The 60,948-nt window shown below is 44.3% G+C and overlaps 1 protein-coding gene across 2 annotated transcripts; it reads right to left on the reverse strand.

The window, feature by feature from the left end:
• Positions 1-4,661: 4,661 nt before the first annotated feature.
• On the reverse strand, positions 4,662-60,382 carry ATF1 (activating transcription factor 1). Of its 2 annotated transcripts, XM_082246116.1 has the most exons (8): positions 60,063-60,380; positions 27,418-27,516; positions 26,165-26,290; positions 25,978-26,075; positions 14,914-15,041; positions 7,794-7,970; positions 7,529-7,688; positions 4,662-6,033 (listed from the first exon to the last, which is right to left on the reverse strand). In XM_082246116.1, exons 2-8 carry the CDS (start codon positions 27,508-27,510, stop codon positions 5,889-5,891), a joined length of 927 nt encoding a protein of 308 aa, XP_082102242.1. In that variant the 5' UTR covers positions 27,511-27,516; positions 60,063-60,380; the 3' UTR covers positions 4,662-5,888. The 2 variants fall into 2 exon arrangements, with proteins under 2 accessions (XP_082102242.1, XP_082102243.1); XM_082246117.1 differs by lacking the exon at positions 26,165-26,290 and having other exon boundaries at positions 60,063-60,382.
• Positions 60,383-60,948: the final 566 nt, after the last annotated feature.

Genomic DNA, 60,948 nt, shown 5'->3' on the forward strand with positions numbered 1-60,948 from the left:
GAACGTGAATTTCACTTGATATTTGTGTACCAGATCCGGCATTCCTACACGTTCATGTTGAGCACAATGGTTGTAATACTAATGTCTTTTTTGTATTTTGTCAAAAAAAAGTTTAAAAAAAAAAAAAAAAAAAGGAGAAATCTTCTGACATTTCAATAAGTAACTGCATCAGAACCAGCAAGAGCTAAGAGGCAAATTAATACAAAATTTTGATCATATACAAAAGTAGTTCACGTAAGGGGCGAGCAACTGCAACACTACTAACACGACTAATAGAAACTGGACTGAGGATGGCCTGCAGCTCAAGAACTGCCTAAAGGAGACCTATGCCCAAATTTGTCACCCAATCAAGTCAAACTTTGTAAGTCTTAGAGGAACCTGCCAACATAACCTGAGAAAGGACACAGAATCATCCTGATGCCCAAGATAAAGGAAAAAAAAATGGTCACCAATAAAAGGATAATAATTCCACATGAAAAGGAGCAGAAAACCTTGGATCACATGAGAAGCTGAGCAACTAGAATCTACATAAACATCCATCCAATGCTCAAGTTGGAAAAAAATAACCCTCAACCTGATGTGGTTAGGACCCGAGTAGGAATAGTTCCAGAGAAGGAACCATGGAAAGGTGGTCCTGGTAAAAGTTAGACCAGCAGGTCTATATAAGAAGACGCAAAGCATCTACACACCTGACCCCATATCAACCAAGGAACCCCATATCTAGAGAAATAGTTCAGACAGGCCACTCATCTCACCAAGAGATGGCTCAAGGAGAACCTTGAATTTGGTAGGAAGGGTATAAAAATGGAATCGTGAGTGTACCAGAGAACTCAAAATTGAATCCCATGAAGTCAGTATGACTGAGCCCAGTGCCCTAAGGTCACATTCTGGCTTGGCTCACAATCTTTAGTCCAGCAGAGTCCAGGTATGGACTCCAAAGCTGTTGCTAAGGATACGGATACAACGATCTAGATAACTACAGTGCAGAGACTTGGTGGAAGACACAAGAGAAGGAAAAAAAAAATAGTTCTAAGATTTACCCCCCTTGTGGACAGCAAATTTTTTGCTTTTTGGCACTGCGTTACTTCGTTACTTTAACGGACATTTGCGTGGTCATGCAACACTGCACACAAACTAAATTTATATTTAATTGTTCCCCAAATATAAAGCTTTTTTTTTTTTATTTGATCACAACTTTTTTGCTACATAAACAAAATAAGACAGAATTTTGAAAAAGAAAAAAACCCTAAAAACAATATTTTTTACTTTCTGCTATAAAACAAATAAAACTTTTTTAAAAAAAAAATAATTTCTTCATGAAATTTAGGCCAATGTGTTCTGCTACACATTTTTACTAAAAAAAAAAATCAATAAGTGTATATTGATTGTTTTGCGCAAAAGGTAGTGTCTACAAACATATATATATTTGAAATTTTTTTTTTTTTTTTACTAGTAATGGCAGCAATCAGCGACTTCTGGCGGGCAATCTGACACTAACTTTGTGGGAACCAGTGACACTAACAGTGATCAGTGCTAAAAATATACACTGTCACTACAAACACTGGCTGGGAAGGGGTTAAACATTTAGGGTGATCAAATGGTTAAATGTGTGCCTAACCAGTGTTTATGTTGGTACTGTGAGGCGCTTTCACTAAGGAATGTACTTCTTTTTTTCCTGCTTTGCAGGGAAACAAAAAAATGGACACATTCCCACTGACAGGACAGACTTCTGTATGGCTTGCATTGACAGAGCTCGGTCTGGTCTTCGTTCTTGCTGATCAGTGGGTGCCGATAGCAATCATTTGCCAGCATCCAGTGATAGCTTGTGCTGTCACTAATCAGAGCACAGCCAGCGCACACCCCCTACCCAGCAGTGCCAGGTCATGTACTAGATACGTGATGCAGCACAGGAGAGCCCCTCTGCCGCTGTACTCCTACATGAGGCGGTCGGTATTAAAAAATAGGCTAGAAAAAGATGTGTCACAGGGTCTATATATTAATCAGCGCAACCTTTTCACAACCTACAATCAAGAGCTTATATGCTAAATAATAATGAAATGTGAAAAAAATAAATACTGTGAAAAAATTCATAAAGATGCAAACCATATTAGTAAATCCACAATGCCAGCACCAAAAAGTGTTTTCACCTCACTTTTACCAAACAAACCTCCAAAATGGTCCAGTGCAGTGATTTCTTAAAGTGCTAGTGCCAAATTCTAAATCTCCAAATTAGTACAACACAATTTGTCTAAAGTGCAAGTGCAAAATAGCTAAGCGTTTCAGAATATTCCATCCAATCTATATAATGGTCCATAACATGTGAAAAAAACATTTGTGCCGAATAATAGCAAAACAATCTCTTAAAAATGTCCATAAATTACCTTCTTCCACCTCTGTGTAAATATCACAAAAAGTCAGAGTACCCGTGCAATCTGCCACCCGTGCGATCTGGCTGCTCACCTACAGGTATGACCCCCGTTTTACCAGAGAGTCACAACTCGCTCTATCTTTCACAGGTGCTTTCATAGAATCACGGAATGTGTGATTGCAAAGGTTTTAAAAGGCAATAAATAAGCTTTTTGACAGAGAGCATTAGATGTTATGTTTTCTGTTGCCCTGATTCTGTGAAAGCACCTGTGAAGGAGAGCCGGGTTAAGATAACTGGAGGATACCTACCCCTACACAGATTTGATTAAACCACTATGGTGAACAGCGAGTTGTTACTCTGGTAAAACAGGAGTCATAACTGGGAGGTGAGCGGCCAGATACGGGTGGCGGATTGCACGGGCGCACTGACTTTTTGTGATATTTTGCAGGTGAAAGGAGTTGAATTATGGACTTTTTTTAGGAGAATCGGTACAAATGTTTTTTTTCACGTTATGGACAATTATATTAATTTTAAGAAATAAATGTGCTACACCATTTTGAAGGTTAAAAAAATAAACAAATATGGTCAGCTTTTTTTCTTCTCAGCAGAGCTATAGAAAAAAGGCATCCAACCTCCTAGGACATTGGCAAAAACAAAGGTGGGGGGGTGCATAACGGTTGCAGGTGCAGGTTATACAGGACTAAAAGGCAGCAGCATAACCAGACAATTTTTATACTTCTTGTGTCCCTCAATTGATGTTAAAGACCATTATATGAATCAAAAAAAAAAAAAAAATGAAAACAAACATCTACATATTCAGTCACCACAATAAAAGTGTCAGTGTTTTTACAAACCACTGGATTCTGGACATTGCTTATGCAGCACAATAGGGCCCCGTGCATACTTGGCATTTAGCCACGATGCATGGGGCTCCGACGTGTAGCTGCATGCGGAGGGCACGGTCCAGCCGCTCTGCCAACAGCCTATCAAACAAAGAGGCTTTAATGAAGAAAAAAGGATCCAAGGAGGTGCATTTGATCTGAGTTCATACAAACCAGTAAGAGGACAAATACAATAAAAGAGCTTTCTGGCTGAGCTTAGGCTGCTCAAAACAGACAAGGCTACCCTCCAGTGGGTACCCCAATAGGTTACCAGAAAAAAATATGCACAAATGGGAGTGCCAGACCACAGGAGTCCAAATTCACGTGTTAGCACAAAAAAAAAAAGCCAATGAGCTTTAGGTGGTCAGAAAAAAAAAAAAAAAAAACCTCCCTCATCAACAGGGCTTCAGTTAAATTAAGGACCTTGAATGGACTCAAAAAGAGCGCTTTACTATCCTGAGAGGCTGACAGTTGCATGCAGTCAGCGTTCCAGACATTCATCCCTGGGTGCATACTGCCCTAAACATTAATTCTAGATGCACCATCCAGACGCAGGAGCTATCAGTATCAGTGTGGGGCGTATGAGACAACATGCAAACTTAAATAGTGGATTACCCTTATAATGCCCAAGATTCCTGCCTATTAAAAAGTGGAATGGCTGGATGATCTCAATGTTGTGGTCCCAGAGATTAAATCCTTCACAGACAGAAAAATATGGCAAATCCCAGTTCAGGCAACAAAGATATGAGAAGTTTGGGTTTTGCCCTTTTATGTTTAGCAATTATACTTGCCTAGATATGCTGCACCTGTCCCCTGCTGGCCCTAACACTGAGAACCAAGGGAACACCACCAATCTTTCGGTTCTCGGAGCTCCCTAAGCAGAGAGCTGGTGACTCTCAGTCACCCGCTCTTTCCTCCCCCCCCCCACGCTCATTGGGGGCTGTGGAGGGGGTAAGGGCTGGAGTGGCAGGCTCAGGCTCTCAGCGGCTCGCTGAGAGGCTGCTCGGGGTGTCGGCCCAGGCATTTGGGTGGATCCCGACGAAATGGCTGTGATCCTTCCGAAGCCTGGGCGTCAGCAGACAGCGGGCTTCAGTCCGCTGTCTGCTGAAAACAGGTTACAGGAGTGCAGAACGAACTGCACTCCTGTGATCCATAGGAGAAGTACAGCCAAATAAGCTTTGGCTGTACTTCAAGTTCTCAATGGGGAGCAGTCCTATTATTGCAACAATGTATTTAAAACTAAAACCACTGGTAAAAGCCACACTAGATATAATGTAGCTAGAGAGGTATTCCATTATTTTTCTCACCCCTGTAGAGTAATTAAGATACTAGTTAAATTATTACTTATTTCTGTGGTTTTAAGACTAAATAAAAAAAATAACAAAAAATAAAAAAACACTGAAGCAATGCAATTAAGTAAATAATCACACATTATTTATTTATAGAAATGTAAATCATACCTCGTAGCCAAAAAATTTGAACACAATTCAAAAATGTACTCTCTCTCACCCAGTAACCAGCAACAGGTCAACTGGATGAATTAAGAGCCATCTGGCTATTAAGTTAGGTGACAAATGTAATAGTCAAAAATTCCCCTTAAAACCCTGATGAATACTTCATAAAGTAAACACCACAAACATAATTACAATATTGCCAGCCAAAATGAGCAGTTACTGTAAAAATTATACTTTATAGTAAAATAAGCCTTAACCTGAAACTGTGACTAACCAAAAGAGGTAAAATATGTACATACAATTACATAAAAAAAATGTAATAAAAAGGAAAGTGGAAGGGAAAAAAACACTGTTACATGAGAAAAGATGTTCCACTTTCTGTCAATCCTTTATTTTACCACATTAAAGAGAACCCATCATGTCAAATTGCATAACCTAACATTAGTACTAGAGGCTGAGTAAAAGCTGAAATGCAGTGCATCTATACTGTCACACCAACATTTCATAAGGAACATCAACTGCAAATATCTCCCTTAATTGACTGCCCATGAAATGCTAACAGCACTATACTGGATGATTATTCAAAAACACATGGGGTCTGTGGTGCAAAACAAGATCCCTCCAAAGGGATGGAGATTTCTTAGAAATACAGTAAGCATGTTTTGTGCCAGTAAATGACAGCTCAGTCTCGCCCAACTTATCTTGGCCAGATGGTGCCAACTTCAAGCAAATATTGAGAAGAAAAAAAAGTGACAATGTGTGTGATAGATCCGCTTTAAATAATTCTGTTCCATTTTAGGAGGTAGGGCTGGTATTGGCTCTCCATCTGGTGTACTAAAAATCCCAGCATCCCACGGCTGGCTCAGACTTAATTTACAAAGTCAGACAGCCATAGGTCACTGAGCCTAATTTAGATCATGAGACCTGTGTCTAACACACAATTCATAAATTACTCTTCTCTAATGGACAACTGAAGTTCTTTTTAATATATATATATTTTTTTTTATTTAACCTTTGACAATCAAATATTCCATAATTAGCACATGGTGGCCAATCTCAATACGCTGTCTCTTTAAAAGTTTGAAGACTAAATAGAAAAAAGGCTTCATCTGTGGCCTCATGTAAAATTTAGAAAATTTTGGTATAAAAGAAAAACTCATCTAAAAAGGTAGATAAACAAAAAGATTAAACTGTTTTGTGACAGTACAAATCTTTTAAAGTCTTTAGCTCTTCAATTAATGTTTTGTTTTGATTTTCAAGCACTGCAACTCTGTTCTCCAAGCATTTAACATATTCTTTCTTTTTCCTCCGGCACTCTCGGGCAGCCTCCCTGCAAGTGAAGGACACGTCATTAGTACACTTATCGAATCTAACAATACACAAAACATGGTATGGGGGAAATATGTAGACATGAGAACTCCGAACTAAAGAAAAATTGGATCAATTTACAATCTGAACACAAAGCTGTAAAACAGGGGTGTTCAACCTGCGGCCCAAGACTGCTATGAATGCGGTCCAACACAAAAATGTAAACTTACATAAAATGTTTATTTATTTGGAATTATTTTGTAAAAATGCGTTAACATTTAGCAAAGACTCTTCACAATCACGCCTTATTCATGGCATCAGTTTTCGGCAGCTCCAATATATGTGAGCATTTTCAAGGATGAAGCACACCAACGGCAAAATTAGAACCAAAATATCTTGAGAATTCATTGAGAATTGCTACTACATCCATAGAAGCAGATATTGATGAATAATTTAATCAAAAACAGTGTCAAATATTGCACTAGTTTTATGTTGCTCTCTTACTTTTATAATAAAAAAAATATTACAAAAAATGAAGTACTCAGATAGGAACATTATCTATATTAGCGATCATTAACTTATGATCTGCCTGACTTTCTGCCCATCAGCTATCCTTATTGTAAGTGTATTTTTTGTGTGGCCAGAGAGAGAAATTCCTCTTCTTCCTATGTGGCCCAGGAAGGTCAAAAGGTTGGACACCCTTACTGTAAAAGGAAGATTTAAAAAGAAGGATCAGACATGAATTGTTCATTAAATACCACATGGACCTATAATTTGTTTAAGTTAACCACTTGGCGACCGCCGCACGACTATTTACTGCGGCGGTCAGCCCCTTCCAGGCAAAGCGAGGTAGGACTACGTCGCTAGCCTGTGAGGCTCTAGGGAGCGAGCGCGCGCCGCCGGAGGCACGCTCCCGCGCCCGCTCGGTCACGGACCCCCCCCGCGCAAGTGCCCGGTGGACCCGATGTCCGCCGGGCACTCGCGATTGACCGTTACACCGGGAGAAAGGCAGGCTACTAATGTAAACAAAGCCGCCTGTCATTCTTCCCTGTGTAAGAATGGAGATCACATACGGTTCTGCTAAATATTGTTATTTTTGCAAAATTTACGCTCTTTTTTTTTTGTTTATAGCGCATGATAAAAAAAAAAAAAAAAAAAAATCACACAGGTGATCAAATACCACCAAAAGAAAGCGGTTTGTGGGGGGGAAAAAAAAGGACGTCAAATTTAGGTACAGCGTCGCACGACCGCGCAATTGTCCGTTAAAATCAAGCAGTGCCGAATCGCAAAATAAGCCCTGGTCAGGAAGGGGGTAAAATCTCCCGGGGCTTAAGTGGTTAAGGAGTGTGAGAACCTACAAAACTCTTGCAGGCTAAAAACTAGCCACTGTGAACCATGAATATACTTCTGCCCCCTCTGCCCACCAAGTATGCAACTTCTGATGTAACCTTGTTGACATTTTGCAAGGTAATACACATGAGAAAAAGTGAAGAAACTGCACAGATTTTTTTTCTCACCTGTTTTTCATTAATCTTATTTCTCGCTTTAGCTGTGGGTCATCAGACTTTGGAGGTTGACAGGACAGTGTAACAGGCGAAGTCATTACCACAGTTTGTGGAAGGGAGGTGGTGGTTGATGTAGTCCGTATCTGGTAAGCCTGCATGTCTCCTGAAGCAGCTGAAAAACACATAATGAAACATTATTGGGCAAAACATAACACACATTTATAAATTCAATGATTAACCACTATTTCCAGCACCACAGTGACAAGGGATTACTTACTTTGTACAACCACCTGGTTGCTGGGAACAAGAATCTGTTGACCATCAGATGTCTGGGCATACTGTAGTATAGTTGTACCACTCTGGTTATTGCCAGCATTGGACATCGTTAATGTCTGCAACCCTTGTACACCATCTGTCGCAGCAAGCTGGAGCGTTCCATTGGGAGCAATAGTTACTAGAAGGTACAGAAAGAAACTATATTAAAACCAAGACAATTACACTATACAATTATAATGACCAATGTGGTTCCATCTTTTACAACACTGCAAATTGGGGACATACAAAAAGTCTAACATAAAAACAAAAGCAAACATGAAATGGTAAGATAACCTTGCAAATATACTTATAATTTCAAAAATGTCTCCACCACTGCCACCCTCCTGCTGGCCTGCAGCTTGACAGCTTTCACAGTGGGGTTGATCTACTAAATCTGGAGAGTGGAGAATCTGGAGCAGCATAGAAACCATTTAGCTTCCAGGTTTTATCGTGAAATCTTAACTGAACAAACTGAAGTTAGAAGCGTATTGACTACCATGCACAGCTGCGCCAGTTTTTGCACAGTTTTAGTAAATCAACCCCAGTGTTTTTAGAGTATTTTCCTACCTTGTAGGTAATGACTGTTTTTTTTGTTTCTAGCTACCAATGCCACAGTCTCTGCAGGGCTGGTGCTGTTTGCCAACCTGTTTTAGAGGGGGTGAATGCTAATGGGCGATTGTCTGATTACCCAATATAAAAAGGTACTTTTACTGGTAAAACGTGCTGCTGCTTTAACATAATAATATGCACCTGTGGTGTGATTTTGTGCCATGTCCCATTTGCAATCATGTATATGTTAGCAACTGACCAGTGGCAGGATTGCTAGGCTACGTCAGGAAACAAATGAAGCCACTTACCTCCTTCTAGACCTATGGAAGGAACTAGAAAAAGCATTTCAAGCTGGACTTTGTTGGCACGACAATATGACACAATGTCATAAAATTTCTATATTTTTATTTGAAAACATTTAAAATTATATTGCAAAATATACAAAACATTATTAAAAAATAAAATGGTCTGACAACCATTACCAGCAAGTCCCAACCTACCACACAGTTCAAGGTATAGACAGGGTTCATACACATTTTCACCAATAAAATTCCATGACTTTTCCATGACTTCACGTAAATATTCATGACCTGTTTCATGAAATGTCTATGTATACATGTTAAATAAGAAGAAAATCCATGTCACACCCAGCATATTTTTACTAAAATAAATGACAATCTTTGTAGTGTACAGTACCACTGCAGTTAGGGTTTCGTTTCTGGATACAGCGTGACTCAAAATGGTCCCTTGTTTTACAGTGGATGAGATGGAAGCACCGCTGCCGCAGCTGGGAGTCGGTGTCATTTCAGGCGCATGGGTGAAAAAGCCAGCGATCGGATTGGAAGCTGTCAAGCACGCAGCTGCAGACTGGTGCTTTGCACCTTTAGCGTGGCTAGACAGCGCTGCCTCTCCCATGTTCGAAATGTCAAACGTTTTACGACACACACTGTACATTTAGCGGACATGATACAGGAGAAGGTCAGAGGCTGCGGACATGATACAGGACAAGGTCAGAGGCTGCAGACATGATACAGGAGGTGATCAGAGCCTGCAGACATGATACAGGAGGTGGTCAGAGGCTGCAGACATGATACAGGAGGTGGTCAGAGGCTGCAGACATGATACAGGAGGTGGTCAGAGGCTGCAGACATGATACAGGAGGTGGTCAGAGGCTGCAGACATGATACAGGAGGTGGTCAGAGGCTGCAGACATGATACAGGAGGTGATCAGAGGCTGCGGACATGATACAGGAGGTGATCAGAGGCTGCGGACATGATACAGGAGGTGGTCAGAGGCTGCAGACATGATACAGGGAGGTGATCAGAGGCTGCGGACATGATACAGGAGGTGATCAGAGGCTGCGGACATGATACAGGAGGTGGTCAGAGGCTGCGGACATGATACAGGAGAAGGTCAGAGACTGCAGACATGATACAGGAGGTGGTCAGAGGCTGCGGACATGATAGAAGAGCACAGGGGAAGCAGAGAGCACTGGAGGAGCTGAAGGGCATGGGGGGGGGGGGGGGAGACTGGAGAGAATTAAGGGGGGGGGGGTTTGGAAAGCATTGCAGGGGGGTTGGAAGGCGTGGGGGGGGGCATGGAAAACCAGGGGGATGGAGAGCACAGGGGGAGGGGGGACTGGAGAGCACTGTCTGGGGGGAACTGGAAATCACTGAGGAGGGAGCCAGGGAGCTGGAGAGCACTGGGGGAGCCAGAAAGCATGGGGGGGGGGGGGAAGAGATGAAAAGCACTGTGGGGAGCTGAAGAGCACCGGGGGGGGGTCTAAAGAACACTGGGGGGGGGCTAAATACAATACAACCCAACTCTATTACATCCATACTTTAAAATGTGTGACAACCATATTACATCAACTGGTATAGCCCATATATAAATTCCTGCACATTATCAATATTCTTACCAATGGTGAGACATTTATTGCAGGGTAACAAAGATAATCCAAAAAATTGGTGTTATGCTACAAGGGCGGGTCAGCATGTGTCCACAACCCAGGCAGATGGAGGTGGGGGGATTATTTATGGTAAATCTGGTCTTTCAACCTTTAAGTATAGAGAGGGTATACATATGTAAGTAAAGTCCCACAGGAATAAATTCCCATGATAATGAAGAGAGAAAGAAAAAATTATTATTATCCTTTAATCTTACCACAATGTCAATAGGAGGATGGTGGTTATACAAAGAGTATGCGGATAACAGCGGATGGTCTAGATATGGTACAGGTCCTTCTATAGAATACTACAGATTGTCCAAAAGACATGTATGGCAGTTCACTCTAAAAAAAAAAGAGGGTAGACAGCCATACAGGGATATAATCATTCTATGTATGAATGGTATGTTTCAATGGTGATCTGGTGTATTAAACCTATTTAACATATTCCAAACTATTTGCATACCTGGTAATTATAGGAGAGTAAAGTCTATGTCCCTCAGAGTTTTCACGACCAAATATGGTAGTTCATTCTAGGAGAGGGGGAGGTAGGCAGCCATATAAACATAGTCTTTCCATATTTTGTAAAAAATGACTCAAAACTCACTCAAAGTATAGATATGAAGTCACTTCAATAAATTCTGTCTGTTAGCATACCTGTTTAATGCAATAATATCAAAGCTGTATCCCTCTTATATATGGATGGGACTTGTGCTTGCACTCATCAGGAAAAAATCTCCCTTCTATGAAGACCAGAACGGGAGACACCTGAAATATAATCCAGGTGCATATAGTCTGAAGAGGTATACGTAGTATCTTCAGGGCAGTTCTATATATGCTGTAATGTTATTTTCTGTCAAAGGAATTGGTCAGTCACCTACCTCCTGGATGGTCAGCCAGCCATGTGTCTAATCATTCCCACTATATACATGTCTGTCTTCACACTGGGGCGAAATCCTCCGTCTAGTGGCAGCCAGACCGACCGTGAAGTCAGCCTGGTTTAAATATCCCCCAACTGAGTGGCGAAACAGGCGCCACACTCGGCGTCTGAAGTCACCCAGTCCGGCTAAGTGCTGCCCTGTTCCCGCCGTGACCAAGCATGCGCAAGCCGATGCGGGACAATCAAAAGACCATATGAAGACATGCTCCCAAAAATAGATCTTAATCAAATCATTTTCCTGTTCCATAAGTAGAATTATTACTGAATAGAATAATGTATATACATATGACGATACATTATGAGGTCTGCAGGGATAATAATCCCGCCACATATCCCTCATTTTCGCTCTCCTCTCCATGGACAGGAAGGTGTTCGTGCTGACATACCATAGAAAAGGCCTATATGAGATGATCTCATTTAGGCTGGGCGGTTAAGTGGCATTGAGCCGCTCTATCCAGAGCACTTCTCTTTGCAGGACCATTTGGTCCCAGTTTCCCGATCTGGGGTCGGGAGGTATTACTTCTAAAACAATAAAAGGAAATACATGAAGTATAGAAACCTATGATACAAATCAAGGCAGCGACTGATCGGTGTAATCATTTTACCCCCTCTGGAGTAATATGTATGATCATAGGTCCTTTGTCTCAGCATCCTTATCGTCTTGCCGATGTAGAATGCTCCACACCGGCAAGACATGAGGTATACCAATCCCTGCGTCATGCAATCAGCATAAAAATGGGGTATAAAAGTCTCCCCATTTGGTAAAAAAAAAAGCGTTGACCCTGATTAACCCAAGGGCAAAATTCACAGTTATTACATCTTTAAATGCCATGTCTGTTGCCATTTGAAGTTTTAGATGGTATGTAATAGGAAGATACCACCTTTTTTTCGGAAGACCATCTCTGGGCGTATATTGAGGTATCTAGCTACAGTAGTGTCCTGAAAAAGGATATGCCAGTGCCTAGAGAGAATGTCTCCAAGCTGCTGGTGTTGGGATGAGAATTTTGTGATATATTTGACTGTCTGAATTATTGCTTCGACTTCTAGGTCTGAATAGCAAGGCATTTCTTTCATGTTGTAGTGCCCTATTGTAAGCCTTACACAATAAGGAACTGGAGTAGCCCCTTTGGAGCAATCTGTCTCAGAGTTGGTTGGCTTATTTTTTGAAGTCCCCTATGTATGTGCAATTTCTACGCAGTCGGACATACTGCGCATATGGGATACTTTTAACCAGAGCCGGAGGGTGCGAGCTGTCTGCATGAAGCAGTGTGTTGCCCGCCGACTCCTTTCTGTAAAGATCGGTGGCAACACACTGGTTCATATTGATGAAAACTCGCAGGTCCAAAAAGGCTATAGAATGTCTATTGTAGGTGAGCGTGAACTTTAAGTTATAGTTGTTAATATTTAACTTTTACACAAATCAATGTAAATTTTCCTGTTCCTTTCCAAATCAAAAAAAATATTGTCGATAAAACGATACCAGCAGAAAATCGACTCTGGACAGATGATGCGTATGCACAGTATACAGAGGCTGCGCTCCCAACCTCCCCAGGTACAGGTTCGCATACAATGGGGCACGGCATGTCGATCGCGACCCCCTGTACCTGGAGATAGTTGGAGCCAGCAAAGGTAAACCAGTTATGGGTGAGTATATACCCTAAAAGTTGGACAATAAAGTCATTGAATCTCAATTTCCCTCCATCTTCCTCTCTCAGGAACATGTTAATCATTTCCAGACCCTTAGTGTGTGGAATGCTTGAGTACAATGACTCCACTTCCAGAGTTACCAACAAGGCTTCCTCCGGTATGTAGAGTCCCTCTATTGGTTTTAGGAGGTCTAGCGTATCTTTTACAAAAGACGGGAGTCTTATCACATGCGGAATCAAAAATAATAATTTTTTCTTTCTTTCTCCCTTCATTATCATGGAAATTTATCCCTGTGGGACTTTATTTACATATGTATACCCTCTCCATACATATAGGTTCAAACACCAGATTTACCGTAAATATCCCCCCACCTCCACCTGGCCTGGGTTGTGGACACATGCTGACCCACCGTTGTAGCATAACACCAATTTTTTGGATTATCTTTGTTACCCTGCAATAAATGTCTCACTATTGGTAAGATATATGATTATGTGCAGGAATTTATATATAGGCTATACCAGTTGATGTAATATGGTTGTCACACATTTTAAAGTATTGAAGCAATAGACTTGGGTTGTATTGTATGAAACTCATGCATATCCCTTTGTCTCGATAGACTGTTTGATTAGATTCATATGACGATACTCTCCAGAAGAAGCGCCATAGCGCAAAACATGTAGAGAATGCTATCGTGACTATGTGAACCCACCACCACCGTTGGAATATATCTCTATATGAAGTTCTACCACATAAGCTCTTATTGAGAAATACACTGTCCCTTATTTGGGTTATGCTCTATACCTTGAACTGTGTGGTAGGGTGGGATTCACTGGTAATGGTTGTCAGACCATTTATTTTTTAATAATGTTGTGTATATTTTGCAATATAATTTTAAATGTTTTCAAATAAAAATATAGAAATTTTATGACATTGTGTCCTGTTGTCGTGCCAACAAAGTCCAGCTTGAAATGCTTTTTCTAGTTCCTTCCATATGAATAGGAAGAGGCACAGATATACCTAAGTGTCCACAGTGTCATCCTGCGGTGATACTTTAAAACTTTAATATTGGTTCTAGACCTATAGAACATTTTTTTTTTTTTTTTTTTTTTAAAGCTTCCATGCCCAACAGTAAATGAAAAAAAAAAAAAAGAGAAATGTACAGGGCACTGGTGCCACACAAGTTGACAACCCTTGATCTAAGCCCCCGTTCACACTGGGGCGACCTGTCAGGCGACCTGGTCGCCTGCCATACAGAAGCTGTGGACCCGTTCTAATAGGAGCGACACAAGTCGCTCCGAATTAGAAAAAGGGTCCGGAGCTTCTTTGGGGCGACCCGGAGCAACCTGCATAGACTTCAATGTTATGAAGTCCGTGTCGGCCGCTTCGAGGTCGCGGTGCGAGCAGCGCGCCGTGACCTGTGTGGTCGCCCAGGGAAGTCGGATCGCCCCAGTGCCTAAAAGGGTAAGTTTTTTATTTGTCATAAATTATTTGTAATAAATAGGGTAGAATATAAGCTTGTCGTTAACACGACACTGTGGTTCACTCACAATTATGCTACCACACATATGCTGTAAAGAGCTGTTGTGTGTTCTTATAGATCCTGGGTATGGATGAGCAGAGTATTATCAGCAAAACTGAGTTCACCCCTCTTTGGAGTCATTGAGGTGAGCAAGATGTATTTTTTTTTTATAACTGTAGAAAAAAGTCAGACCATCAATGAGAATCTGCTGCATGGTGGCGTATCCATGTCTCAGGAATAGATGGAAAGAAATTAAAATCTTTCTCCAGGTAAAACAGCTCATAATATATACACACACACACACACACAAACGTATATTGCACCAAAATATTTAGGTGTTATGTAGGCTCGAGTGCAGCTTTAAAGTATAGCTGAAGAACAAACTGTTTTTTGAGTTTTGGATAGAAAGAAGAAAAAAAAAAAAAAAAACAATTTTCCTTTAATGAACTGAACCATTCTGCAGTTTAAATCTAAATCTCACCATACTGTCCAGTGCTGGTCTGATATATTGTAGTGGCAGAAGACATTGGCGTAACAGTTGATGCACCTGCTTCGTCTTCACGTCTTCTATCTCCAGTGTCGTCAGAAGAGAGATCTTTTAAAATTTGCCTTTAAAAAGATAAAAAAAAAAAAAATACTAAAGACATGGACCCCTCATAATAGCATCATTACCACGGTCTATTTCACAATCTGAAATATAAGTAAAAGGAGAAAAAAAAAATACAGGAAAAGTTACTTCTCTACTTGCAGACTAGAAAAAAAACTTAATGTGAACAAGTCACCAGGACCAGAGTTCTCAAAGCACTTAAGCTGGGTACACACTAGAAGTTTTTTTCATTCAACCCAGTGAGCTGGGAAAAAAAAAAAAAAAAAAAAGCAAAAAACAGACGTCCTCACTAACAAAAACGATCTCTCCCACTTTGTCTTTGTGTGTTCTGACAGGGGAAATATTTTTAAATTGTGCTTCATCAGTCCAGAGCACCTGCTGTCATTTTCCTGCACCCCAGTGCCTATATTGTCATGCATAGTTGAGATGCTTAGCCTTGCTTCAACGTCAGAGGTATGCATGCAGATAGCTTTTCAGAGGCTACCGACAAGCAGCGAGGAGGCAGTGCCCCTTCCTCCTCATTATGTGCTTTAACCCCAATTTTGCTTGCTAAGCGTGCAGTTGCTGTGCGTTTGTGGCACTTCCCTGTTTGCTTAAATGGGTTGCTAATCAGCAGGTTTGCTGCCTGCTGATCGTGACATTTTGGGTAGTTTTTGCCACTGACGCAAAGCATCATGACCAGGGTATATAAACACCCTTGACCATTGCCATTTGAAGTTTAAGGGTGGGAGGTTGGAGAGCACTAAAAACGTGGCAGTGTTATTTTGATTTAGCTTTAGTCATAGTCTTGACTAAAATGCCATTTTAGCTTTAGTCGTATTTTAGTCATCTGAAATGTTTTAGTTTTGGTCGCATTTTAGTCAACTAAAATCTTCAGTACATTTTAGTGGACTAAAATGTCATGGGCTTAGTTAACCACTTCAATACAGGGCACTTTCCCCCCCTTCCTGCCCAGGCCAATTTTCAGCTTTTAGCGCTGTTGCATTTTGAATGAGAATTGCGCGGTCATGCAACACTGTACCTAAACCAAATTTATGTCATCCCCCCCCCCCCACAAATAGAGCTTTCTTTTGGTGTCATTTGATCAACGCAAGGTTTTTTATTTTTTGCTAAACAAATAAAAAAAACAAAAAACGAAAAGTTTGAAAAAAAAAAAAAAAAAAATTTTTGTTTATGTTATACAATTTTGTAAATAAATACGTTTTTTCCTGCACTGATGAGACTGCACTGACAGGCACTGATGGGGTGGCACTGATATGCAGCATTGGAGGGCACTGATAGGTGGCATTGATGGGCACTGATAGGCGGCACTGGTGCGCGGCACTGATAGATAGGGATGATGGGCACTGGTGGGCAGCACTGAGGGGGAGGGCAGTGGGGGGTTCCCTGAGCCCTGATTGCCATCCCTGGTGGCCATAGTGGGCATCCCTGGTTGTTCTAGTGGCACCCCCCCCCCCCCCCCCGAGGGTCTGCACTGGTAATCAATGATCTGATTACCAGTGCCAACCCCCCGTCAGAGGAGCCGCCGATCGGCGCTCCTTTACTCGTGCCTGTCAGGCACGTACTTAGGAAAGCCGAACAACGGCTCTTCCTGTTTACTATGTGACCAGCCGTGATTGGACGCGGCTGGTCACATGGTAAAGAGCCTACGTCAGTAGGCTCTTTACCAAGATCGGAGATGCAGGGAGGGAGTCAGTGTGACAACTCGCATCACCGATCGCCGTCCGGTCAGGATAATGCAACCACATTCCCGCCGTCATTCTGCTATAGGGTGGGCGGGATGTGGTTAAATTGTAATGCATTATTTAAGCATTTTGCTAGAAATTTCAAACATTATATACACCTGAAGTAAAAGTCTAATAACATTATTTATGGTATTAAGGTTTGAATATGCACTACAGACACAGACTAAGAGTCCATTCACACTGCCACGACTTGTCAGCCTGACAAGTCGCGGTCCTCCCGCTCCCACTGTGTAGTACAGGAGCCGTTCTAATAGGAGCGGCACAAGTCGCTCCGACTTAGAAAAAGGGTCTTGTACTACTTCGGGGCGACCTGGAGGCGACTTGCATTGACTTCCATTATGTGAAGTCCATGCAAGTCGCGCTGCACGCGACTTCACAGGTCGCCCCCGAAGTCGGAGCGACCTAATGTGAACAGGGGCTTAGCCATTGTGATATATAATGTCTTTAAAAATAAAACAAAGTTTCATAAACAAAACAGAAGTATCTCTTTTTTTTTTAAACAGAAGTGCAACTTTAAAATATAAAGAAGAAAAAAAAATGGGATTTTTGATTTACCGTAAAATCCATTTCTCTGATCTTCATTGACGGACACAGCTTCAGATCTTCATAACCGTTGGGTTATACTGCCCCCTACAGGAGTAGGACACTAGGCCGAGAAAAAGTCTGGCTACATCCATGGGCATTCCCAGGGAGTATACTCCCTCTCTCTGCTATAGGCACTCAGCTTAGTTACAAGCAGTGTCAGAAGAATTACAACTCTACAGAGGGGTGGCACGTACGGTGCCTGTCATCTAATGAACATTAGAGAAACGGATTTTATGGTCAAAAATCCAATTTTCTCTTTTGCTCACTGACGGACACCACTTCAGATCTTCATAACTGTTGGACGTCCCAAAGCAGTGTTAAACATGAGGGGTGGGAACAGTAAAAAAAATTCCCAAGGCTAAACAGTAGCCAACCAGGCAACAGGAGCTCAACCAAAACTGGAGCCCACCTGAAAAAATAATACACCATTGAAGAGGTTCAGGTCCTCTCAACAGCAGCCTGCAAAACCTTGCGGTCAAAAGAAGCATCCACAGATGCCAACACATCCACATTAAATAAAAACTTTGTGAAAAGTGTGCACCGACAACCAAGTGGCTGCCTTGCAAACCTGCATCACTGACGCCTGACGACAGAAAGCCCAGGAGGCACTAGGTGCCAGAGTAGAGTGCGTCTTAACAGGGAAGGGAGGAAACTGACCCTTGATGGAAAAGGCCTGAATCATTGTTGGTCTGATCCATTTGGAAATGATCGCAAAGGAAGCAGACAACCCTTTACGAGGCCCATCCGTGAGCACAGAGTCTGACTTCCTGAAAGACTTCATAGCTGTCAGGTACACCCTCATTGCCCGGACCACATCCAAGGCATGCAAGGCAAATTCATTTGGATGTTTAGGCCTGGAACCCAGGGAAGGCAACATAATGTCTTCATTCAAATGAAAAATCGGAGACAATCTTTGGAAGGAACGACGGACAGGGGCGCAGAACCACCTCATCTCTGAATCACCAGGTAAGGTGGACAGAATAATGTCGCCACTTCAGACACCCTGCCCGCAGAAGTGATAGCCACTAAAGAGGCCACCTACTGGGACAGCGAAAGCAAGGAATCTCTCGAAGATTCTCAAAGGAAGGCTTCTGGAGGACCGAAAGCACCAAATTGAGTTCCCAAGGCGGCAACGGAGACCGCACTGGAGGAACCAAATGTCGGACACCCTCAAGAAAAGTACGCACCAAGGAGTGTTTGGCCAAGGGTCATTGGAAGAAGACCGCCAAAATCGGACACTTGGCCCTTGATGGTACTCTGGGCCAATTTCTGTTCAACCCCCCTTTGAAGGAAGGTCAAGATCCAAGCCACGAGAAGGAGCGAGGATGAACCCCAAGAGACTCACACTACACAATGTACCTCTTCCACGTACGATGGTAGATCCTCCTAGAAGCAGATTTCCTAGCTTTTAACAGTGTAGGAATCACAGACTCAGATAAACCTCTATCCTTTAGCACCTGGCGTTCAACAGCCAAGCCATCAAAGCCAGCGACTGTAAAGCAGGATGGAAGATTGGTCCTTAGGACAGCAGATCCTCCCTGAGAGGAAGCTTCCAAGTAACATCGGCGACCAGCTGCACCAGATCAGCGTACCAAGCCCGGCTAGGCTAGTCCGGAGCTACTAAGATAACCAGAATCCATTCTGCCTCAATCCTGCGTAGAAGTCTTGGCAGAAGCTTGAGAGGAGGGAAGGTGTAAATCAGATGATACTGACCCCATGGGACCATCAGCGCATCTGTGGCGTCCGTCTAGGATTCCTTGACCGAGCCACAAACCTCTGCACCTTTTGGTTGAGTTGAGACAGATCCACCTCAGGGGTGCCCCACCGGAGACACAAATGAAAAAACACCTCCAGATGAAGGGATCACTCCCCTTAGTCCAAAGCCTGCCGACTGAGGTAATCCACCTGCCAGTTTATCACCCTGGGAATGTGTATGACAGAGAGGGCTGGAACTAACCTTTCTGCCCACCTTAGAATGCCGGCTACCTCCAAAGTCGCCAGGACCCTTCTTGTGCCTCCTTGGTGATTGACATAAGCCATGGCCGTGGCATTGTCCGATTGAATGCGCACTGGACAACCCTGTAGATGATTAATCCAATGGTCCAGACACAGTCTGATCGCTCGGAGTTCCAAGACATTGATCGGTAGTCTGGACTCTTCCAGCATCTAGATCCCCTGAGCAGAATGCTTGCCGAGGATGCCACCCCAGTCAGACAGGCTGGCATCCGTGGTGACCGCTGTCTAATACAAGGGGAGGAAGGATTTGCCCAGCTGAATCACCGGAGAACGAAGCCATCATATCAGAGACTCCTTTATTCCCTGACTCAGCCGGATCCGATTGTCCAGAGAATCCGATTGTCCAGAGACTGCAGAGTTTTGTCCCATTTGGTCAGAATCTCCCATTGCAGGGAACTCGTATGAAACTGTGCAAACCGAACCGCCTCGAAGGTAGACCCCCATCAGGCTCAGCATCCGCATGCAAGTCCGGAGGGATGACCATCTTTTCCACAGCAGGAGATGAATTGTTTCCTGCAATTTCTGGAGTTTGTCCAGAGGAAGGAGCACTCTAGCTAAGGCAGTGTCCAGAGTCAGGCCCAGAGAGATCAGCTTTGAGGACGGAACCAGGGCAGACTTCTGAAAATTGAGAATACAGCCAAACTCCCAGAGTTTGTATTGTGATCTCCAGGTTTTCCACCAGAGCAGAAGGAGATCGTCCAAGCAGACCAGTACCACGATCCCCTATCTGCATAGCAAGGCTAGCACTGGGGCTAACACTTTTGTGAAGACCCGAGACCAAAGGGTAATGCACAAACTGATCATGCTCCTCTCCCACGGAAAAGCAGAGGAAGCGCTGATGACTAGCAAATATTGGAATGTGAAGGTACGCATCCTTGATGTCGATAGAGGCGAAGAAGTCACCCTGATGCAGGGATGCCACCACTGTGCGAATAGACTGCATTCTGAACTTCTGCACCTGCACAAAAGCAGTTTATCGCCTTGAGGTCCAGGATTGGACGCACTTTGCCTTCCTTCCTGGAAACTGTAAACCGGTTTGAGTAAAAACCCTGAAAATGTTCTGAGGTCGGAACCGGGACAATCACCCCTAGATTTAACAGGTCTTGTACCTCCCCAAACAGACCCTGTAAGCGGTACAGGGACAGGCATAGGTTGGAAGGAAAGAACCTTGCTGGGGAACAAGAGCTAAACTCGATCTTGTAGCTGGACCAAATGAATTTGTGAACCCACTTGTCTTGCACCAGGGAAGTCCACGGGTCCGAAAACCTGCGAAGAAGTCTCCCCCCACCCCTGATACGGGTGAGGGTGTACCTTCATGCTGAAGGAGCCTTGTCCGTGGGTCTGGAGATCCTTCATCTGGATCCTCCAGAGGCCCTGAAAAGCTTCAAGCCCTTACCCGTCGACCCTGAGGGACGAAAAAACTTCTTGTGAGCCAAAAAAGGAAGGCCCACGTCTATGAGGAGGTTCCTTTCCCTTAGTAGCCTGCGGAAGAAAAGGTACTCTTCCCCCCCTGTGGGACCTTTTATGATGTTATCCAGGGTAGCTCCAAATAGGTGATCTCTTTGAAATAGAATATCAGTCAAGGCCTTTTTAGAAGTCCGGTCCCAGCATTTGAGCCAAAAGACACGCCGAAGGACCACTGCCAAAAAAGGGAGCCGAGCCACTAGTGGAGCCGCATCCAAAGAGGCATCACAGATAAACTGCAGCCCCTGGACCAGCTGTTCCACCAGCTCATCAAAGGCAGGGGGGAGCGGTTATCCCGCCAGGTCACGGCGTAAAAGCTTAGCCCACTCGGTCAGAGTTTGCTACACCAGGGAAATAGTGAATACCGGCCTCAGTGCCGAACCAGCCAGAGTGTACATATTGTGGGCCACAGCCTTCACCTTCCTGTCAGCTGGACCGTTAAAGGCCGGGGACTCTTCAACCAGAATTATGGTTGCCCTGTTCAATCCAGAAACCAAAGGGTACACCACTGGTGGAACAGTCCACTTCTTAAGAAGGGACTCCTCATAGGGGTAACTCCTAGTTAGGCGCTTAGGGACCCCACAGGCACGCTTTGGTCGCCCCCACTCTTTAGCGACAATTCTGTCTAAATAGGCAGGGAAAAGAAACACCTTTGCCGTTCTGGATGGCTTGTAAGTGCCTAAGGGAACCTGCGCCTCAGTCGCAGTTGCAGCTCAATCCTCCATCATCAAGGTCTCAAACACAGATACAATCAGTGCTTCCACTAGCGTCTTTCCGTGCGCGGTTGCAGACGTGGAGGAATCATCCTCACTATCAGAGGATTCCGGGCGCGTGTTGCAGACCGCGTGTGTGTGTGTGTGAGGCGTTTGTTGTTGCAGCAAGGTGACCCACATCCGCAGCGGACCGAGTCAGATTCAGGATCTGAGAGACAGATGAGGCATGGGAAGGCGGGGGGGGTGCTTTTTGCTAGCCCATCGCCCGAAGACCACCACCACTCGGGACACAAAAAGTGTAACACTGCAAGGGACAAACGCCATCGCGCTGGCAGCGCCACCTGGTCGTCAGGCACAAGCACCAAGCGATCCTCAGCAGAGAGGGATCAGACCCACCACCCAGCAAAAGCAGGCACCAGGATAATATGCACTCCATGCGCGGCGATCAGGAAGTGAAAGGAGCTAGCACCAAGGAATGGAGAGGGGCTCCCACCGCCGAAATCCCCGCCCACATGGCTCCACTGTCATGGCCCCTGCTATTTTCAATGGCAAACCACCACAAAATGGCTGACCGACTACACAAATGCAGCCACCGTGTATAGAAACACACGCTACAAAGGGGGCCTGGTAGGAGCCCCCACCAGGTACAACCTCCTCCCCCGGCCCCCACCACAGCGCCCTGTCCCCACCCCAAGAGGTGGATCAGACCACCCATACAGCCCCAACATATGTGGAGGGGGGGGGGGCAGGATGGGGGACAGGGGACAAAAGGGGGGTGCCTGACAGGAAGGAGGGGAATACGGGGGTCTAACCATCCCAGGGAGGGGCCCACATCCACTCCAAAACCCTCCAGGAGAAGGGGGGGGGGGACAGATACCCACCATACCAGGGACCAGGTGGGAACCGCTCCAGACTGAACCCCTCTCCATTTAAATGGGGGGGCTGTCGGCCAGGAGGAATGCTACGTATGCGCCCTTGTGAGGTATTTAACTCGCAGGCCAGCCCCTATCTAGTGAGGCTATGTCGCGGCTGATCTAGCACGGAGCTGAGGTCTGTGCGCGCTCACTGGCCAGAATGGGGTGACCAATGGATCTAGATTATCCAGCCCGTTGTCCAGTCGGGCAGTTGATTGTAATCTCACAGGAAAAATCAAGGAGAAAATAAATTTCTATCTAAAAAGAAAAAATTGCCAGGACCAAAGATCCCAGCAAGGAACTATTATCCTTATTCCTGACTAGGCATAAAAAACAGGGGAGGGGAGGGAGAGGGGACTTAGCCAGACTTTTTTCTGTCTAGTGTCCTACTCCTGTAGGGGGCAGTTTAACCCCAACGGTTATGAAGATCTGAAGCCGTGTCAGTCAATGAACGAAAAATAAAAAAAAAAAACCTGTAAACTATTGGCTGTAATGTTATTGCAAATATTACCTGAATAGATTACCGAATATTAAGAAAAAAAAAAAAAAAAAAGTCTTTATTTTTATTTCTTTCAGCAGCTTACTAGATGCCCCCTACTTAATTCTTATGTGGTAGTGCATTACATGTTTAACCACTTCCCGTACGAGGCCATCAATATGACGTCCTGGACTTTGAGTGGAGATATCTGAATGATGCCTGCAGCTGAAAAAATGTTAAAGTGTCCCTGTTCCCGCGTGCTCGCACGTAGAAGCGAGCACATATGTACATCATGCCCATGTAAACGGCATATAAACCACACGTGAGGTATTGCCGCGGACGATAGAGTGACAGCAACAATTATAGCCCAAGACCTCCTCTGTAACTCTAAACTGGTAACATGTAAAAATGTTTAAAGCGTCGCCTATGGAGATTTTTAGGACCTAAAGTTTGGCGCCATTCCACGAGCGTGCGCAATTTTAAAAGCATGACATTTAGGTACCCATTTACTCTGTGTAACATCATCCTTCACATTGTACAAAAAAATTGGGCTAACTGTTTTTTTTTTTTTTTTTTAACCGCTTGCCGACTGCCGCAAGTACATATACTGCGGCGGTCAGCCCCGGCCAGGCAAAGTGACGTACCGGTACGTCACTAACCTGTGAGCCAATAGGGGGCGAACGCGCGCCGCCGGAGGCGTGCTCCCGCCCCGGCTCGTTCCCTAACAAGTCCGCGCGTGTGACCGGCGGACCCGATGTCCGCCGGTCACTCGCGATCGTCCGCTGTGAAGGGAGAAAGGCAGACGGCTAATGTAAACAAAGCCGTCTGTCATTCTTCCCTGTGTAACAGCAGAGATCTAACGGTCCTGCTATGTAGGACCGTAGACCTCTGCTGTTACATGTAAAGCCACATCCCTGCACAGTTAGAAACACGCCCCTAGGGACACACTTAACCCCTCCCTCTCAAAAAAGTTAACCCCTTCCCTGCCAGTGTAATTTTTACAGTAACAGTGCATATGTATAGCACTGATTACTGTAGTAATGTCACTGGTACCCCCAAAAGTGTCAAAAATGTCAGTCAAGGGTCCGATCTGTCCGCCGCAATGTTGCAGTCCTGAAAAAAAAAAAAAAAAAAAAAAAAAAAAAAAAAAAAAAAAAATCGCAGATCGCCGCCATTACTTGTTAAAAAGAAGAACAACGAAAATTACAAAAATCTTTCCCTTAGTTAGTAAACGCAATAACTTTTGCGTAAACCAATCAAAATATGCTTATTGTGATCTTTTTTTACCAAACATATGTAGCAGAAAACAAATTGGCCAAAAATGTTAAAAAATTGATTTTTTTTTTTTGGAATTTCATATAAATAAATTTGAAAAATATTGTTATTTTTGCAAAATTGTTGCTCTGTTTATAGCGCATGATCAAAAAAAAAAAAATAAATAAATGAAAAAAAAAAATCGCACAGGTGATCAAATACCACCAAAAGAAAGCTCGATTTGTGGTGAAAAAAAGGACGTCAAATTAGTTTAGGTACAGCGTCGCAGGACCGCGCAATTGTCCGTTAAAGTCACGCAGTACCGAATCGCAAAATAGGGCCTGGTCAGGAAGGGGGTAAAATCTTCCGGGGCTTAAGAGGTTAAAATCGATGAAAGTTTTTTCCACGTTTAAAAAAATTACTGCGCAAATACCGTGTGACATAAAAAGTTGCGACGACCGACATTTTATTCCCTAGGTTCTCTGCTAAAAAAACATAAATATATAAAATGCTGTTTGGGGGTTCTGAATAAATTTCTAGCAAAAAAATGTTTTTTACATGTAGGAGACGAGTGCCAGAATAGGCCCTGTATGGAAGGGGTTAAACTTTATTATGCCATTATTATAGCCTGGATATGGAATTGTGTTGCAGATTTAGAAAAGGCCAGTAGAATTGCGCCAAAGAGATAGAGTGTAAGGCCTCATGTACACTACAGTTTCTAAACTGAAGTTTTTTCAGCAGCCCCTGAACTCCCCTCAATGTTATCTTATGTGTGCGTGTACAATCAGTAGTTTATAGTAGTTTAGAGGCATTTACAGACATTTTTTTGAAAGCAGAAAAACTGCGTTCAGAAATTAAACGTTTACCAGCATTTCAAACGCCAAATGCTTGTAACCGTGGTAAACTGTGTTTATAAGCGTTTTTAAAGGGGAAAACATTTCTGATACTTTTTGAACATATAAAAATGTTAAAAAAACATAAATTGCTGTTGCCTGCATCAATAGATAAGTCCAGTAGCGATGAAAACTGGTCCTCTCGCAATTTTTCTACATCTTTGGAGCTTCAGCAACTGCAACATCAGGAGCATTTCCTCACACATGCTCATGATGGGATCCATAGTGAAAAAACACAAAAAATAAGACCGCTATATACAAGCACACTACTGCTGCTGCTCTCTCTTCTCTCACAGAATGGCTGAAATAGGTAATAATTTACTTGATTTTCATGCATTGTGGGCATTTGTGAGAGTCTCCTGAGGTTATCTTTAAAAAAATGCTTCAAACCTCAAATGCTCAAAAACCGCTGCTAAACTTGCATAAACATGGCATGTAAAAGCTGTTAAACTGAGATTTCTCACTGTCGGTTTCCAGCTGTCAAGTTTCCGGAGTTAAGAAAAAGGTTTTCACCTGCCCTGTGTACATGAGCCCTAATGTATGGAACTGCAAAGGAAAGGGAAATAATGGGAGCCTGCTTCTCGCCAATATAGCTTGCCAGAACAAGGGGCTGGGGCTTTGACAGGTGGAGCTCCGAGGAAAGGCGAAGTCCCTCCCTCACATTTTCCTTCATTGATAAAAAATTGGAATCAGATTTTCATCATCGTTTTCGACAGTTGACTTAATATGAATTTTCGACACTGAAAAACATGCAGCTGAAAACTGATGGAAATATATTCATCGACGAAATGACACTGAAACGTGGTTTAACTGTGCATTCTACCACCCCAAACCCCACATCTAAATTAGGCCCAACAGTTATGGGTTTCCACTTACCCATATGACAGCCGACGAGATAAAATGCGGGCCTTCCTGGGGGTGTCAATACTGTCCGAGGAATCCTGTGAGTCCTCACTTTCTGATATTGAAGAAGCCTACAGACAAAGAAATCACCATGTTTTATTGGTTATGTGACTTCAATCCTACACAACACAGACCAAGATTATCTGTTAGAAGCAATTACCGTTGATGGAGCAACCTGAGGAGAATGAATGACCGATGACTGTGCTGACTGAATTACACCCTGAACTTGGACTTGTTGATCCCCAGGAAGAACAACAGTCACGGGAGCTGTGCCTCTTAGAGACATCTGGAACAGGATGGCAGTTATGAAAGCAGTTAACCAAAGAGTAAATACAGTGTATAAAAGACAAACTAAATCCAGTGGATATGACCAAAACATTAGTGCTCATACGCAAGTATGAACTTAAGCCAATATATCTACTAGTGAGAAAACATGGCTGTCATTATAAAGTCACTGGAGGCCTCTCCATACAGTTAAACAATCTGTTCACACTGGTTTTGCTCCTGGAACTACTTAGAATTGTTTGAATATTGATATTGTATCTCTAAGATAGTTCCGAGTCCTTGTTGAAGAACACTGGGCTGTGTTGTTTTTATGAATGGGTAATGGTGGTGTTGCCCAGAGTGTGTGGTGCTGTGGACAGCTGTTGAGTGATATCACATGAGTGACATTTATATTGGTGTCAGGTCGGATCCATTTCTTGTGCACACCCCAGACTTAGCCCTTCACATGCAGTATGTTTTTTTTTTTATTATGGTTTTTATTGGTTTGTGTGTGCACAGCGCATGTATCTGGAAGAACTGCAATCAGGAGAGACCGGTCACAGCTGCGTGTTATTGTGTTGAGAATGGTCATTTTAAGCAGTCACCTCTCCTGTGTTTGCTAAGCAAGCACTAGTTAGTGCGAAATGCGTCCACTTTATCCCCTGCTCCCCCCCTGCTGTATGGTTTGAGGTTTTTGGCATTTTTACATTTGTAATAAAGTGAATGTTTTTTTCATAAGTGCAGGCACTTTAATTTTTTTTTTTTGTTTTCGCTATGCATATCTACCAGTGAGAAAACATGGCAACCATCATATGGTCTCTAGAAGCCTCTCTATGCACAACCAGTATGCGGTAGGCTTTGGAGTTCAAGTTTGCATCCTAGAAACACGAGGAATAATCTGAGCACTATGGACAATGCTGTTGGCTCCGACACTATTCTTACAGCGTTCGCTATGCCAAAACATGTCTAGCATGCACTATATAGTCAAACACTTCTAGCAAGTAACACTAAGCTAATCAAAAAATAAAACAAAATAGGATAGAGTGTTTGTTAAAATGTGTATGTGTGTGGTTTTATTTTTTTGTTCCTACTCCTGGTGACTACTAGTAATGCAAGAAAACTAAAAAAAAAAAATAAAGTCAGCTGTACCTGTTGAGCAAGTTGGGCAGCTTGGAAGGCTGAGAAGGAAATGGTCTGGATAGTCTCTGTACTACTGTTGCTTTTCTTAGAGACTTCTTCCATAATAAACTGTAAAGAAAGAATAAAAGTAACTTAGCCATTTTCTCTTATACAATATGTTTATGCAATCATTCTGATTTACGGACTTTGTGCTTTCTTTCATAAAGTAGTAGGATGACAGGGTTTTTCAAAAGCCACGTATAACTAAGCCACCGAATAGTAGGCTATATTGAACCAAAATCTATTTACTCAGCTTCTTAAAACATAACAGATTCTCCCAAAAAAATGTAGTGGGTATAGCTACAAAAGGGTCTTTATACCGCAGACAAATGTACAAAAACAGCCTAAATATACTAAGCTCAAGTGTGAATGTAGTTTAAAGCCCATAACACACTTACCGAAACTGGTCTGGTTCAGCAGAAGCAGCTCCGTTTCGGTAAGCGTTTACTGCTGTTCATTCAACAGAAGGTGGTCTAACGATCGCCTTCTGTCAAACGGTCATGCTGCAAGACCATCACTTACACTCAGTTTGTTAATGTGGGGATCTTTCAGGCTTTTTTTTTTTGTTAAACCCACTGGTAGAACAAAAAAGAAAAGACCAAAAAAAAAAAAAAACAAGCCAGCAACAGATGGTTCGAATCTCGGCTGGTTCAGTAGGAACCGGCCGAGACTCGAACCACGTATAGGCAGAGACTTTATGTACCCAAGTTGAAGGCTCTATCAACTTGGGTACAGCCAGCCTGTCAGATTTTTATGTGATTATAGCCACTAGCAATAATCACTGTGTTCTCCTGGCAGTGGGAGAACACAATGGCTCTGCGGGATAGTCAGTGTTGATAGAGGGAATGTAGCAATTTGCTTTACTGCAACCTGTGGTTGCAGAAAAGAAAAGAAAAAGATCGCTCCATCTATGGCCGGCCTTAGTCTCACTTTCTGCACGTAGAAGCTTACTTGTCTAAAATGCATGCTTCTGTAGAACTCCGTTCGCTGAACTGGGGAAAAAAAATTGGATTTTTGTCTTACCGTAAAATACGTTTCTCTGAAGTTCATCAACATTGACAGACACAGCTCCTGATCTTCTTAACCATTGGGTTATACTGCTCCCTACAGGAGTAGGGCACTAGGCAGAAAGGTTTTGACTACGCCTATGGGCAGTCCCAGGGGGTATACTTCCACTCTCAGCCATAGGCACTCAGTTTTGTTACAAGAAGTGTCAGAAGAAATCCAACTCCAGAGAGAAGTGGGTGCTGTGTCCTTCAATGCACATCAGATAAATGGATTTTACGGTAAGAAAAAAAATCCCATTTTCTCCATCGTTCATTGACAGACACAGCTCCTGATTTAACCATTGGGACACCCCAAAACAGTGTTAAACATAAAGGGGTTGGCACAGCAGAAAAAAAAATTCCCCAAGGCTAAACCATAGCCAACCAGGTAACATGGAGCATATCCAAGAACAACTGGAGCTCACCTGAAAAAAATACACCTTTAAAGAGGACCATACCAGCCTTCAAAACCTTGCGGCCAAAGGAAGCATCCGCAGATGCCAACACATCCACTTTATAAAATTTTGTAAAGGTGTGCACAGACGACCAGGTAGCCGCCTTGCAAACCTGCATCACTGAAGCCTGATGACGGAAACACCATCTGTCTGATCCACCTGGAAACGGTCACAGCAGAAGCAGACAACCCCTTCCGAGGTCCGTCCCTGAGCACAAATAGTGAGTCTGGCTTCCTAAAAGACTCCGTAGCTGCCAGGTACACACTAATTTCCCGAACCACATCCAAGAAATGCAAGGCAATTTCCTTAGGATGTTTTGGCCTGGGACATAGGGAAGGCAACACAATGTCTTCATTCAAATGAAAATCAGACAACCTTTGGAAGGAACGACGGACAAAGGCGAAGAACAAACCTTATGTCTGTGAACCAAGTAAGGTGAAGGACAAGACAACGCCGCCAGCTCCGACACCCTGCGCACAGAAGTGATTGACACTAAAAAAAGGCCACCTTCTGGTATAACATAAGCAGGGGAACCTCCCTAAGATTTTCAAAAGGAGGTTTCTGGAAGACTACAAGCACCAAAATTGAGGTCCCAAGGTGGCAGTGGACACCGCACCAGAGGAGCCAAGTGTTCGAACACCCTGGATAAAGTACGCACCCAGGAAAGTGTGGCTAATGGTCGTTGAAAGAACACCGCCAAGGCCGAGACCTGGCCCTTGACAGTACTCAAGGCCAGGCACTGCTCAACCCCGTTGGAGGGAGGTCAAGATCTGAGCCACCGAAAAGGAGAAAGGATGAACCCCAAGAGACTCACACTACGCAATGTATGACTTCCATGTACGATGGTAGATCTTCTAACAGCGTAGGAATCACAGAATCAGACAAACCGCTCTTTCAGCACCTGGCTTTTAACAGCCAAGTCGTTAAAGTCAGCGACTGTAAAGCAGGATGGAAAATTGGTCCTTGGGACAGCAGATCTTCCATGAAAGGAAGTCTCCAAGGAACATCAGCAACCAGCCGTACCAGATCAGCATACCAAGACCAGCGAGGCCAGTCTGGAGCCACCAAGATGACCGGAATCCCTTCTGCCTCCATCCTGCGCAGAAGTCTTGGCGAAAGCTTGAGAGGGGGAAAGGCGTAAATCAGACGATACTGACCCCACGGGGGCACCAGCGCGTCTGTGGCACCAGAGGGTCCCGACACCGTGCCACAAACCTCTGCACCTTCCTGTTGAGTTGAGAGGCCAACAGGTCCACCTCGGGAGTACCCGACCAGAAGCACAACTGATGAAACACCTCCGGATGAAGTGACCATTCCAACGCCTGTCGACTGAGGTAATCCGCCTGCCAATTTTCCCCTGGATTGTGTACAGCAGAGATGGCTGCCCACCTTAGAATGCCTTCTACTTCCGGAGCCGCGAGGACACTTCTTGTGCCTTCTTGGTCATCACAAGGAATCACATTGAATTTGCACTGAAGACCCCTGAAGACGATCTGTCCAATGATCCAGAGATGGTCTGATCGCCCGGAGCTCCAGTACATTTATCGGCAGTCTGGACTCTTCCAGTGTCCAAACCCCCTAAGCAGAATCTTTTCCGAGGTCGCCTCCCCATCCGGACAGACTGGCATCCGTGGTGACCGCCATCCAGTCCAACACAGGGGGAGAAAGGATTTGACCTGGCAAAGAGCAGGAGAACAAAGCCACCAGATCAGGGATCCTCTTGTACTCTTGCTCAGATTGTCTATAGACTGTGGGTTCTTGTCCCATTTGACCAGAATCTCCCTTTGCAGAGATCTCATGTGGAACTGTGCAAATGGAACCACCTCAAAGGCAGACCCCATCCAGCCCAGCATCCGCATGCAAGTCCGAAGGGATGACCGTCTGCTGGACAACAGCTGTTGAATTATTTCCTGCAGTTCCTGGAGTTTTCCCAGAGGAAGGAACACTCTGGCTAAGTCCAGAGTCAGACCTAGATAGTCCAGATTTGTGGATGGAACCAGAGCAGACTTCTGAAAATTCAGAATCCAGCCGAACTCCTGCAGAGTTAGTATTGTAATCTCCAGGTTTTCCAACAGAGCAGAAGGGTTCGCCCAAGTAGCCCAGTACCGCAATCCCCCGCTGATGCAACAATGCCACTTGGGCCAACACTTTCATGTGAAGACCCGAGGAGAGGAGGCGAGACCAAAGGGTAACGCCACAAACTGATAATGCTCCTCTCCCATGGCAAAACAGAGGAAGCACTGGTGATCAACACATATTGGAATGTGAAGGTAAGCATCCTTGATGTCGATAGAAGCAAGAAGATCCCTCTGATGCAGAGATAACACCACCATGCGAATGGACTCCATTTGGAACTTCTGCACCCACACAAAGCAGTTTAGCGCCTGGAGGTCCAGAATTGGACACCTTGCCCTCCTTCCTGGGGGCTGTAGACTGTTTTGAACAAAACTCCTGAAAATGTTCAGAAGTCGAAACAGGGACAATCCCCCCCTTGGCTCAGCAAGTCTTGCACTGCCCCAAAGAGAGCCCGTAAGCGGTCTGGGGATAGGCGCAAGTTGGAGGGAAAAAAACTTTCAAGGAGGGTAAGAACGAAACTCTATCTGGTAGCCGGACCGTATGACTTTGTGAACCCTCTTGTCCTGTACCAGGGGGTCCCGGGTCCAGAAACTAGAGAAGACGTTCCCGCACCCCACATACGGGTGAGGTCACCCCTTCATGCAGAAGGAGCCTTGTCCACAGGTCTGGAGAAGCCTGCTCTCAGCTTGCCACACCAGGTTTGTTTGGATCCTCCATTACCCTGGAACGCTAGCTGATGGGGGCACACTCCTGACACTCGCACACTATTTATAATATCCTTTGAATTCCACTGGATACTACCAGTATCTTTCCAATATAGACAGGTGTCTTGTCCCCGCATGGTGAGCTATATGTGTGACTCCTTGAAGGCCAGTGTGCACCCCACCAACCCCTTGTGGGAACATGGGAGAAACCCTCTCCTTTGGGTGGATCTTATAGCCATGGAAATGATTTCTAGTTATTAGTTGAATGTGACAATTTTGTGATATTGTCCTTTGCTTTCAGCAATGTGTGATAATTGACATGATTTACTTATTCTTTGTAACCACAGCTCATATTATACGCTTCTGAATTTTACAAAGTTTTTTTACAAGAATACTTTTTTTCAATAAAGAATAAATATTTTTATACATTTATATTCTTACTGGTATTCGCTGCTAGAAAAAAAAAAAAACCCTGGGGGGAATTTTCCTTTCCTTCTCTCGGTTACATTGGAGTGTGCAACCTCTCCATATTATGTGTGGTCCTTAATAATAACATGCCTAAGGACCACTGCTGAGAGACCTTCAAAGAGGCATCAAAGACAAACTGCAGCCCCTGGACCAACTGGTCCGCCAACTGAGCAAAGGCAGGGGAAAGCTCCCCCCCCCCCTCCCCATTCCCCAGGTCCCAGCGTAAAAGCTTGTCCAACTCAGGCCGGTTTTTACTATTGCCCTCTTGGTGTCACAAACTCTGACCAAGTGCCGTACCAGCCACAGTGTACATATGGCGGGCCACAGCCTCCGCTTTTCTGTCAGCCGGGTCCTTAAAAGACCGGGAACTCCTCAACCGGAATTATGGTGGCTTTGTTTAACCTAGAAACCGGAGAGTCCACAGGTGGGACAGTCCACTTTTTAACCAGGGAGTCCTCATAAGGGTACCACATAACAAAACACTTAGGGACCACAAGGGGGCATTTTGGACCACACCACTGTTTAGCGACAATTTTGTCAAAGTAAGCAGGAAAGGGGGGAACACACTTGCCACTCTGGAGGGTTTGTGGGTGCTAAAAGAACAGATGCATCCTCCATTTTTAAAGTCTCAAGTACAGATACAATCAGTGCATCCACCAGCACCTTTTCATGCACGGCTACAGGAGCAGAGGAATCATCCTCACGATCTGAGAAATTTAGGATCTGATGCGACTCAAGCCAAGACCAGGTCGTATGCGACATCGCGAGAAGTTTAACTCACAGACCAGCTCCCGTCCAGTGGTGCTATGTCGAGGCCAATCAAGTGCGGAGCTGAGACCTGCGCACGCGCGCTAGCCAGACTGGAGTGACCACTGGATTTTAAAAAATATCCAGCCCGTTGCCCAGTCCAGCAGCTGCTTGTAGATTCCCCCAGGAAAAATCCATTAAAAAGAAAAAAAAAGAAAAAATTTGCCAGGGCCAAAGATCCCAGCAATGAATTAGGTCCTTACTCCCAACTAGGCAGAAAAAAACAGAGTGCCTATGGCTGAGAGTGAAAGTACACCCCCTGGGACTGCCCATAGGCGTAGTCAAGCTTTTTTTCTGCCCAGTGTCCTACTCCTGTAGGGGACAGTATAACCCAATGGTTAAGATGATCAGGAGCTGTGTCCGTCAATGAACGATAGAGGAAAAAACCTTATCCAGTGGTATTTAGGTGAAAGGCATGTTTTGCCAGGCTACATAGGCACTGCATCATCCAATAATTTTGGACACTGCAGCAATTCTCTTGTATGTAACTATAAAGCTGTGTACCTGCACTGCAAGAGGACTTGGAAAAAAAATAAATTAAAAAAAAAGTCAAAGTCAATGCAGAGCAAGCATCCAACATCCATGCATCCATGCATGCACATTAGATTTCTGTAAATTTCAGAAGGCATTTAGACAATGTGTTAAAGAAAAAAACTAAACATGTTCAAAGAAAATAGATAAAGTGGCAATCTCTTTATAGCCCATACCATCAACACACTTGTAGTCACCTTCCGCTTAGTTGCAAAAACTCTCAGGTATGGGGAGCATCATCAACCCTGTGTAGGCTCTGACATCCACCAAAATGGAACTTCCACATCTTGGCTTCCGGAGAACATAAGAGCATGGGTATGCATCTCTTACTAACCCACTCATGCTCACTTTGCTGTGTATATGTTTATATTCTGTATCTATTACGGTCAAGAGAAAAACGCACGTGCAACTCAGAAAGACCTGATGGGTTCAAAATGGAATTTATTTGAATTTCTGCACTTAATCTGGCTAACTCGTCCAAAGGTTTCTTGTTTTCTGTCAGTTCTCCAGCCCGAGTTAGTTCAGAAAAAGGCAGGTCAAAAAAACAGCATTTATTTCATTACTGCCGTCACAGTACTTTTCTAGAAGTTCTCCTTACATTCCAGTTTCTACAGTAAATGCACTAAATAGGCTCAATGTGCATATTTGTTTCAGCTCAGTAACTTATGGCGCTTTTCCACTGTATGGAACCGAATGGTTCGGCTCGCTTTTGTGCTTTTCCACTGCTGGTACCGCATGGTACGGTGTAGGAACGGTTCGGTACGGCGGCGCTTTTCCACTGCATGGAACCGAACGGTACGGCTCTCTAAAACAGTACCACCTCGATTGTGGTTCCAAGAGGTACCATACCGGCACCATATCCCACAATCCTTTGCATGCAGTCACTACTAGCCACTGATTGGTCAGAGAATCGTTGTTATCCCACCCACTTAACTTTAGTACTAATTTAGTGGAAAAGCAAACCATACCAAACTGTACCGAACCGAACCGTTCCAACACCGTACCATGCGGTACCAGCAGTGGAAAAGTAAACCGGGCCAAGCAGGGCCGAGTAGAGCCGAGCCGGTACTTGCAGTGGAAAAGTGCCATAAGGGTATCGAAACCAGAATGTCTACATGACAGGTAGGAGAAATCCGCAATCACAGTCTCTGTACATTGCTCTCAACAGTTTTTAAGAGTCTAAAAGAGAAAAAGTGAAAGAACCATCTCACAAATCAAGGGATGTCTTCTGAAAGGGAGACTATCACAAAGTGTCCTGGGATATGACACCATTGAATGCTTACTAAACACAATTAAGCTTATTTCACAAGCAGAGTTGATACACTGTAACCTTCACTAAACCCGGATTACACTGACTGATAACAATATTGCCTCAGCTTTACACATTCAGAAGCCTATTCCTATAGGTGGATCATATATTTCCTGACTATCCCTCATCCATGCAGAAATATAGAACCCCGTTTTAACTTTTCCAAGTTTTTACTATTCCTGTACTGCAGTCAGGATGCATTAACAGCAATGTGGGTGTCTGTTTACATTATTAACTAGTGCGCTGTTGGGGTACAGATGTCCTGTGCTGGTAGCATACTGGATATTTCGAATGCTGCTCAGCACCGAGCACAGCTGTTCGACACTCCCCCTGCATGGTGCTCAAATCAAGCATTCATTCTCCCTAAGTAGTGCTGTTGATTGGAACACTGTGCAGGATGTTTGTCAGACCGCTGTGCTTTGTGTTGAGCAGTCTGCATCTCCAGGTGCATGCACAAATTTTGTGTAGCACAGTGCAATGCACTGATTTCTTTTCCCCCCCAATTACCAATTTACCATGCTTCGTTCTTCACTGTAACTGTGTGAGGGCGACTATCTTTGTAGAGCATTGCTGCCTCATGTCAGAGCTGCTCTCCTGATTGACTGGTGTTCTGATAAATGTTCAAAAAGCAAAATAGGTTCATAAAGCAAATATCCACAGAATAAATAAAGTAGAGAGATGCAAGCAGTGCAGATTCCTCTGCAGCTTGCTGCACAGTAGTCGCATCCTCTCAGGAGACTAGCAGAAGTAACCGTGCCTTCAATCTCAAAATGTAGCTTTAAAACTAGGGGCTGAAGGCCCAGGAGTTCCTAGGCACACTCACATATCGGCAAGTGCACGGCTATTTATCAGAAGTCATTCAAACTAAGGGTACATTTTGGCACAATTAACATTTCTAGATGGTACTTTTTACATAGCAAACCTATAGTTTTGGGTTCAGGGCCATGTAACTTGTAAAGGAAAAGCAGAGATTTGCACATATGTTCAGTTGCCTTCATTTCAGGACACTGCTGTCTCTTGTTGATATGATTTTGACTCAAGATAACCTCTGCTTATGAATTCTCATCACACCCACAAAAACATGGTTTTAAAAAGATTTACTTAAAAAGGGAATCTTTCAAAAGGAAAGTACCTATGCGGGACAGATCATTCCCTGACTAATGTGTCACTTACAAGTTCTAGGGCTATGGCTTAGCCCCAGAACAGGTTGAGCGCCACTATATTTATACCGTATCTCACAAAAGTAAGTACATCCTTCACATTTTTGTAAATATTTTATTACATCTTTTCATGTGACAACACTGAGACCCCGTTCACACTGGGGCGACCTGTCAGGCGACCTGGTCGCCTGACAGGTCGCCTGCCATAGAGAAGCTGTGGACCCGTTCTAATAGGAGCGACACAAGTCGCTCCGACTTAGAAAAAGGGTCCGGAGCGTCTTTGGGGCGACCTGGAGCGACCTGCATTGACTTCAATGTTATGAAGTCCGTGCCGGCCGCTCCGAGGTCACGGTGCGAGCAGCGCACCGCGACTTGTGAGGTCGCCCCGGCAAGTCGGATCGCTCTAATGTGAACTGGCTCTGAAGAAAATATACTTTGCTACAATGTAAAGTAGTGAGTGTACGGCTTGAACAACAGTGTAAATTTGCTGTCCCGTAAAAATAACTCAACACAGCCATTAATGTCTAAACCTCTGGCAACAAAAGTGAGTACACCCCTAAGTGAAAATGTCCAAATTGGGCCCAATTAGCCATTTTCCCTCCCCGATGTCACATGACCTGTTAGTGTTACAAGGTATCAGGTGTGAATGGGGAACAGGTGTATTAAATTTGGTGTTATTGTTCTCACTCTCATATACAGTGGGTACGGAAAGTATTCAGACCCCCTTAAATTTTTCACTCTGTTATATTGCAGCCATTTGCTAAAATCATTTAAGTTCATTCTTCTTCCTCATGAATGTACACATAGCACCCCATACTGACAGAAAAACACAGAATTTTTGACATTGTTGCAGATTTATTAAAAAAGAAAAACTGAAATATCACATGGTCCGAAGTATTCAGACCCTTTGCTCAGTATTTAGTAGAAGCCCCCCTTTTGATCTAATACAGCCAGGAGTCTTTTTGGGAAAGATGCAACAAATCTTTCACACCTGGATTTGGGGATCCTCTGCCATTCCTCCTTGCAGATCCTCTCCAGTTCTGTCAGGTTGGATGGTAAACGTTGGTGGACAGCCATTTTTAGGTCTCTCCAGAGATGCACAATTGGGTTTAAGTCAGGGCTCTGGCTGGGCCATTCAAGAACAGTCACGGAGTTGTTGTGAAGCCACTCCTTCGTTATTTTAGCTGTGTGCTTAGGGTCATTGTCTTGTTGGAAGGTAAACCTTCGGCCCAGTCTGAGGTCCAGAGCACTCTGGAGAAGGTTTTTGTCCAGGATATCCCTGTACTTGGCCGCATTCATCTTTCCCTCGATTGCAACCAGTCGTCCTGTCCCTGCAGCTGAAAAACACCCCCACAGCATGATGCTGCCACCACCATGCTTCACTGTTGGGACTGTATTGGACAGGTGATGAGCAGTGCCTGGTTTTCTCCACACATACCGCTTAGAATTAAGGCCAAAAAGTTCTATTTTGGTCTCATCAGACCAGAGAATCTTATTTCTCACCATCTTGTATTCCTTCAGGTGTTTTTTAGTAAACTCCATGCGGGCTTTCATGTGTCTTACACTGAGGAGAGGCTTCCGTCGGGCCACTCTGCCATAAAGCCCCGACTGGTGGAGGGCTGCAGTGATGGTTGACTTTCTACAACTTTCTCCCATCTCCTGACTGCATCTCTGGAGCTCAGCCACAGTGATCTTTGGGTTCTTCTTCACCTCTCTCACCAAGGCTCTTCTCCCCTGATAGCTCAGTTTGGCCGGACGGCCAGCTCTAGGAAGGGTTCTGGTCATCCCGAACGTCTTCCATTTGAGGATTATGGAGGCCACTGTGCTCTTAGGAACCTTAAGTGCAGCAGAAATCTTTTTGTAACCTTGGCCAGATCTGTGCCTTACCACAATTCTGTCTCTGAGCTCTTCAGGCAGTTCCTTTGACCTCATGATTCTCATTTGCTCTGACATGCATTGTGATCTGGAAGGTCTTATATAGACAGGTGTGTGGCTTTCCTAATCAAGTCCAATCGGTATAATCAAACACAGCTGGACTCAAATGAAGGTGTAGAACCCTCTCAAGGATGATCAGAAGAAATGGAAAGCACCTGAGTTAAATATATGAGTGTCACAGCAAAGGGTCTGAATACTTAGGACCATGTGATATTTCAGTTTTTCTTTTTTAATAAATCTGCAACAATGTCAACAATTCTGTGTTTTTCTGTCAGTATGGGGTGCTATGTGTACATTCATGAAGAAGAAGAATGAACTTAAATGATTTTAGCAAATGGCTGCAATATAACAAAGAGTGAAAAATTTAAGGGGGTCTGAATACTTTCCGTACCCACTGTACTGGTCACTGGAAGTTCAACATGGCACCTCATGGCAAAGAACTCATAGGATCTCGAAAAAAGAAGTGTTGCTCTACATAAATATGGCCTAGGCTATTCGAAATTGCCAAGACCCTGAAACTGAGCTGCAGCATGGTGGCCAAGACCATACAAAAGTTTAACAGGGCAGGTTCCACTCAGAACAGGCCTCCTCATAGTCAAAGAAGTTAAGTGCATGTGCTCAGCGTCATATCCAGAGGTTGTCTTTGGAAAATAGACATACGAGTGCTGCCAGCATTACTGCAGATGTTGAATGGGTAGGGGATCAGCCTGTCGGTGCTCAGACTATACCCCGCACACTGCATCAAATTGGTCTGCATGGCTGTCGTCCCAGAAGGAAGCATCTTCTAAAAGATGATGCACAATAAAGCCCGCAAAACAGCTTGCTGAAGACAAGCACACTAAGGACATGGATTACTGAAACCATGTCCTGTGGGCTGATGAGACCAAGATAAACTTATTTGGTTCAGATGGTGTCAAGCGTGTGTTGAGGCAACAAGGTGTGGAGTACAAAGACAAGTGTTTCTTGCCTACAGTCAAGCATGGTGGTGGGAGTGTCATGGTCTGGGGCTGCATGAGTGTTGCCGACACTGGGGAGCTACAGTTCATTGAGGGAACCATGAATGCCGACATGTACTGTGACATACTGAAGCAGAGCATGATCCCCTCTCTTTAGAGACTGGGCCGCAGGGCAGTATTACAACATACCGACCCCAAACACACCTCCAAGACAACCACTGCCTTGCTAAAGAAGTGGAGGGTAAAGGTAATGGACCCACACACATTTATTGAGATTGTCACTTTGCACTTTGAAAGAGGCAGCGTAGCACTACACCAAACTTTGTCATTTGTCTAAAGCTAAGGATAAGCTCCAAGTGTCAGCAGCAGCCTCAAAACATACCTACCCCACCTACTCACCCCCCACAATGGCGCGAGAGCCCCCTTCAAACTTTGTAAATGGGGTTTACTCAGAACAGAGTCCAGTCACTAGTAGTATACCACAAGGCTCTGTACTAGGTCTTGTTCTATTTAATCAATATGTGATATAAAGGATTGGTGAGTAAGGTATGTGTTTTTGCTGATGACAAAAAGGTGTGCAATAGGGTTGATCTCCCTGGAGGTGTCCAACATGGAGCATGATTTGGCACTGCAGGAAGGTTGGTCAAAGCAGTGGAAATTGCAGTTCAAGGTTTCCAAATGTAAAAATAGTGCACCTAGAAAAAAAGAATCCCTTCAGAGAGTACAACATTGGGGGTACAGTGTTAGCCAGCACTACAGAGGAAAAAGATTTGGGTGTACTTATTTCAGATGATTGCAAAATGAGCGAACAGTTTGACTAAGCAGAAGGAAAAGCAAATAGAATTCTAGGATGCATCACTAGAGGGATCACCAGCAGGAGGAAGGAGGTTCCGATTCCTCTATATAGATCTTTAGGCAGCCCCTAGACAGTACAAACTTCTTGGTTGCAGGAAAGAATTTGCACGACTGCCCCATCAACACAGTGTTGATAGGGTAATTCCTCCATCCGATAGGCTGGTTGTACCTATGATGATCGATCAATCAACTTGGCACATTCAGCCTGCCCATTAATGGTTGGAATCTCGGCCAGTTCCTGCTGAACCACCCGAGATTTGAACTGTGTATGGCTGGCTTTCGTGAGACCTCATTTAGAATACTGTTTCCAGGTCTGCAGACCTCACTTACAGAAAGATATTGATAGAATAGAAAAAGTCCAGAGACGGGTAACAAAAATGGTGAAAGGTCTGGGGGATAAAACCTATCGAGAGCGACTTCGGGAACTTTAAATTTACAGTCTGGAAAAAAGGGAAAGGGGAGACATCATTGAAACCTTTAAATACATCAAGGGGGGGTAAAGAGGGTTCAGGAGGGCAGTTTTTTCAGCATGACACCAAAATCAAGAACATGGGGACATAACCTCAAAATAACTGGATAATTTTGGATAATAACGGTCAACAGTAAATGGCTTCAAACATGCTTGGGACAAACAGATCTATACTCACAAAATAAAAAAAAATACAAAACCTATTTCTGTGGGGCCACTCATGCATGCTTGCTCCTGAGCCGACTCTCTGTCCATAAGACACAGAGATTGTCGCTCAGCCCTGCCCCCTACTTTACTGGCTGTGATTGACAGCAGCAGGAGTCAATGGCTCCTGCATCTCAGCCAATCAGGAGGGAGAGACCCAGGAGAGCCTCGGGTCTTGTAACCACGGGATCAAGGAAGTTATGGGGGGGGGGGCCTGAAGGGGGAGCTTTAGGCATAGAATGCCTGAACATAAAAAACCTTCAGCCTTTACAGCCACTTTAAAAAGAAAGGAAAAAAAAAAAAAAAACACAGGCCGGCTCAGTGGACTACTTTTGTTTTTTGTTTTTCTGCCATCACCTAGGTTTCTATATAAAGTAGCTATGCAAATATCTTGTGACAAAAAACAGCCACCATTTTATCCTCCAAGGCCTTGGCTTTCAGAAAATATATAACGTTTGGGGTTCTAGGGAATTGTCCAGCAATAAATGTAGATTTCAACATGTGAAAAAAAATTATGAATTACCCAGGACAGCAAGAGGTAAAGTAAGAATGGCTCTCTGGTCTGCAAGTAGTGGATGATAATGTGCCAGCTCTCATAGCAGAGCGTTTGCTTGCACTTTATTTCATATAAGAAGAAAAATATCGCCTCAGAACTAATCTTGAGCACTGGCACTTTATAAAATAGGATTCTTTGTTTTCACTATGGACTTTTTTTTGTTGTACTTTATTGTAGACATATGAATTTATCTATTGCTAAGTAATTCATTTACTGGCACTTTATTTTTTTTAGGTTTTTCTGACTTTATGCACATAGATGAATTTGTGTATTGCACGGATTTGAAGATGTTTAATAGAGGGTTAGCGCGTTTCAAACCACATAAAAATGTTTTTTTAATACAGAGTGCACCTATGCGACATCAGGCTAGGAGGAGAGGGAACGGATAGTAAATCCTTCAAATAGAAAACACAAAAACACTTTCAGCAGAGTAGGGAAAAGTTAAAACCTCTGTTGTATGATGTGCTTCCACTGGAAACGTCATTACAGGACACTGAAGAGAGTGGGTTAAGTATAAAATGCAGCAAGGGACAAGGCATCAGATACCTAATAAAGAGTGTCAGAAGCTAAAGATTGTTCATCCAGCAAAGATCTTGGAGAGAGAAGATCTGCGGCATGGGTGACGGAAACATGCAAGTATAATACCTCTTCTTTTAAAGGGAATTTGTATTTTTATAACTGAGTCACTTTAAAAACTACATTTTTTTAAATTGTAAAAGCACACTTTTTGTGAGCTGTAAAAGTGCAGACACTCGACAGTAATACATAGGATTCATCCTCGCACATGACCAAGCTGTATATGGCATTGCAGGATGATGCAGTTTATTGTTTATATGTTTTCCAGCAAGCACCAGGCAGTTTCTGGGACAGTAACTACAACCCCTCCCCCTTGTGCCTGGCAGAGATGTAGCTCCAGAGCATACAGTATTCTGCAAGAGTTACTGTCCAAAAAAAAAAAATTGATACTGTGGGTATTAAGATACTGCCATGCAGTTTCCTGGTGCATTGCAGACCCAAGAAGTGAAATCTGCAGTTACTCGTAATAACACTGTCACCTGATCCTAGAAGTATAGCAGAGGGAGGATGTTAGGGTTTGTTCACACTAGTGGGCAAGGTATACCACAGCCACTGTTGTGCACTTTGAATAGAGTGGTGACAATGCAGAGATGTATAGTAACTAAGTAGAACTACTTCACTACTGTACTTAAGTACCGAAAGGCGGTATCTGTACTTTCCTAGAGTAGAATTTATTTCTCCTACTTCCACTTTTACTTCACTACATTTTTTCGATGATTTCAATACTTCTACTCCAATATTTTTTTTTTGTGCTGCATAGTTACTCGTTACTATTATAAAAATTACCACTGCCAGAACAGTAGATGGCAGGTTTCATGAAGCTCAAAACATGTGTATTATCAGCGCATACAAAAATAAATGCTACTGTATGCATACATAAAAGCTGCATTTGAAATAGTAAAAGACAATATGATGTTCACACTTTTGACTTTTCTTTAATAACTAGATAACACAGTACTTGTACTTTTACTTTCAGTACTTGAGTAGCAAAATTTTTAAAAAAACTACTTGCCTAATACTTGCAAAGCTTAAGTACAAAAAATGTTGAATACTTTAGTACTTCTACTCAAGTCACTTTTTGATAGAGCACTTCTACTCAAGTCACTTTTTGATCGAGCACTTGTACTTTTACTCAAGTATGGGTTTCGAGTTTTTACGCTAATTGTCAAACTGTTGGCGTTGTATATATAATGCATTGTAACTGTAAAGCTTTCTATATTGGAAAAACTAAGAGGCCCTTCTTCAATCGTGTCAGAGATCATGTCAAACTTGTTAAAAATAAAAAATTTGAAAGCCCTATCAGTCGTCATATGGGTCTTTACCATGGCTTCAATGATAAAATGATGAATTTTTTTGCCCTAGAACACATTCCACTTAATGAACGAGGAGGAAGTGTAGATAAAAATTTACTGCAACGTGAAACTAAATGGATATTCAATTTATCAGCCACTCAATATCCTGGTATAAATGAGTCCATAAGTTTCAAACCCTTTCTCGGCTAGGAAAAAGTCTAATGTGATTTTTTCAGCTTCTCCTTATTTGATTAAGCTGTAGGCTGATTAATTGAATGCATGATATTTGTCATGCAATCAGCTTTCCTTAATGTATTATGTATACATGTATTTGTTTATATTGTATCCCTTCCTTGTGAATTGTATTTCACAGATGTTTATCATCTGTTAAAACTGAACAGAAGATTTATTCCAAAATTATTCATTAATTAGAAATACCTGGCCCGGGCCGGGAAATGGACGCGACACTGGGGATGCTTGGATGGGGTGGTGTTGCTGTGGGGGTGGGGGGTGGGGGCGGAGTGTAATAATTTCCTGCCCCATTTGTTGCCCCATATGGGCATCCGCGGTGTCCTGTTTCCCTAGGCCATAGGTTCCGACCTGGGGAATGGAGGCACCGCCCCCTTTTTCCAGGCCGCCCCCCCCCCCCCCGAATTTGAACCCTCAATTACTTTTAAAGAATTTCTGCAATCCTGTTTTTTCAAACTGTGCTAATTCCACTATTGCTATGTGGTATTGAATGTATATTTAGACACAACATGGTATTTCCATTTGAGCAATCTGTAATTATGCATGGATGGATATATGTGGGTTGCCCCCTACAAGATCCACTTTAATGTCGATTCGTTCCTTTGTATAGGAATGCAGCTCTTAATGGTACATGTTGTAATTCGCTTTGTTTCTCCTTTTTTATAATCTGTAATGGGGACCTTCCTTTATTACTTTCACAGGTTCTTTCCCATAAATCTGCACTCTTTCCTTGGTCTCCCTTCATTGGGGACACTCCTCTTTTGCTCGATCGTGACAGAGCAGCCGGACCGGATGTTTTTCTTCCCCGCTACCGGTTTCCGGCCAGTCACGTGATGCCGTCGCGTCCCAATGACGCGCGCCATCGGCAGGTTCCTATTGGGTGGCCCGGAGCACCTCGCTCTCACTCTCTCGGTGACGTCAGACGCCGAGAGAGTGGAGGAGATGTATAAATGCCGGCATGATGGTTCAGTACTCCACTGGACCACCGGGGAACAGGACGACTCACGGAGACACATGCGGTAATGGCGATTTTCTCTTACTCCAAGCATTGACTTTGTCTATCATCCACAAACAATTTATGGATAAATTCTGTCTTCTTCCCTTTTTTAGCTCCTCGTTTGAGTGAGTACTGGAGGGGGTCCTTCTCAATAGGCAACTTACATGGGATTTTCTTATGTGGACCTAGTACTATGCTATATCTGTGACCTAATGCCTTTGCACCACCGGATTCACGGGGTGATCCGCATGGGCGACATTGGACCATAAGGGTGAATATTTTGTATACATACATCTTTCTATCATGTGTTGCTATAGGTATTTTACCCATGGATTGTAGACCTAAGGGTTCCTTCTCTCTCTCATTTCTCTGTTTAAACTTTCTAGGAAACATTGAACATTTTCCTAATGGGATCATTCTCCCCTAGTCTGACAGGGGGCTTGCTTTAATTCCTATATGATCATCAAAAAGGCCCTCTCAAGCTTATTGTCTCATGAAACTCTGAAATAAAGGGTAAATTTACTGTGAATTTAAAATTTGAACACATCTCATTCCTATTCTATGCATCTATGAAATTCATACAATTTTTCCCCATTTTCTAGCCGCAATCTCCTTTCCTATCATTTTTGGCTCGGCTCACATCTCCTCTATGGGACAACGTTAGAGGTCAGGTTTCTCCGCCTCCCCTCCCTCTCTCTCTCCCACCCCCTGTCCTTGTATCCACGCCACTGCTATCCCCGGCATAAGGGTCCAGGCTCTTTCATATAGTATAATATATACTCTGTTCATGCTTAAATGTTGATTATGCTAAAATTACATTTTGGGCATTCAATATAGGTCCATTGATATATGCCCTTCTTTGCCTTTTTTGTTTTGTTACTTTCATTTTTCTCTTTTGTAAATTTAGAATGTTCACTCTCGAGAAATTGTCTATCAAACTCCTGAAGAAGCTATTATGAAGATGGTGAAACATGTAGAGTTGACAATCGAGTGCTTTCTTGTGTTTTTACCATTTTAAAAAGTATTTTTTGTCATGTCCTCTGTCCTCTATGTGAAATAAAATGTGATATTTTATATGAAAATCCAGATTTTTCTCCATCATTTGCACCTTTAAAGTCCCACTTTGCCCCCCCAATTGTATCTATTCTTTCTCAGGGATGTGGTGCTCTTAACATTTCTCATCTCTGGCAATATATCCAAAAGAATTATGGGTTTCGAGTACTTTATACAACTCTGTGCCAATGTGTTCTAATGATGCATTGCATGGTTTACTTTTTTCAGCTTTATTGAAATGTTTATAAAATGACATTTTATTCCTCTTTATTAACCACAGAATATTGTGATGTGATGTAGTACATAGCAACATGCAGTGCTGCAGGGGAAAAAAATATGTAAAAAATGTTTTATTTTTTCAGCACAGTTGTGTGAACTGAACTTACAGGGCTCAAAACAAAAAATGACCTTGTCTATATACTGAGACTGCATTGGGCAAGGCTGCCCTCTGCAGCCCAATGCATATGGTGTAAATATGCCCTCTATTTTTGTTTCCTCTGCTCACATATTCAATTTTTAAAAGTGTTGTAAGGGTTTTAAAATGTGAGCTTGTGCTTTGCTCATGCACCCAACTGCTGTGCATCCCAACTTCATATTCTCACCACTCCCCTTTGGTTTTCCTTCACTGGACCCATAGAGCCTACCCTATACTGCCAGGTATGTAAATGGGGAAGTGACTCACTCCCCTTCCTCCTGTGTGGCAGGGCATTAGGAATGATTGCCAACTGGTTGCTTTAACTCCCAGAGCTGTCATATAGGAGCTCTCTGCAAGTTCCAGTCAACACCTTGGAACTTGCATATCAATCCCGACAGCTGAATGAGGCAGCGGGGAAGCAACAGGAAGGGGAGTATGTACAATTAAGGGTGGCAGTTGAGTAAACTTGCATGGGCAAAGCACAAAGCTTTACCAGCAAAGTAAGGTTTCTGAATTCTAGAATGTTTCCCGATAACATCAGTAGTTCACTAAGAGCTTTAAAATGTTGCCTGAGGTTACTCATTACGTGGTAACAAAAAAAAAAAAAAAAAACATACTAATAATGAATACTCTGTGGCTATACATGAACAGGGAAAATATAGGGTCATAAAGAATATTTATTCCAAAAAAATACGAAGGAAAACACTGCACCAACAATGAAGGTATTCATTTCCATGTGGCGCAAGAGAAAAAAAATCCGCACAACTATTTCACTCTGAGACTACAGTCTAAACTCTACTGTTCAGCACTTCAATGCAGAATTTAATATGTAGTGTAACTTACCATTAAAGAACAAAGAGACATTACGTTTTGGGAATAGTTGCAAGGTTGTGAGATAACCTTGAATACCCTTCAGCTGTAAAGGGGAAATCAACCCCAACACAAAAAAAAACAAAAAACAAAATCGCTACATCTAAAGGCATCCACAATAGAAGACTAAGGTATATAGCCCTTTAAAGAAGAAATCGGTATACATACCTTTTCTGAAGCCGTTCCAGTCCAACGCTGAGCTGTCAGCAACGGCTTCGCTGTGGAGGTAGGTGCAGCGTACTGCCGACAACGGAAGCCCCATAGTAAATCTATGAGCGACATCACTTCCATTTCACAGCCATTGTCGGCTGTGTCCTCTGCAGAGCTTCTGCCGCTGGATATTGGACCGGATCGGCTTCAAATAAGTTATGTATAGCAATTTCTTCTTTACAGACTTAGCTAGGTTAATGTTAGATCCTGGATGCCTGTAGATGTAGTGATTTAGTGTTCGGGTGGACTAACCCTTTAAGCTTTCTCTTCTCTACGGTCGACAGAGTGAAGGTCTAAGTTTACAGCTTTAGGCCCCATTCACATCTCGCAATTTGGGATCGCTGTGACTTCGCCTGTGATCCCAAATCACCTGACAATTGCAGCATAACCCACTGCGCGCATTTGGATGCCATTATCCAATAACTGCAGACAAATTTGATTCTGCCATGATAGTCACGCAACAGACCGTGCCTTTATAAACCGCGTGAAGCTTGTCACCTGAAAAGGAGCAGGAGCTTCTTTGACGAAAAATGCAGAATCGCATTAAAATAAAGCCAAAAATCGCACAGAGGGAATATTTGTTCCTGCTATGCTATGATGTGAACGAGGCCTTTACAAATGTGTGTCCATACTACTTAGCACAATGAGCACATTACTAACAAATACTACTACCCACTATCAATGCAAAATCCTTCCAGTTGCCTTGGTAAAATGCCATGTCATGAGTTCTGCCAGTGTATACTGCACGCCCCAATGCCTGATACTGGGAAAGAAAATCTACCATGTACAAACTTTTAAGATGAAAGTATGGCCAGAGCATTCATTGTCATACTTCTCTAGGTCATAGGAGTACACTGACTTTGCATACCTATGATCCAGAATCAGTAGCAGCTAGCTAAAGTCAAATGTGGGGTGACAACACAGAGCCTCTCCAGGCTCTAGAACAGTGGTTCTTAAAGCGGAGTTCCGGGCACAAAAACAATATTTTTTTTTTGTGCCCCTCCGCTAGGTGGACCTCACCTGAAAAGGAATTGGATAGTTATTTTTTTTTGTTTACTTACCTTGTAATTGAAGATCGAAGATACTCACCTCAGAGTACTTCCTCCCTCGGAGCCGCGGCTCACCCCGTCACTTCCTGTCTCGCTATGATTCCTTGGAGCTGAACGTCATAGCTCCCAGGAATCAATGCGACGGCACCGGCCCCGCTCGTCATTTTCGGGCGACGCAGAAGCTGTGGAGGAATGGGGCGCCGCACTGGAAGTGCCGAGAGGGGCCGGTGCAGGCGCATTCTGGGACAAGAAGACGCGGAAGAAGACACAGAAGAGGACCGCGCCGGCTTCAGCTGCCCACAAGAGAGATGGAAACGCTGTGGAAGAAATTTTATAAGTATTTCTTCTAAAAGGTAAGTGCGAACCGGGGCAGATCAGAGGCTAGCCATTGTGGAATGTGCTAGCCCTGACTGTCCCGGGGGTATGTTTAGTAAAAAATGACTTCTGTGCCCGGAACTCCGCTTTAACCTGGGTTCGATCGAACCCCAGGGGTTCAGTGGGTCAGTCTCGAGGGTTCGGCACACCCTCCGCTAGTACCACTTCGCTGCCACTGGCTCACTCTCACTGCTGGCTGTGCAGCTCGGCTCCCGGCCGAATCCGATCCAGCCGGAGCCGGCGTCGCCCACTGTGGAGTGGTGGGGGGGGGGGGGGTGAGACAGGCCAGGCGTGCAGTGCGGAGAGGGACTGTCTGGGGGAGGGACTAACCCGTGCAGTGGCCGCCCAGCGCAGCGCGGGAGAGAACCACCAGGCCAGGCAGCCGCAGCAGCAGAAGCTGGCAGGTGAGAGGCCAGAGAGCCAGTGGTGCTGCAGCCTGCAGGAGGAAAACCTAGCCTGTGATCGGGAGTCGGGACACAGGTGAAAAAAAAGGTAGGACTGGAGTAGTACTGGCTGTACTAGTCTAGAGACTGACTGTCTGACTGACTGTGTGAGAACACTGAGAAGACTATGTAAAGGGGATCTATTTTATGGGGAACCTGGCCTGCTGTAAGGGGGGGGGGGGAGATCTCATATGGGGGACGGGACCTCACCTCACCCTGGCCTGCTGTAAGGGGGGGGGGATCTATATGGGGGGATATGATCCCCCATATAGATCCCCCCCTTACAGTAGGCCAAGGTGAGGTCCCCCATATAGATCCCCCCTACAGCAGGCCAGGGTGAGGTTAGGTCACTCTGGGGTCCCCCATATAGATCCCCCCCCCTACAGCAGGCAAGGGTCCGGACCTCACCTCACCTCACCCTGTCCTGCTGTAAGGGGGGAGATCTATATGGGGGACGGGACCTCACCTCACCCTGGCCTGCTGTAAGGGAGGATCTATATGGGGGACCTTGGATCTATATGGGGGACCTCACCCTGGCCTGCTGTTGCTGTAAGGGGGGATCTATATGGGGGACCAGGTCCCCCTTACAGCAGGCCAGGGTGAGGAGAGGTCCCGTCCCCCATATAGATCCCCCTCACCCTGGCCTACTGTAAAGGGGGTGATCTATATGGGGGACGGAACCTCACCTCACCCTGGCCTGCTGTAAGGGGGGATGCTGGACATAAAAACGAAATAAAAAGAAAAGGAACAGACTTTGTTGCGAAAATGACATGAGAGTGGCACTTGCCAAGATAAAGCCGCGCGTTTCTGAACTGGTCTCTGAAAGACAACAGCAGAAGTCACACTAATTTGCAGTAAATATTCATTATTATGTTTTTGTTTTTGTGTGAAAATCATGTTTTGATGGTTTTGTTCTTAATGGTTTTGTTCATTTTGTGCACCTATGTATAAATATATACCTAAAATAATATATACCTATGTTTTGAATTTGAAAAAATCATATATTTTATTTTTCCAATTAAGAAGGGTTCGGTGAATGCGCATATGAAACTGGTGGGGTTCAGTACCTCCAACAAGGTTAAGAACCACTGCTCTAGAAGGATCCTGAAAATAATGTCGGAATACACCGAGCTGCCTGGTGACAGCTGGCATTAGCTCATAACACGTGGCTGAGATCCGAAGCAAGCTGCACCTGCCCCCCTTTTACACTGATGCTGCGGCGTGGATGTGAATATGTAGGTTTGTTTTATTTATTAGTATGCCAAACTTCTATTTTAAACTTGTATTTTTTTTTCTTTTGAATAATGTTCACAATATGCATGTGACCACACACATTTTCAAGCTCCAGTAAATGTGCCTTTTTTTCCCTGCTTTTTTTTTCTAGAAATGAAAACAGGCTTTTGAGGAGACCATTTTAAAACTAAAGGATAAGATCACCTTTGGAAACATGTTACATACTCCACCTGTTTTTAGGGGGGGGGCGGGGACATGTCCCAATTCTGCAGCCGCTGTTCGATCCCGCACTCCCTGTGACAGCAGTAAGGAGAGAAGTTCCCCCTACTAGCTGTCACTTTTTAAAACAGCAGGGCTGTGCTCACACGGCTGTGTCATTCATTCACACAGCTCTGTGAGTAAATGAACTACAAGCCCCAACATCCTTTACGTCTGTTGCCTTGTAGTTCTCAATGACCAACCACTGTGCTGTGGAGCTCCGTGGTAGTTCATGGATTCTTCCTATCAGATTGTAACTGCCTGCCCATACAGAGATGGCAACGCATATAGCCCTGACAGTGACAGTGTGCAGGAGACCTGCTTGACATAAGCGATCTGCTATATTTTTTTTTTTACTGTAATTGTAGATAGAAAATACTCACCTATTCTGCACTTCCTCCCTCTTTGCCGCGGCTCCGCCGTCACTTCCTGTCTTGCGATGATTCCTGGGAGCTGAACGTCATCGCTCCCAGGAATCAATGCGACGGCACCGGCCCCGCTCATCACTTCCGGGGGCGACGCCGCATTCCCTGCTAAACAGCTTCTGGGCATGCCCAGAAGCTGTGGAGGAATGCGGCGCCGCACCGGAAGTGACGAGAGGGTCGGTGCAGGCGCATTCTGGGAGAAGAAGACACGGAAGAGGACGCAGAAGAGGATCGCGCCGGCTTCAGCTGCCCACAACAGAGATGGCAACGCTGGAGAAGAAATTTTATAAGTGAGTATTTCTTCTTGTAGGTAAGTGCGAACCGGGACAGATCAGAGGCTAGCCATTGTGGAATGTACTACCCTGACTGTCCCGGGGGTATGTTTAGTGAAAAAACGTTTTCGTGCCCGGAACTCCGCTTTTAGGGCTTGTTCACACCATATATGCATGAAAACTGATGGGAAAACCGCACAGATTTAACTTGCAGAGACATCAGTTTCACATCAGTTTACATGCACGTGGACATCAGTTTTTCTGTGTCAGTTATGTGCCCTATTCATACCAATGTTGATGTCATGTCAGTTTTTTCCCTATGCCGAAAACTGCATACACGTTGCAGATTCCTGCGCAGAAAAAATATGCATGCGATACCAGTGTTATGGTGTGAACAGGGCACATAGAGAACAACTGTTTTTGTGCCCTTGCAGAACGCGTGCAGAAAAACGTCTCTGCACCATGGTGTGAATGAGGCCTTAAAGCGGAGTTCCACCCAAAAGTGGAACTTCCGCTTTAGGGAGTCCTGACCCCCCGACATGCCACATTTGGCATGTCATTTTTTGGGGGGGGGGGGGGAGCGGGTACCTAGTTTTGACAGGTACCCGCTCCCACTTCCGCTCGGAGCGCCGCGGCGCCCTGAGCGGAAGTTCTCCTCTCCCCCTCCCTCCCTGCAATCTTCTGGGACACGTCAGAGGTCCCAGAAGATTGCCGGCCAATCACGGCGCGCAGCGCGACTCGCGCATGCGCAGTGGGTACCCGGCTGTGAAGCCGCAAACTGTAACAGCCGGGTGCCCACAGCAGTGATGCCGGCGCCGAGGGAGAGGATCGAGGCTTCCGGCGGCCGCATCGCTGGACCGTTGGACAGGTGAGTAAATGGCTGGAACTCCGCTTTAAGCGGAACTAAACCCTTAACAGTTTAGAAAACATTTAACTGTCACATTGGTTGTGCTCTCAACCAAACTGTCAAACCATCCAATGGCTGGTGTCATAACTGATTACATATGCAGCATGATGGCAGCTGAAGATTAAACAGAGGCCAAGATGGCAGCTTCCTTGGCTGAAAACGAAATGAGGGTTTACTTCCACTTTAAGGCCCCTTTCACACTTATGCGACTTAAAAGTCGCACGATTATACCGCAATTTTGACTGGACATGAGGCAATGCCTATGTCTTTGGACCTCAAAACGCATTAAAATCAGCCAAAAGTAGTGCAGGGACTACTTTGAAGTCATACTGATATGAACGGTACGCATTGGAAATCATGGAGAACGACTTGTTAATGCGACTTTGCAGTGCCAAATCGCAGGACAAGTCGCACAAGTGTGAAAGGGGCCTAAGTTAGGCTATGGATAACATATGCCACCCACAGATTAACTGCTGCAGAGGGGGAGCTGACAGCTGAAGCCAGCAAATTACAGTAGAAGATTGGATTATATTGTCTTTATCATATAAAAATTAGCAGTTTGCCCAATATAGGAACTAGTTTCAGCTGGTTATGGATTCCAAAGAAATCAGATAGAGAGGGAAATCATAATAAAAATGTGATATAAATTTTAGGTTAAACACGTACCACAACGTTCCCCATTTGGTTCAACACAGACTTCCATTGTTTTCATATCTGCAAGCTGTTTGGAATGGATATGCTTCTATATTAGAAAGCTCTCTAATCAGCAATGATCAGCCATAACTTTATGATCACCCACCTAATATCAAGTAGGTCCCCCTTTTACAGGCAAAACTGCCCTGACCCATCGAGACATGGGCATTGGGCTTCACTAGACTTCAAAAAATATGCTGTGGTATTCGGCAACAAGCTGTCAGTAACAGATCCTTTAAAGTGTATGTAACCCTAAAAAAAAAAAAAAAAAAAAAAAAAAAAAAAAAAATCCTGTTCCCTTATAGCAGGTTAAACAGCACAGGGCTTGTGCGATGTAACCTGATCCTCTGGAAGCTGTAAAAAAACCTGGCTGATCCTGCCAGTTTCTGCCCTCCCCTCCGTAAACTGACCATGGTTAATCATGTCTGCTGAGCTGTGGTCAGTTTAGATGCCTCAGTCATCAGCAGCTCTCCAGTCCTCGCTCTGTCCTCTACCCCCTCCCTGCCTGTCAGCTGTGTGAGCTGTCTTCTGAACCCCCCCCCCCCCGCCCCTCCTGCAGCTAAGAATATAAAAGTTCTTAAAATGTCCCTGCCAGCCCCTCTCTTGTATACAGCGATAACACACGCTGTAAGTCTTTTTTTTTTTTTAAAGCAGTATCTCTAAATACCTTTTTCTGTTATCTTCATGCTGGTCACGTGACTCCTGGCTGCTCTCCTACTCCAATCCCCAGGCTACAGCGGGAGGGGCTGAGCAGCCAGCAACGTGACCTCCCAGCTGAGGTCCAAGGGAGATTTCGGCCCCTCCCGCTGTAGCCCAGGAATCACAATAGCAGAGTGGCCGGAAATCACGTGACCGGCCTGAAGATAACAGGAAAAAAAAAAAAAAGGTATTTAGAGATGCCGTTTAAAAAAAAAAAAAAACACTTACAGCATGTGTTATCCCTGTTTACAAGAGGGGCTGGCAGTGATTTTACCTCTTTGGGTAACAACCACTTTAAGTTGTCAGGTGCGGTCTCCATGGATTGGACTTGTTTTTCCAGCACATCCTACAGATGCTCTTTTGGATTGAGATCTGAAGAATTTGGAGGCCAACAACACCTCAAACTTAATGGGGTCTTCCTCAAACAATTTCTTGAACCATTTTCACAGTACCATGTGAATCAGTTGGTGTGCATTTTTTAAAGTAGCGCATGCATTATGGTGCGGTCTGGTGCAATTTCAGCCCATTTAAATGAAAGAGCTGGAATCGGACACTGCACATGGATCGCATGTGAATCACACAAGAACACATACCGCGTTCCTGTGCGATTTATGGTGTAAACCGGCCCTAATCTGATATTACATATCATTGGATATTGTTCTGGATCTAATATCAGGAAAGAAGGTTTCTTTAGAATAAACAGGTGTCTCAGATTTTTACAGTTACTGTCCTTTTTTACAAAGGTCATGTTAAAAGTCTTTTAATGTACATGTAATAATTGCATTACTGCATACACACAAGTGTGAACACATCTATGTATATGCATATGGCAATGCATGCATAGAACATGCTTATTTCTTCAGAAAACGTAGTGGGGGGGGGATGACTTTTTTCCACCGGCCGCTATAGATATAACTATGTGATCCTTCCCTGTCAGCTCAGCGGGACTGTGTGTGAATGAGAACTGACCTGACACCGGGCGGGAGGAGCGGCCGCTAATAACTATAACTATGTGAGCCTTCACTTCCCTGTCAGCGGAGATACATGCCTGACAGGGAAGTGAAGGCTCACATAGTTATAAGCGGCCGCTCCCCCCGCCCTCCCGCCCAGTGTCAGGTCACTTCTCATTCACACACAGTCCCGCTGAGCTGACAGGGAAGGATCACATAGTTATATCTATAGCGGCCGCTCGCCCCGCCCTCCCGCCTGGTATGTCCCTTCATTAATGCAGAGATCATAGTAGTAGGGACGTCATTGAGAGGCAGGCGGCCGGCCAGAGGCGGGACTTTTAAAACCTGCCCTGCGCTGCGCCCTCCTCCTTCCTCACGGCGGCCATATTAATTTCGGCAATGTTAACCCATTATCGGCCGAAATGGGATAGGCTCATTTTCGGCCGATAATTTCGGTGGCCGAAATTTCGGTGCATCCCTAATTAAAGTATAACTAAACCCAGAAAGTAACATTATGTTTCATACCTTTTCCTGTCTATGGATTATTGACTTGGCTATTTGAGCCTAGTCTACCATCTGAAAAAATTAAGTGAATTTTTCCCCCCAAAAGGCTTTCTGTTTAAGGGCGACAACACTGGTGTTTAGGGTCAGGCTCCATGTATACTGTGCATATTATTTCCCATAAGATTATACATCTAATCGGTACACCTGTAACTTTTGTGCTAACATTTACACTGATCAGCCATACCATTATGACCAATGACAGGTAAAGTGAATAATATTAATTTATTTTCTTATTAGAATGACATCTGAAAGTGGGTGGGATATATTAGGCAGCAAGTGGACATGCTGTTCCTGAAGTTGATGTAATGGCGATTGTAATGGCTAAACTGGGTCAGAGCATCTCCAAAACAGCAGCTCTTGTGGGATGTTCCTGGTGTGCAGTGGTCAGCACCTAGCAAAAGTGGCCCAAGAAGGAAAACTGGCGACAAGGTCATGAGCAGCCAAAGCTCACTCATGCCAGTCCAAGCTGGCCTGTGTTCACAGCTAAAAGCACCTACAATGCGCATGTGAGCATCAGAACTGAACCACGGAGCAATGGAAGAAGATGACCTGGTCTGATGAATTCAAGAATGGTTGGCAGAACACAGAGTTTGAGGTGTTGACTTAACCTTCAACTTCTCAAGATTTCAATCCAATCGAGCATCTGTGGGATGTGATGAAAAACAAGTCTTATCTATGAAGGCCCCACCTCACAACTTACAGGACTTAAAAGGATCTGTTATGGATGGCTTGGCACCAAATACCACAGCATACCTTTCAGAAGTCTACATGTGTCCATGCCGTGACGAGTTATGGTGGATGGTCATAATATAATAGCGGATAGGTGTACATGTGTGCAAGCAAGAAGAGTACATTTGCACTGTATGCACAAATGTTTACATGCGTACATAACAAAATACGCTCCATATGCTTCACTCAGAATTTTCCATTTTTGGGTTACACAGCGGATCAATATAGACCAGTCTGCACAAGCCCATAGAAAACAATACTGCTGCGTTCTAAACCATACAAATTACAAGTCTGAACACAGATTAACGAACACTTGTGTGTATGATCCTAAGCTAGCAAGCACAATTTGGCATCTTCCTCTGCAAGTTCCTGTTAGAAACTACAAGTGCATATGCCAGTTAGCAGTGCTCAGGCAGGTAGAGCCTCTTCAGCTGACACCAGCAGGCTTCAACTCCCACAGGAGAAGGAAACAGCAGAAGCAGGGACAAATGCCTTTTTTATTATTAGAATACAGGATTATAGCAGAATTTGTATTTATAAAAAAAAAAAAAAAAAAAAAAGGTCCGCTCACACCCCTTACACACACAGGTAACAGCACAAAGGAGGCGTCACTGGGTCTTCATGAAGAATCTCAATACAATGGGAACAGACTCCAGAAAATTTCTGGAGCCTCTTTCCCTGAGATACTGGATCCCCAGATTTCCCATAATCCATTGGTCAAGCCCAGTGACCCCAGAGGTTACAAGGTATGTATTTTTTACGGTTAATTCATTGCTTCCATTGATCTTTTTAAAAATTGAGGGGCAGGGGTGGGGTTCAGCAAGGTAAGCAGACTTTGCGTTTTTATGCAATGACTGCTTTAACCACTTAAGGACCAGGCCTTTTTCTGACACTTGTTTACAAGTTAAAAATCTGTATTTTTTGCTAAAAAATTACTTCCCCCAAACCTTATGTATTTTTTTTGTAGAAATCCTAGAGAATAAAATGGAAATTGTTGCAATACTTTATGTTACACCGTATTTGCGCAGTGGTTATACAAACGCAATTTTTTGGGAAAAAAATACACTTATTTTAAATTAAAAAAAAATAGGAAAACAGTAAAGTTAGCACAATTTTTTCTATAATGTTAAAGATAATGTTACACCGAGTAAATAGATACACAACATGTCATGTTTCAAAATTGCGCACGCTTGTGGAACGGCGACAAACATTGGTACTTAATCTCCATAGGCGATGTTTTGAAAATTTCTACACGCTACCAGTTTACGGTTAGAGGAGGTCTAGGGCTAGAATTATTGCTCTCGCTGTACGATCGCGGCGATCTCACGTGTGGTTTGAACACCGTTCACATATGTGGGCGCAACTTGCGTATGCGTTCGCTTCTGCACGTGAGCTCAAAGGGACGGGGCGCTTTAAATTTTTTATTTTTACCCTGCCCCTTTAAAAAAAAAAATGTTTTTGATCACTTTTATTCCTATTACAAGAAATGTAAACATCCCTTGTAATAGAAATAAGCAGGACAGGACCGGTTTAAAGCGGAGTTCCACCCAAAAGTGGAACTTCCGCTTTAGGGAGTCCTGACCCCCCGACATGCCACATTTGGCATGTCATTTTTTGGGGGGGGGGGAGCGGGTACCTAGTTTTGACAGGTACCCGCTCCCACTTCCGCTCGGAGCGCCGCGGCGCCCTGAGCGGAAGTTCTCCTCTCCCCCTCCCTCCCTGCAATCTTCTGGGACACGTCAGAGGTCCCAGAAGATTGCCGGCCAATCACGGCGCGCAGCGCGACTCGCGCATGCGCAGTGGGTACCCGGCTGTGAAGCCGCAAACTGTAACAGCCGGGTGCCCACAGCAGTGATGCCGGCGCCGAGGGAGAGGATCGAGGCTTCCGGCGGCCGCATCGCTGGACCGTTGGACAGGTGAGTAAATGGCTGGAACTCCGCTTTAATGTGAAATCTGGGGTCAACGAGACCTCAGATCTCACATCTACACTTAAAAAGAAAAACATTTATTTTTTTTCAGCAAGAAAAAAAATGGGCCCTTTAAGGCCATTGGGCGGAAGCGACTTATGACATCGATCTGGTCCTCCAAGGCCCTAGAGTCGAGTGGGGGTCATCTTGCTGTACAGCACCTCAGAGGCCCAGATCATTTTCCCCGCTAGCAACAGCTCTGGTAAGTGGCAACAGGGGGGGCACCTCTCTCGCCACCCATAAAAGTGATCCCGCTGCAAATCTGCCACTGGAACACTTATATGAAAGAGGACCTCCGGCCGAACGCAACACTGGTGCTGCCATAACACCGGTATTTAACTTCAAAGTACCGACAAAACTACGGCGGGCAGTCCGGATGTGCTTAAAGAAAACCTGTACCCTGCCCATACTAGGCATGATAACATACTAGCCAACAGGTCCACAATCAGACAAAAGGAACAGCTGATCTGTGTGCAGCCACTACACATCTTTGTTTCTGTCCCTGAATCAGTGTATGATCATCATACGTGCTGGCTAATTTTTACAGTACTTATGAAAATAACCTGTAAAGTTTTTCTGTAATCCGATTATTAAATATCTGGTGATCCTGCCAGTTTCCCTTATCAAACTGACCATGTCAAGCTTGGAAGCAGATTCATGCTGGAGGGTAAGTTTGCATCCCTGGGATTGCTGCTAAGAGATACAGGGCACTGTGCTGATGCAATGCATGGTTGTATCTCCTATAGTCGGTGTTGTGCCCCCCATTAAAAATCACATCCCGAAATATTTTAATAACGTTCATTAAAGATTCTGCAAAAAGCTAGTGCGCTCTCAGTTTGGTGTTTTGGGGTCCTTGCATGCGGACATTATGTTTGTTTCATCAGTTTTTTTTACATCCACTACTAATCAAAAAATTGACCATTTGTCAGTTTACATCGGTTTTTCATGCGGGTCATGTTTTTTAAAATGAAATAAAAATAGGGCTTTCTTCATTTTCAAAAAATGGATGTAACATGTTAACGGAGGCCGAATGATCATCTGCTTGCCCATAGAAATATATTGATGTCCTATTTACATCTGTCAACGGATGCATGAAAAATTGAAAAACATTATGCCCGTGTGAAAGGAGCCTTAGGGTTCATTCACACAGGTGGTGGTAAAAAATAGACAGTTGAGCCACAGTTTTATCGCTCTTCAACAACTTCCCCCTTCCCACTTTAGGCTGCAACAACACTTTGATGGAGTTGTAGATATGACTTGTTAAAAAGTATACCCCATGTCTCATTCAGAGGACAGCACCGCTGCAAAACACAACCCATTCAAGTGTATGGGGTTGCACTGCATTGCATGTGGCTACAGCAGGTTGATGTGGTGCAGACATCTCAGGGTTAAAACAGGCAATGAGGGGGTGAAATATCACCTCTCATCCCCTTGTCAAACAAAAGTGATTATCCACAGATCACTCGAGAGGGGGGGGGGGGGGGGGGTAAAGAGAACATAGGGGGTAAAGAGATCATAGTGGAGCCCCCCCCCCCCCCAAACAGCTCCCTGTTGAACTGCAAAGGCAGTGGCCAGGAGTGTACACATGATGTGGTGCTTTGTGGCAGGAATATACCCGCTGTTTGTCGGGCACTACTGTCCACAGAGCGAAACCCATTTAAGTGACTGAAACTGCACTGTAACTACATTCGATGCACACTGTTGAGGCGCAGTAGTTCGAAATTTAGGGGGCAGTGAGGAGACGATTTGGCTGTCAGATGCTCTCTGAACAGAGCTCAGCTGCCTGTTTTTACCACCCCTAACTGCCTGAGAGAGACAGAATGTGAGGGTTCTCCCTCCTGACTCCTGTCACCGCTTTGTGACTCCGCCCACACAGCCATATCATTCAGTTACAATAATCTGTGAATGAAGATACTACAAGTCCCATCTTCTTATTGGAGCACAGGGTCGGGACATCAGTACACTACTAACACATGGATCCTTCTCCCAACTCCACAACTGAAGGAAAACCTTTTTACTTTTAGTTTTGTATAGGGGGGGGGGGGGGGGGATTAGTACCGCTGTCAGGGTATAATTGCTATGTGCGCCTCCATTAGGGAGATTCACCCTCTCCAATTGTCATCTTTATCCCCAAAAAAAGAAAAGAAATCACAAATGTTGGGCTCTCCCCAGAACAGGAAGAGAGGACACTAGTTCTGGTGACACCCCAGAATGTCACCATTTGGAGAGATTTCTTCTCACTTCCAGTTTTGGCTAGAAGACAGGAAGTGAAGGAAAATCTCAATAGGATACAGATGGCAAAAAAAAAAAAAAAATAACTGCCAGGGGATTATAATCATGTAATGCAAAAAAAAAAAAAAAAAAAGTTTTTCCTATAACTCTCCATGAAGGTTCTGACAGAGGTACCAGCCTGGGGCTGGAGGAAGAGTCTGCAGGAGCAGTGTTGTCACGGATCACAGCTGCAATGCTCTGCAGTCTCTATTGCAAAAGAAAGAATGCATTCACTTTTATTATTATTAAAATTAATCAATATGGGTGTATTTATTTCTATGTAAAGGGGTAGATTTTGGCTTGAAGCTTTCATTGCAAGCAGAGGGAGAACATGCAAACTCCATGCAGGTAAGTGTCCTGAGCGGGATTTGAAGCCAGAGGCGTAGTGCTGCAAGGCAGAGGAGCTAAGCACAATGCACATATTTCTACCCCCTCACATATCATGGGGTGAGTGTATGTATGTATGTATGTATGTGTGTGAGGTTCCCTCCACTATGACACAGGCATAGCGGAGGAGCTCGGTGAGGAGGCCAGGTGTTGTCCCCGCTCGGCGCTCCTCCTCCGCCCAGGCTGTTTGCTCTAATTACCTGCGTCCTGTGAACTCACAGCTCAGGGACCCGCTCCAGCCAATCACCGGGGTGAACGTCTCGGGTCCCCCCGGGGAGCCGCCTCCTGCCCGGATCCCGTCACAGGAAGACGCTCACGCACTACCGAGCAGCTGCCACAGCCAGCAGGGCCGACTCCAGGCAGGACAGAGCGCCCTCATCAGCGTAGGGGGGGGGACACCCACCGCGACGTCCGGTAGGCCTCTGCCTGACGTCAGCGTAGACGCTGACGTCACCCTCAGGGTGACGTGCTGCTGGAGAAGGGCGGGAGTAAGTTCCTCTTCCGCCTAGGTCTCGCCTGGAAGGATGGGGGATGGGGGAGTACAGCTGCGAGGACGGAGCGGGTCTCCCCACTCCCGTGTGAATAATGGTACAGCCCCAGGTACAGCTAAGCGGGGTATTTGTTGAGGAGGGAGGAGTCCATTTTCCAGGAAGAGGGGCGGTAGTAACCGGCAGGCATGCTTTGTAGTCAGGGTGACATCATACTTTTTTACATCACGCTGCGGGACAACTGCTGCCTATTAGTCATAGTGCACATTAACCCCTGTGTGCCTGCAGTAGGCGGTGTGAAGTACTTTTGGAGCACGTACTTCCGTAGATATACAACACAGGCACAGTGTTACCACATCACTCCTATTAGGCCTCATGCACACAGGATTATGACAAGAAGCAGCATTGTTTTTATAGTATTTGGCAGAACATCGCATTTGTTAGAATATGTATGAGCATAAAAAAAAAACCTGCCCTTGGCAATATTAATCAAAATAAAATCTGACAGGAAACCCCTCAGTGAAGAGTGTGTATATATATATATATAAATCCTTCCCCTTCATCCACTTGCCTATGGGGTACCTTCACCCCCTTCCTG

The sequence above is a fragment of the Pelophylax lessonae genome (genome assembly GCF_965119305.1).
Source record: "Pelophylax lessonae genome assembly, chromosome: 2".
NCBI classification, from domain to species: domain Eukaryota; kingdom Metazoa; phylum Chordata; class Amphibia; order Anura; family Ranidae; genus Pelophylax; species Pelophylax lessonae.

Excerpts from the sequence above, each read along its gene's own strand:
- ATF1 (XM_082246116.1), bottom strand. The coding sequence starts at position 27,510 with ATGGAAGAAGTCTCTAAGAAAAGCAACAGTAGTACAGAGACTATCCAG. Across the intron at positions 26,291-27,417 it reads CTGCCCAACTTGCTCAACAG|ATGTCTCTAAGAGGCACAGC; the intron begins GTACAGCTGACT and ends ATCCTGTTCCAG. Across the intron at positions 6,034-7,528 it reads ATAAGATTAATGAAAAACAG|GGAGGCTGCCCGAGAGTGCC; the intron begins GTGAGAAAAAAA and ends CTTCACTTGCAG.